The sequence below is a fragment of the Agelaius phoeniceus genome (genome assembly GCF_051311805.1).
Source record: "Agelaius phoeniceus isolate bAgePho1 chromosome W unlocalized genomic scaffold, bAgePho1.hap1 SUPER_W_unloc_2, whole genome shotgun sequence".
Classification (NCBI taxonomy): domain Eukaryota; kingdom Metazoa; phylum Chordata; class Aves; order Passeriformes; family Icteridae; genus Agelaius; species Agelaius phoeniceus.
Window position 1 is genome coordinate 155697 of NW_027509867.1, and position 71041 is coordinate 226737.

A 71041-nucleotide genomic window follows, 5' to 3' on the forward strand; every position below is an offset into this window, starting at 1 on the left:
CTTGAGAGTTGACCCAGTGTGGACAACCTTGCCCCACATTCCCCAACCTCATGTGAGAAACCATTTTCACTTTTAAAAGTTTAAAATATTAAGATCTTATCAAAATACAACAGAAGACTGAATAAAGAAAATAACACAGTGCGAGAAGCAAAGGATTCAGTCAGGATGTGCTCATCTACAAAATGGATGTTCTGTCTTTTATACCTCTGGCCCTTCCCAAAGTCTTGTCAATCGACTCCTTCTTCACTGTCCAGTGGTGGAGATCACTGTCTCACACCTTGATTGGAAGTCAGGTGTCACAGACATCTTTTCATGAAAAATCCTTTCTTTAGGATTTTTTCATCCTGAGAAGCTGAGAGGCCTCAGGAACAAAATGTAACCAATGGTTATCTGCGCTGTGGAATGCAACAGGTGGATCTGTGATTGGTCTCAGAGAGTTGTTTCTAATGAATGGCCAATCATGGTCAGCTGGCTTGGACTCTCTGTTTGAGACAGAAGCTTTTGTTATCATTCCATTCTATTCTTAGCTTAGCCAGCCTTCTGATGAAACATTTTCTTCTATTCTTTTAGTATAGTTTTAATGTAATATATATAATAAAATAATAAATAAACCTTCTGAAACATGGAGTCAACATTCTCATCTCTTCCCTCATCCAAGAACCCCTGTGAACATCACCACAGTCAGGTGCTGCCATAGGAACAAGCCAACCCTCCCAAATGCCCCAGCTACTGAGGCCATCCTGTGATAGCAATGCAAGGGGGAGGGGAAGGATAACTGTACATCTACAAAACTTCTCCTAACATAGATTTAATATCCAGCCCTTAATTGTGAGAGTCAACCATAGGATTACACATCTATAACAAGCCCCCTTTTTCTTTTTCTGTAAGTCATTTTGCTCAAACAGTTAAGTACAAAATTTTCTCTCTCTCTTGAATGAGTCATAGCAGCATCTGTTGATGTAGGCAAGAACAGTGGGAACAGGAGAAAAAAATCTCAGGTTTTCCTTAGACACACTCATTTGGAATGGTCAAAAGGGCATCCCAGAGGTCCAGTGTGGCTTTGACTCCCATCTACCGTGCCTGTGTGGCTGCTACCCATAGTTGGTGCATCTTAGGGGTGAGCACAGAGGCCAACTCGGTCCTGCCCTCCAGTCCCTGTTGAATTAAAAGACAACTGAGGAATGACAGAGGTCTGGAATGGCCTTTTGTCCCTACCTTACCATGGCTACAGGGTTGCTACCCACAGCAGGGCTATGGAGCCTTCTTGGTAGTGAACAGAGGGGCCAACCTGGTCTTGCCCTCCTTCCTTTGTCTTATTTTCTTGAAGAAGCTGTCCCATTGCCTTTTACAGTCCCTTGTGTACTTCCCCTCAACAGATGCTGGTAATTCTCACCCATGAAAACAGTAAGACAGTTCCCGAGCTGGTTGGTGGAAGCTTGACTCTGCTTTTTGGGCATCTTGGTGTTTTTCTGGTTGTCTCTCAGTCTCTGTTTTAGAGTCAATCTTGTTTCACCCAGCCTGGATGTTACAGTCTACTCTTTGGGTTCTTCTCCTGGGCCTTTGACTCTGTTGCCATGAGTCCATCCCCGCTCTGCAGCTCGCACGGCCGATTCGGTGGTGAGCAGTGCCTGAAAGGGACCTTCCCACTGAGGAGTTAGAGGCTGATCTCTCCATGGCTTAATCATCACCCAATCCCCAGGATTAATATTATGGATTCTGAAATCCAGGGTGGTAGTTTGAGGAATTGCCCCTTTATGTCTTAGCCCTTCTAAGGTTTGTGCTATAGACATCACTTATTTCTTGGCATTGGCTTCCCCTTCCTCATGGGTGGCAGCCTTCTGGGGTGAGGTCAGGAAGGGAAATCCAAACATCATTTCATAGGGTGGGACCCCCAGATCTGACTGGGGTTGGGTTCTCATTCTTAATAAGGCCAAAGGGAGACATTTTATCCATGACATTTGGGTTTCAATCATTAGCTTAACTAGAGCTCTTTTAAGAGCTTGATTCATTCTCTCAACCTGACCAGAACTCTGTGGATGCCATGGAGTGTGTAATTCCCATTTTACTCCCAGGGCCTGAACAACTTTCTGCAATATCTTTGATGTGAAATGAGTTCCCCAGTCTAAATCAATCCTGTTTGCCATCCCATATTGGGGAATAATTGAATCTACAATTTTTTTACTCACAACATTGGCATTGGCTTTCACAGTGGGTACCACCTCTACCCAATGAGTCAAGTGATCTACTATCACTGGCAAAAACTTCCACCATTGTACCTGGGGAAGCTCAGTAAAGTCTACTTGGATGTTTTGGAAGGGTCATAAGGCCAGTTCTTGCCCTCCCCTGGGTGTTTTCCTCATGATTTTCTTATTCACTTGTTGACATACCACACACTGTTCAGTTACTTGCTTAGCGATTCTGAAAATTCATGTGCATCCCCAATTCCTTAGAAATTGATCACTTAGCGCTTGTGTACCCCAATGTGTTGTTCCATGTATGCATTCTAGCATTTTCCTGGCAAAGGGTTTATTATTATTTCCTTCCATCTGCTCATTTCCCTTTGTTATCTTTCTTGGCTCCTATTTTAAGGAGTTCTTCCTCTTCTGTCCCACTGAATACAGGGACTTTTTGCATTTTTCTCATGGGGGTTAATACTATTATTAGTTTTTCTGTCCCTGATTCAGTTGCATTTTTAGCTTCTAAATTGTCTAAATTTTTCCCTTGGTCCCCTTTTTGATGTCCTTCAACATATACCACCACTACTTCCCCTGGTAATTGTAAGGTTTCTAACCCTTCTAATACAATTTTTTTCGTGAATCAGTCCCTTTCCCTTTGAAGTGAATAGTCCCCTGTCCTCCCAATTTTTCCAAAGGTATGCACCACTACAAAAGTGTATTTTCAGTCTGTATATATTTTTTCCCCTTTTCCACGCTAATATTTCCAGAGCTCGTTTTAGGGCATACAACTCACATGCTTGGGCTGCCCAGTTGTAAGGTAACTTTCCCTTTTCTATGGCCACCATCCCTTCATGCACTGTAGTGTACCCTGATACCCTGTGCCCCTTTATTACCCGTGAAGATCCATCGATGTATAATCGTTTTCCACCTTGGAGTGGTTGATCTGTTAGGTCCTCTCTTCCTTTAGTTTGATGGTTTATAACCTCTAGGCAATTATGTATTAGTTCCTCACTTGGTTCTCCATACAAAAACTGGGCAGGGTTGAGTTGGTTACTCATGATTAGCTCTAAACCATTATCTCTTAAGATGGCTTCATACTTTAGCCCTTGGGAATCAGTGAGCCATTTCTCAGCCTTTTGGCTCAGGATACTCCTTACTGAGTTTGGGATATATATCTTCAATTTTCCCCCAAAGGGTAATTTTTTGCTTTTTGCTATGAGTAGGGCAGTCACTGCCACAGCCTGAATGCAGGTTGGCCACCCCCGGCTGACAGAGTCCAGCAGTTTTGATAAATAGGCCACTGGTTTCCTGGATCCTCCCCAGTCCTGGGCTAACACTCCATGTGCTACCACTTTTTCTATATCCACAAACAATAGAAGGGTTTGTCTAAGGCAGGAAGACTCTGTGCCATGCACTGACTAATTTTTGCTTTAAAGCTTCAAACTTTTGTTCATTGTCTTTTTCCCACCTAATCTCTTCCACTAACTTTTCATACAAGAACTGGATGGCCTGTGTGTATCCTTCAATCCATAGCCTACAATATTCCAACAGGCCTAAAAACCTTCTGAATTCCCTCTTAGTTTTTGGCAGTGGGACTGAAGCAATCCCTATAATTCAGGGTTCAGCCGCCAGCTCCCTTGACAAATCACATGTCCTTGGTATTTTACTTCCCTCTCTACAAAATCGAGTTTTTCTTTTAATATCCAAAGTCCTTGATCCCCCAGAAAATTTAACAACACTATGGTGGATTCCCAAACTTCTTTTTCTTCCTGTCCTGAGAGAAGCAAATAATTTACATATTGGATGAGCTTTATCTCAGGTTTGATGGAGAAGAGTTGTAGTACTTCTCCTAGGATTTGACCAAAGAGGTTTGGGGATTCGGAAAACCCTTGGGATAACCCAGTCCACTAAAGCTGTTGTTTCCTCCCAGAATCAGGGTTCTCCCATTCAAAGGTAAATATATCCGACTTTGCTCTGCCAGTGGGCACACCCAAAAAGCATCTTTTAGGTCTATCATGCTAAACCACTGGTGTTCTGGGGGGATATTACTCAGTAGTGTATAGGGATAAGGCACTAATGGGTACCGATTCACTGTTCTTTGTTCACTTCTCTCAAATCTTGGACAAGCCTGTAAGTCCCATCTGACTTATTCACTGGTAATATGGGTGTATTATGGCGGGACATACATGGTTCTAAGGTCCTGTCCTCAAGTAGGTCCTGGATCAGCGGCTGGAGTCCTTGTCTCCCTTCCAGGGAGACTGGATATTGTTCTACCCGAACTGGATGGTTTTCATTAACTATTTTTATTACTATAGGTTTCATGTTCAATTTGCCTCGGTTTTTTGGTTTTGCCCACACCATCTCATGAATTTTCTCCTCATCTTCTTCCCTTAATTGGAGAAGCTTAACTATCATTTTCCCTTACTCTAGAAGCACTCCAATGTCAAACTGCACCTGTAAATCCTGTCCTAATAAATTTCACCCTGCATCTGGAACTAATAGAACATCCCTGGTTCCTATTTTCTTTGTTCCTTCAAACTTTATTTGCTTTAAAACTGAGGCTTTGAACCCTTTCCCTTTAGCACCTACTACTTGCTCAGTATCTTGACTCTTTCTGCACCCCTTTGGGATTCTACAAACACAAGTTCTTTCAATCCCTGTGCCTACTAAGAATTCAAATTATTCCTCCTGGGGATCTATTTTTAAAGTTATCAAGGGCTCCTGATGGTATTCTGTCCCCAGGAGGTAGAGCCCCTGATACCCCTAGTCTTCCACTTCTCCTTTTGCTCAGTCTCATAGACCCTCAGATCCTTTTCCTTCTGGGGGCAATTCTTTCTTATATGCCCACTCTCTTTACAGGAAAAGCAAACTGGTCCTGGGTTCCCTTGTTTCCTAAACTCTCCTTTTTGTGTGGAGGCCCAGGGGCCTGCATCCTCCCTCCACCTATCCTCCCGCACTTGGAATCTCCCTCCCTTACCTGAGTTGTTCTTTGCATGCTGGTTTCCTTCCCTAATGGCAGCTACCATTTGATTTTGCCTTGGCCTTCTCTTCATCCCTTTTTACATACACCTTCTGTGCTTCCCTTAAAAGGTCTTCTAACCTCCTTTCTTGCCAACCATCTAACTTTTCTAACTTTCTCTGTATATCTGGCCAGATGTGAGTGACAAAATTTATCTTTAGTAAGATCTGTCCAGCCACCGTGTCATGGTCAACCCCTGAATACTGCCTTATATATTTCCTCAACCTTTCTGAACACTCTGTGGGGGTTTCTTTGCTCTTTTGCTGCTCATTGAAAGCCTCATGGGCATTTTGGTTAAGTGGAGCTGCTTCTTTGAGGCCTCTTATAATCAATGTTCTCTATTCCTCCATGCCTTGCCTCCCCCCAGTGCTGCTGTGGTCCCTGGTGGGGCACACTATGGGCATTTTCAGATCCCCAGGAGGTCCTTGCACATGCTCCTTTCCCATATTTGTATCCCAGCCGCTCGGATCATGTGTCTTTCTTCTGGTGTGAACAACATAATCATTAATGATTGCATTTCCTCCCATGTATACATATTGGGCCCCAGAAACGGGTCTAACTGCTCTGTGGCTGTCGTGTGTTTTAAAATGTTTATATGAGTTCAGTTGTGAAGTTGTTTATCCCTTCTATAAGTTAGAAATATGGTTTGGCCCTCAGTTCCCCCCGTGTACTTCCCTCATAATGGTTTCTCCCTAAGTTGGTTACCCCTTGTTTTCCCGCCAATGGCTTTGTCCCTCAAGGTGACTGATCCCTTGATCCTTCCCTTTATGCCCTTATAAGTTTATTTCCTCCCTCCTGGTGCTGCCCACTTCCCCTGTCTATCATTGTAACCACCCCTCTTTATTTCGAGAACCTTCTGTGTCTATCATCCCTTCCTCAATGTATGATTTGCCTCCAGAGGCTCTTCCCTCCCTTATGTAATCCTTATTGGTCCCGCTGTGTCCCACGCTCCTCCCCTGGTCTTCGTTTATTGGTCACCTTGAGTCTCCTCCTGTCACGCTCATTCCCTTTATCAGTGCCTCCCTAAGCCGTCCTCCTCTGACACCCATCACTGGTCGGGCCTGGGAAATAAAGCACCTTGGCATCCACACGAGTGTGCACTCTCTCCTTCCTTTATCTCGGGACTTCGTAGCCACGCTCTCGCCTGCGCCCCCCATGCCGCAGACAGCACCACTACCCGAGGGTTTTTGAGGAGAACCTGGGGGTGGCAGATCTTGTGCCCTCCTCCAGCCACACACCGGGAGCAGCTGGCTGGCATTTGTCCAGCTCCCGTGGCCACAGAGCAGGCTACAGGGAAAAAGCTTTTCCTGAGATCCAACCTGAGCCTGCCCCGACTCAGCTGCAGCCGCTCCCTCCACTCCTGTCCCTGGGCACCAGAGGGAAGAGGTTCCCACAGCCCCAGCCAGGGACCCGCTCCCAAGGCTGCTGCCATGGCCACCAGGGCTGGCACCAGCTGGGATGCTCAGTTTCCACAGGCCGGGCTTCAGCAATGGGATTCCCCAATTTCCTGCTCCTGCTAAAACCACGCTGCCCTCGCTGCCCTCCCGCCTGCCATGGAAAGCACAAAAGGCAAAGATCCCGGGCTGTGAGAAGAACAATTTATTGGGAACAGCAACGAGATAAGGAAAAAACGGAACAGAAACATTATTGATAACAGAAGGGATCAATAAAACTGTTTACAGGGAAAACTACAACATCAACTAATGGCTCTCCCCAGTTTTGTATTTCCCCTGTCTGGAAAGGACACCCTTCTCCTCAGGGAGAGAGAGAGAGAGAGAGTCCCTTTCCTGCCCCTGGCAATGACCTGAGGTGGGAGTGAACATAATGACAGGGCCATTGCCAGACCCTCATGTTCTTCCATCCCAAATCATGTAATTGGCAGGGCCAGGAAAAGGTACAGGTGTCTTCCCAGCATGGATCAGAGGGAAAATGGATCTCCAGGGCTTTTCCCAATATAGATCCTCCAATGGGGGATGAAGCTGGAGCAGTGCATGAAGCTCCTCCTGCACTTGGGGCATTTGCAGGACTTCCCTTACTGGTGTCTCTGTTGGTGTTTGGTCGGGTCAGAGCTCTGGGTGAAGCTCTTCCCACACTGGGGACACTCGTAGGGCCTCTCCCCAGTGTGGATGCATTGGTGGATGATGAGGGCAGAGCTGCAGCTGAAGCCCTTCCCATACTCCCCACAATCGTAGGGCCATTCCCCAGTGTGGATCATCTGGTGGCTGATCAGGGTGCTGCTCTGCCTGAAGCTCTTCCCACACTCCAAGCACTTGTGGGGCTTCTCCTCATTGTGAAGCTGCTCATGGACCACCAGCTCTGAGCTCTGGCTGAAGCTCTGTCCACCTTCCTGGCTCAGGGTGGGTCTTTCCTCCTCAGAGCACACTGGGCTGGGTTTGGAGCCCCTCCTCTTGTGGAATCTCTGGGGATTTTCCTCCCCATTGGATTCCTGTGCCCTGGAGTCACGCAAAATGGCCTCTTCCATGAGGTCCTGCCCTGGGGATTTCTCCTCCCTGGTCTCCATCCTCAGCTCCTTTTCTGGGGGAGGAAGCACAAGGAGAGGATGGGATTTGCCTCCGTGCCAGAGGGAAGGGGAAGGAGATCCCCCCAGTGCATCCCCAGCAGGACGGGGTTGGCAGCAGGGTTGTCCTGCAGCCGGGGGCTGTGCTGGGCTGGGAGATGGAGCAGGAGAGAGGGGGAAAGGGGCACTGACTTCCTCCTCACCTGCCTGGGTGTCGTGGGGCTCCTTCCTTTTCCTTGCAGCCTCCTCCTCCATCTGGCAAAGGTTTGGGGATGTGAAATCCTGTTTTGGGAGGAAAGAAAGGGATGAGCACATTGAATTTTGTACTTGTTTGAAGGCAAACCTGGGGAGGGTCTAGGCAATAATTACAATTTAATAAGAAAATGAAGATCAAGGCAATGCTAGAGAAACACTGCCCTAAACTGACAGAGTCAGGATATAACCTGACACCCAGCTGGTCAGGGTGGTGGCAGCAGTCCCATTACATGGTGGCTGCAGTCCTGTGGGAGTGATGAACGTGATTCTGTCCAAGCAGTGATCCTGTAGAAGGGTCTGGTTTTCCTCTGGAGGTCCAGTGGTGGTTCTGGAGCTCTTGTCCTCTGGGAATCCAGTAGGCAAGCTGCTCCTGGTGTTGCAAGGCTCAGCTTATATCCAGGTAGGAATGCTTGGATCCTCCCCCTGGGCAGAGCATCCCACAATGGGATGATGGAATTTTATCAGTCCTGCAGTGACACTCAATGGCCCATTCACAGAAGATATCTCCCCTGGAGGGCATTACCAGGGCTGAGTCATGGAAGAGATCAAGTGTAGAGAGCTTTTTGGATAATTGGTTAGCTGAGAAAGGACATTCCGATGTGATACCGATGGATAAGGGTAAGAGAAACAAGCTGGGAACTGAGCAACCGATGCCCAATTACTGATGAAGGTCACAGTGACCTTCTCTAAAACGGGAAGACGGGGGAGAAAATTGCTTGCCAGAAAATGTAGCTATCCCAAGGTAGAGAAATTAGAAGAATGTACACATAGAAGCAAAATAATTGTTAAGAGATAGAAGTAGGTGTGTTTGATTATAGTGTGCTTTAACCAATAATGAGCTCAGATTTTGCAATATGCATAAGCTTCATTAACACTAATATAAAAATGTGTAAGCTTTCAATAAACTTCGAGATTTGCTATTCATCGCATATGGTGTGTCGCATCTCTCCCGCCGTTACGACAAATGGTGACCCCGGATGTGTACCTTCGGGACTAGCCACGGTCGGAGGCGTAAAAGTCAAGTGCAGGTCCTTTCGCGGCTGGGGACGGCAAAAAACACCGCTGAAAAAGGAAGGTGTTCGGCCCCGGGTGACCTCAGAGGAGAGCCCGGCTGCTACGTGCTGCCGGACCTGAATAGAGCCGCAAGAAGCGCGCAATCGTCGTTAAAATGGATAAAGACAGGCAAGCAGCATATGATTTATTTACTGACTTTTTACGAGGGCGTCAGATTAGAGGGATAGATTTACAGAAAGAACTTCCTGGGTTGTTAGTTTATGGGTGTGCACAGGGGCTTTTTCGTAATCCACATACAGTGCATGAATTGTCAGAGTGGCGTATATTCGGGGATAAGCTGTGGCACGCAGTCATAGATGACGATAAGACCGCGAAAAAGTGGGGGAAGTTATGGCGAGTCGTTCATGATGAATTGCTAAAATACCAGGCAGAGGAAAGAGCTGCCCGGCAGGCCAGTGCAGCTCATGAAAGGAACAGGAGTTATGGGGACTGGTTTGGTTCCCCGCTGCCTCCTGTTACGTCCACAGTCAATCTGCCGCCGGCATCACCTTCTACCTTAAACGGCAGTTCCCCACCCCCATCGGTGCCTCCTTTAAGCAGCACGGCCCCGCCAGCTTCGGTGCCGGTTTTGACGGGCACCCCCTCATCGATTTCGGTTCCTGCCTCAGGTGGCGGTCTGCCGCCGGCACCGGCATCTGCAATAAGCGGCGGCTCCCCGCCAACCCCAGCCCCCGCTCCAGACAATGGCTCCCCGCTGCTACCAGTTCCTCTTTCGGGCAGCAGCCCCCCCTCCGCGTGTCCTCCAGCCGTGCCGTCTGCGCCGCCTGTCCCGGTGTTAAGCCCTACACCTCCTCCGCTTAGCGGTTCGACCGTCCCCGGGTCGGACGGTGACCTTGCAAGGGCCGTTGCTCAGCAGCGAAGGGAGGCATTCGCGGCGGTAGCTAAAGAATTTATGGACACGGGGGATGAGGAGGCAAGATCGGCTGCTATGAAAATGGCCTGCCCGGTGATCTATTCTCCCCAGCCGGGGGGAGGGTTTCAGGCCACGATAACTGCCCTGGACTGGAAACTCTTGTCGCAGTTACGGTCCACAGTTAGTCAATTTGGGGTAACTAGTGAGCCCACAAAACAAATGCTGGATTACATCTGGGGTACTCAGGTTTTGCTGCCGGCAGATTGCAGGACGGTAACGCGGCTCATTTTTACTCAACACCAACAGCTTTTATTTAATGCCCATTGGCAGGCGATTTGTCAGCAATATGTCGCAGTGGTACGGCAACCAGGAGACCCGTTATATGGGGTGACCCTGGAGGAGTTAATGGGGTTCGGGCCGTTTCTTAGAACAGAGGCACAAGCATTGATTGGGCCCGAAAAGTGCAGGGAGGCTATGCGCTTAGCACGTTTAGCTATCGATAGAATTAAGGATCCAGGAGGAATTCCTTCTTACATGGGAATGAAGCAGGGTACGGAAGAGTCTTTCGGAGCTTTTATAGACAGGGTAGCCAGCGCTATTGAACGAGCAGGAGTCCCTGAATTCATGAAAGGGTCCATGCTTAAACAATGCGCACTTCAAAACGGCAATCAGCTTACCAAGAATGTGATAAATACCCTGGGGGCTAATTGGTCTATAGAGGAAGCTTTAGAGCGACTAGCTAATGTCCCGCTGGGATCACAGGCAATGTTAGTAGATGCTATTAAAGAGCTAGGGGTCGGGTTGCAGAGGCAGGCAGAGTCCTCTCAAAACCAAGTACTGGCGGCCCTCGCCCCGCTCCAAGCAGCTGCAATAAATGCTCCACGGGCTCCATCCACTAGCCGATGCAGGTGCTACCGATGTGGAGGAACGGGATATACGCGACGGGACTGTCCCGCCGTCAGTGTTTGGTGTAGCCGTTGCCGCCTGGACACCCACAATACCGGAATCTGCAAACGCCGCTCGGGAAACGGCAGAGCCAGCGCGCCCGCCAGCCGCCGCGCCCAGACACAAATAGCAGCTGTCACAACTTCGACTCAACCTGCCCCCAGCCCGCAACTGCCGGGAGCCTTGGACTAGACCTCGAAGCAGCAGCAGCCGTGACGTTGATGACTACCCACCCGGAGAAGGTCCCAACTGGGGTAAAAGGACCACTCATTATTGATGGATTACCTATGGGAGCTCTGCTTTTAGGCCGTTCCTCGGCTACGATGATGGGATTATTTGTTTTACCTGGAGTAATAGATGCTGATTACACGGGAGAAATTTCTATTATGGTGCATACTCTTTTTCCACCGATGAGGATCGAAAAGGGACAAAGGATAGCTCAATTAATTCCTTTGCAGCAGTTAGCTAAGACTGTACCCCCTCGCCAGGCACAGTCCAGAGGAGAACATGGATTCGGATCCACGGGGGGCCTTGCCCTTTTGACAATGAACTTAAATGAACGGCCAAAGCGCACTGTCATTTTGGACTATCAGGGCGAAAGGCGAACCTTGGAAGGACTGTTAGACACTGGCGCAGACTCCAGCATTGTGAGTCCGGATTTTTGGCCCCACGCTTGGCCATTGCAGTCAACTACTATGCCAGTAACCGGAGTTGGAGGCCTGACATTTGCAAGGAAGACACCCATGTTAACTGTGACTATTGAGGATAAAGCTGTACGGGGTGTTTTGTCAGTTGTACCTTTGCCTCCTACTGTGCAGTGTCTAATCGGTCGGGACATTCTGGCTCAGCTGGGTGTGGTTTTGACAAATGAGCACCCTTTAGGCTAAGGGCCATTGCATGGACTTTCCCAATCCCATTGACCTGGACCACGAACACACCGGTATGGGTTAAGCAGTGGCCTTTAAAAAGGGAAAGTCTCGAGCAGGTTCACATGCTGGTATACGAACAATATACACATGGACATTTACAGCTGTCAACAAGTCCATGGAACACGCCGATCTTTGTGATTAAGAAGAAGTCGGGAAAGTATCGCTTGATACATGATTTGCGAGCTGTGAATGAACAGATGGAGCCAATGGGGGCCCTACAACCCGGCTTACCTAACCCGGCTATGCTACCAAGGGACTGGCCACTTCTGATTATTGATCTGAAGGACTGCTTCTTTACTATTGCTCTGCATCCTCGAGATACTCGGAGGTTTGCATTCACTTTGCCGTCTTTAAACAGAGCGGAGCCGGACAAGAGATTCGAATGGGTTTCTCTTCCCCAGGGAATGCGGAACAGCGCCACCTTGTGTCAACTTTATGTCGCTGCAGCTCTACAGCCCTTGCGACATGCCTGGCCTGACACAATTATTTATCATTATATGGATGACATTCTATTTGCACAACCAGAACCTTTTGCGCGTCAACAAATTCAGGCAATACATGATGCTCTGAAGCTCCATGGACTGACTGTAGCTCCTGAAAAAATTCAGTTGTCTGCACCGTGGAAATATTTGGGGTGGACACTTACTGATCAAATTGTTACCCCTCAAAAATTGCAATTAAACATCAAATTACATACATTGCATGATGTTCAGAAATTACTGGGGGATCTACAGTGGCTACGCCCCATTGTTGGTATCCCTAATGAACTCTTGGACGAGCTTCGACCTTTACTGAAGGGGACTGATCCGGAACAGCCTGTTCGTATAGCCCCTGAACAGGCTGAGACACTGCAGCAGATATTGGACTGTGTTACACAAGGCAGTGTTCGGAGACGTGATCTCGACCTTCCTATACAGCTGACGGTTTGGTGTGGGCCAAAATTTTTACTGGGTGCACTTACTCAGCATAACAGAAAAACGGGGGAGATATGGGCCTTGGAATGGATATCTCCTCCACTTCAACAACAGAAAACCCTTCTTCAGAAAATTGACAGTCTAGCTGATCTGCTTAAAAAGGGTCGTGAACGGACAATACAGATTATGGGAAAGGAACCTGATCAGATACAGATACCAATGAAAAAGGATACATTGACCTGGTATCTGGCAAACAGTATGGAGTTACAAGAGGCCCTGTTGGGAGCCGGTAGCGTGACTGCCACTGATGATATTCCCAACGCACCATTGAATTGGGTAGGACAATGGGGTTGGATTCAATGCCCAAAAAGATCACTGAAGCCCTTATCGGATGCTACAACTGCCTACACTGATGCAGGAAGAAAATCTAAAACTGCTGCAGTGACCTGGCGAGAAAAGGGACAATGGCATCATCACATACTCCGAGCTACTGAGGTGGACACTTTACAAACGATGGAGCTTTTGGCTGTTGTATGGGCCATGATGCATTTCTCTGGACCTCTTAACATTGTAACAGATTCTTTGTATGTTGCAGGAGTGTGTGAGAGAATAGAGGATGCCTCCATAAAAGAGGTTCAAAACAGGAGGTTACATGAGCTGTTTATGCAACTGCAGAGAGCAATTAAGCTAAGAAAGCATTCCTTTTGTGTTATCCATATCAGAAGTCACAAATGGGATATTGGTCTGGGAGAAGGTAACATGCGAGCAGATAAGTTAGTCTCAGTCACACAAGCAACTCCGATTCCCAAACAGACCATAGCCAGAGAGGCACACTCCATGTTCCACCAGAATGCAAAAGGCCTTCATAGAGAATTTCAAATATCTATGGAGGAGGCACGGGCAATAGTCAAAGCCTGTCCTATATGCAGTCATCATAATGGAGGCTGTGGTTTAGGTCTGGGAGTTAACCCAAGAGGGCTGAGCACAAATGAGACCTGGCAGATGGATGTCACACATGTGGCAGAGTTTGGGAGGTTGAAGTATGTACATGTTACCATAGACACTTACAGTCATTTTATATGGGCCACAGCACAGACTGGTGAGAAAGCAGGGCAGGTAGAGAGACATCTCAGCAGTTGTTTTGCAGTAATGGGAGTGCCACAGCGTATCAAGACAGACAATGGGCCTGCTTACAGTAGCAAAAGAATAAAGCAATTTCTGCAAATGTGGGGAATAGAGCACATAACCGGCATCCCCAATTCTCCTACAGGACAAGCGATTGTTGAGAGAGCAAATGGTACCTTAAAAAGATATCTGAGTAAATATAAGGATACCAGAGAGCCACAAGAGAGATTGTTAAAGTGCTTGTTTGTTTTGAACCACCTGTGTGTTTTTGAGGAAAACAAGGTTCCTGCTGTGATTCGTCACTATGTACGTGAAGCAGATGGTGTAAAGAAAGATGTGTGGGTGAGATACAGGGATCCCAAGTCAGGACAATGGCAAAGTCCTGCTAAGGTGTTATATTGGGGCCGCGGATATCTTTGTGTTTCTACTCCTACAGGACCTTTGTGGGTACCTGCTAAGTGGACCCGAGCAGCTGTGCTTGATGGAACATCTCGACCGGCTGAGCGAAGAGGATCGTCAGCGGGTGGAGACGAAGCTGCTGATCATCCTTCGACCGATACTTCTCAAACTGAAAGGACACTGTGATGCTGCCATCGATCGAGCAGTTGATCGGTGCAAGTCTCTGGATAACATATTAAGCTTGTATTCGATGCTTTCTGAGTTGGAATTTGAGGGGCCTTGGAATTTAGCTTGTATTAAGTGTCAAGATAGACGCTGTACTGCATGGGTACTGCTTTTTTGTGGAGGTTGTCAGGAGACTAAGTGGGTGCACCAAACTCGTTTACCTGAGTTGTGGTGTGAAAGGTGTGGTTTCTATTGGCGGTTTAACTCTTGGCAGAGGGATCTTACATCGTTCACAGGGCTGCCCGGTTTCCAGGGGTTACAATTGTATGAGTCCCCAGAACAGAAGATCCTCGCATGGTTTAGGTGGGAAATACAACATTTAGTCAGACGTATTCTGGGGATATCTCGGTCCTGTATCTTGCAGACTAAGTGTGGTAGAAATATTCCTCTGGCACAAGCGAACGTGATAGGTCCTATTTTGGTGGGTCAGGATCCCAATCAAGTGTGGGAGGATTGTCTGAAAAGCTTAAAGGGGCTGAAGCTAAGGAGAAAGAGAGGTTCTTAAGAGTTTGTGACAGGCTTGATGGCCGAGTGGCCCAAAAGGGTGCCTGAGGAAATCAAGATGGGATGGAAACTTTATGTTGTTGCTTTATTAATTTTTGCTTCTTTTGGGGACAGTGTAGACCATCAGGCATGGGCCCCACCTCAGCCCAAAACTAACATATGGGTCACCCTGGCAAACCTAACTAAACAGGAGACTATTTGCCTGTCGTTGTCTTCTCCTGGCAATCCTTTCACAACTTGTTTGGTTGGATTACCAGCAGATCCCTGGCCGTGCCCTTTACATGTGCCAACTTGTAAGGTCAGCAATGCTAGGGTGAGTGTGGACAATTGGGATCAATGGATTTCCCACTTTCCTATAGCACCACAGGAGCCCCAAGAGTTAGAGTTGTTAGGGTCAGTGATGGCAGATGCATGCATTCACTTTAACCATAGAAGCCTGCTGTCAGCCAAGAACCATTCTAATGTTGTAACTTCCAGCATGGCTGTCTACCAAAATGCATCGGCCTGGTGCAATTATACAACAAAGAGAGTGTCAGTCTCATCAAATGACCCTATTCAATTGCCAGCAGGATATTTCCTGATATGTGGAGACCGTGCTTGGGCTGGTATCCCATCAATGCTGCGCGGGGGACCATGTACACTTGGACGGCTGTCTCTACTTACACCTAACATGTCCATGATACTGAACATGAGTCGTCGCCATCGTAGAAGCAGGCGAATGGCTCATGCATTTGCAGCTGACTGCCGGGATGATGTAAAGTTTTGGTCCCCAGCGGCCATAGTTGCAGCATCTTTCTTAACTCCAGGGGTATCAGCAGCAGGTGCTCATGCTATTTTAAATAAGTTAGGATGTTGGCTTGCTAAACAAACAAATGCAACTTCTTTAGCAATTTCTAGTCTTTTGCTTGATGTAGATTCTATTCGCCATGCAACGCTTCAAAATAGAGCTGCGATTGATTTTCTCTTACTTGCACAAGGCCATGGCTGTGATGAATTTGAGGGCATGTGTTGCATGAATCTCTCTGATCATGCACAATCTGTACATTCACAGCTCTCTGAGTTACGGAGGTTAACTGGGAACTTACAAGTGGAATCAGGCCTTGGTATTGATGGATGGCTCAAATCTTTAAACTTAGGATCATGGTTACGTTCAATTATTAAGGTTAGCATTGTAGAAGCTATTGTAGTTTTGTTGTTAGTATTAGTTTTGCCTTGTTTTTGTATATGCTTGCAGAATATGGTGCGAAAGATGATAACTACCGCATTTAATCAAACTATGCTTGTTCAACAGAAAAACAGGGGAGATGTAGAGAGCTTTTTGGATAATTGGTTAGCTGAGAAAGGACATTCCGATGTGATACCGATGGATAAGGGTAAGAGAAACAAGCTGGGAACTGAGCAACCGGTGCCCAATTACTGACGAAGGTCACAGTGACCTTCTCTAAAACGGGAAGACGGGGGAGAAAATTGCTTGCCAGAAAATGTAGCTATCCCAAGGTAGAGAAATTAGAAGAATGTACACATAGAAGCAAAATAATTGTTAAGAGATAGAAGTAGGTGTGTTTGATTATAGTGTGCTTTAACCAATAATGAGCTCGGCTTTTGCAATATGTATAAGCTTCATTAACACTAATATAAATATGTGTGGAGTTTCAATAAACTTCGGGATTTGCTATTCATCGCATATGGTGTGTCGCATCTCTCCCGCCGCTACGACACTTTTCCTTTCCTATTTCTTTTTAGCATAGTTATAATGTAATAAATATATCATAAAATAATAAATCAAGCCTTCTGATCATGGAGTCAACATTCTCGTCTCTTACTTCCCCTGAAAACCCCTGTGACCACGGTCACATTAACCCCTGCTAAGAGTCGGCCCTTTATCTTCTACCGATGTCTCTGGTGTCTCTTGTGCTGCACAGGCGCCCAGCCCAGGTGCCCTCAGTACCCTCGGGGCACAGAGAGTGTCTCCCCGCTGTCGGCCGTGTCGGGGCTGCCCCCGGTGTCTGCCGACTCGGGACTGGCCCAGGGTTCCTGAGAGGCTCCCAGAGGGACAGAGACAGTGATGCTGGTGGCAGCACCAGGAAGCTGCCGGGGTTTGGCTTTTTTTGCCAGAAAATTGCTGCATTTGGGTTGTGCCAGCACTGGGAAATTGCCAGATGTGGGCACTGGCAGTGCCAGCGCACAGCAGATCTTGGTGGGGAATGTGCTGCCACTGGGAAATTGCCAAATGTGATCTTTCTGTGCCAGCAAACTGCTGGAATTAGGCTGTGCAGGCATCTGAAAAATTCCAGATCTGGGCACTGGCGGTGTCAGCAAACACGAGATCAGAGTAGTGTAGGCACCAGGTATTTGCCTGGTTTTGGCTTTCGTTGCCAGCAAATTGCTGCACTTGGGCTGTGGTGGCACAGGGAAATGTCCAGATCTGGGCATGGGCGGGGCCATCAAACTCCAGGTCTGGGCGGTGACAGTCTTGGCACCAGGAAATTGCTGCGTTTTGTCTTCTTTTTCCAAAAAATTGCTGCACTTGGGCTGTGTTGGAACCAAGAAATGCCCAGATCGGGGTACAGGCGGTGGCAGCAAACACCAGATCTTGGCATTGCCGGTGCCGGCAGTGGAAATTGTCAGATTTTGGCTTTCTTTACCAGAAAATTGCTGGACTTGGCTCTGCCGGAACAAGGGAATTTCCAGATCTAGGCACTGGTGGTGGCAGCAAACAGCAGATCTGGGCGGTGCCAGACCCAGTAATGTTGGACATGAATTTGTAGAGAATTTTTAAGGTTTAATAGAAGGTTTCTATAGGATGTATACAAGTGTCAAAATCCATCCTTATGAACAGGTTTCGTGATGGTTTGTGGGTTGATCTCAGAGTGCAAAAAACACCAACATGGTACAGGGGGTTGCAGTGATAGTAAAAAAAAATGTACCTTTATTGAATAACCACAACAAAATGCTTTGGGGAGGAACTGGGGGAAAGGGAAAAAGAGGGAGGAAGAGAAAGGAAGGTGTAGAGCTACCAAACGTAGAATGGGCGAAGTCTTTCAATATCCAGCCAATGGAGTTCACCAGGTCACGTCTGGGGAGGTCTCAGGGTTGCAGTTCATCCAAACTCTTATTATACTCTTTTTCTTGATGGGGGAAGGGGTAAAACTTGAAACCCAATCAAAGGTAGTCTATTGTATCTTTGGGGGAAAGAATGGTATTTAGAGAAGGGTACACACAGTCCATGTTCTCAGCAGTGGGTGAGAGCCATTGTCTTCTTGGTCCACTGCTCACACCCACAACATCCATCTTGCCTTGGTCAGCTTGCCTCCCCCACACACCTCCCCCAGGTTGGGGGTCTCAGTCCCAGTCCTTGGAAAGAGTGGGGGGGCCTTTTCCCATAGGGATTTCATGTCTTGGTCTTTGATGGAGAGGCTTCTTACATCTCAGTCTGTCTGTCACAGTGGTTGTAAGACAAGTGAGGGATCTTCTGTGAGGGACCACCCAAAACTCAGGAGAAGTCCAGCCAGGCTGAGAGGTGGGACAACTTCCAAGGCTTTTGATGCAAAAAGGGCACGGTGCCCCCTTCTTCCTTTCATTGGGTTCAGTGTAGCATACTGCAAACACACCTGTGAACCCCATCCTGTCTCCCCTCACTCACCTGGGACCTGCTTTGCTTGGAGAACTGGCTGCAAACAGCCAAAGAGGGATTCTCTCTTTTTAATTTTTGAAGCAATCTAAAACTCCTGAGTTTCCCCACTGCAAACAGAAATCCTCCTCAAGTGTGTGCCAAGCCCAAGCTGCCACCAAGAGCACTCCAGGCCTGCCTGGGCCAGCTGTGAGGGTGGATCATCATCCCAACCTGCACTGGGCCATTGCAAGGGGCTGTTGCCATGGACACTGCAGGGACCCCACTGCTGGCTTTGGGTGCCATGGCAACCCCCATCAGTTCAGGTTTCCTTGGAAACCAGCCCAGGGAGCCATTTCTGCAGCCAGGTTCCATGGCCCCTTGCCTGCAGAGCTGTTGCTGCCCTGGGCTGCCATGGCAACCCTGAGGACAAAGCGGTGCCAGGGCTGTTCCAGGTACAATTGCAGTGACACTCGTTGGTGCCACCAGGTGCCATGGCAATGGCCACAGGGACCCGTTCCTTAGATTGGTGCCATGGCAACCAATGCCCGGAGCCGTTGTGGTGGTTGGTGGCCATGGAAAGCTGCCCTGGGCCCCTTGCTCAGGGCTGGTGTCAGTGCCCAGAGCCAGAGGGGATCCCTTGCTGGGGGCTGTGCCATGGCCACCTGCCCTGTGCCACGCTGGCCGCTCGGGCACCAGGAACCAGCAGCCAAGGGCACTGCCAGGGCCAAAGGCCAGGTCAGCCAGACAGAAAGGGGCAGCGCTGGGCACTGTTTCCATGGCAACCGGCACTGGGGGGGACACCTGGGTAACCTGGCCTGGCAGTTGCCATGGAAACCCCTGGCAGGCACTGGGGGCACAGCCCCTGGCACTGAGACACTGCTGGGCCGGGTGCTGGGCACAGCGCTGAGCACGCAGAGATGGTTTTGTTCTTGCTGAGCTGCAGCACAGCCAAGGCCTGTCCTGCCCCTCGTCCAGCCACGCTGGGGAGGGGCTGGGGCTGCGGGGGAGCTGGGCAGGGGACACAGCCAGGACAGGTGACCCCAACTGACCCCGGGCACAGCCCAGACCAGAGCACATCATGCTCAGGGTATGAAGGGGGGAACAAGGAGGAAGGGGGAATTTTGGAGGGAGGGTTTCTGCCTTCCCAGGTAACACTCAGGCAAGAGGGGGCCCTGTTTCTCCAGTGGGCAGGGTCACTACCAAAGACACAGACACCAACTTAAGGAATTGTGTCATTTATATCATGCACAGCTGCAAAGAATTACAAAAGGAAAAGCTCAGCAAAGCACATCATCATTAGCAAAGAATTACAAAAGAAGCTCAGCAATCCATCAGAACTCATCATTACATTTTGATGACTAACCCCTTGGTGAAACACTAGAGGTGTTTGTGGCAGACAAAGATTCTGGCTGACTATCGAGGTACACCTTACAGACACCAGTAGTACTTTTGTGACACCATTCTTCATTCATTTTTCTCAAACTCATTTGAGTTAGGAACAAGAATTCTGCTGTCCATGGAGCTGGCACCATGTTAATTCCAGAATAATGCCCCCAGGCCCTTTGCTGTGCAGCTTTACCATGCTGTCTGTGGCTAACAAGGCCTGGGGGGCCCTTTCCCCTCTGGCTGGAATGTGCCGGGTCCCAGTCCCTGAGGGGCACCCGGGCTCCTGGATGCAATTCCTGTGCAAGTCCCTCAGTGTCACAGCAGCCTTCCCATGGAGCCCCGTGGATCAGAGCATTTCCCAAAGGGGCCCTTGGGGCAAACAGGGAGATTTGGTCTGGCAGCATGTGTAAAACAATATCCTGTCAGATCTACTTGTTCTCACACACAACACTTGGCTGCAGGGACACATTCCCATTGTTCCTGCCCAGGTTTCAGGACTCAGAGTTGTCTTTCCCAGGAGCTGCTCCTTCAGCTGCCTCGGGAGGGCCATTTGGCCTCCGGACCCACACTCGGGCTCCATTATTAGGGCTGCTGGATCCAAACCCTTTATCTCCACAAATGGTGGTGATTGCAGGTGGATCTCCTTTGTTCACAATCCTTCTTAACATTGAAATATTGATAATTGTGCTACCCTGTCATGGGGTTGACTAATCCAATCCTGGTCACTATTGTTTAATACAATTCCTTTAATTTCTCCTTGATATTCTGCAACAATAATTCCTCCTGCCATGACATGAACACTTTGCAAGGCCAAGCTCCAAGGGAGCAGTTACCAAAGCAAAGTGTCCTGGAGGAATCTGAATTCCTGTTTCAGTATTGATAGCTCTCATTTGCTTTGAATTTATCCAAACTAATTCCAGTGCATGAAGGCCCAGCCCTGCAGCCTCTGGGCTGGCCCTGCCAGGGGCCATCACAGCCAGAACAATTTCCCAGGCAGCCCAAGTCTCACTGCCCATGGTTGGATTTGCAAACTGGGGGCAGCTGTGCACAGCCAGGGGTTTCCATTTCCCCAGTGGGCCATTGTTAAGGGCATGGAGCACATCTGGGAGATGGGTTCTCCATGGGCAAAGGTTCCCATCTCCTCATTTTTATAACTGCTCTTTTAACAACCCCTTTACCCATGCAACAAAACCTTCAGCTTGTGCATTGTCTGGTACATGAAAAACCCTGCAGGCTTAATCACGGAATTTTTCACAGGAACAGACAAAGCACTCTGCATCACAGTATCAGCAAACCCTGTAAAAACAGCCAATTTCCTCCCTTCCTCCTTTTTTCACTGTATACAATCTCACAAAGTTGACCACTGACATTAGGGTCCTGGCCAATCCTGTTCTGTAGGGTATTTAGTGTTACATACCTGAGCAGCCAAAGCTACTAAATTAGTATTGTCAGCACTACTTCACATTATTATTATTTTATATGTAAATAGTGATACAGAAATATAAATATAGATATAGATATAAATCTAGAAATATATATGAAGGTCTTATTATCCTAGAAATATGTATATAGTTATTTATTATATTGATATTTCACTTGCATAAATGCATCTGAGCTCAAGATTAAAACATTCTTCTCTTGCTCCATGTGGGAGCATTCCAACAACAGGTTTTCCTTCTGTTGGTGCTGTTTCCAATGTGTCATTAACAAAATTCACCCTCGTCTTCCCAAACCCACAAGTTCTTTTCCTTTTCCATGTGCAATTTTTGGATGCATTTGAAGCCATCCAGGGCTGCAGCCTCTTTTACCCGACTGCCCCACTGCTCACACGGGGCTCCCACCTCAGCCCACTCCAGAGCCAGGGAACTCCAGGGAAGGGCTTCCCATCTGGGAATTTCTGATGGCACTGATTCCTCACATTTACATTGAACAAGTGACATTTTGTTGCGATCTGGCCAGACTGGGCCAGTTTTGTTTCACCAGGGGGCAGGGTCAGCACCAAAGACACAGACTCCAACTGAAGGAATCAGTGTCATTTCCTGCAGCTCAAAGCAGCAAAGAATCACAAAAGGAGCAGATCAGCAATGCACCCAACCATACCCACCAAAGATTGCCTGCAGTGATGGAGAAAGATCCAGCCCCAGTTACCCTCAGCCTTTACCATGCCCCAGACCCACACAGCAGCTGGGGAAGCTGTCACAGCCAAGGGCTGCAGAGCCACTCCTGGGCACTGGCAATTCCTGCAGGTGCCTCCAGCCACAGCTGAGGCTCCAACCCCGCTGGGAGAGGGCCCAGCTCTGACAGTGCTGAATGGACAAACTGACAGCACTGCTAGTGTGGCAACATCTGGTTTCAGCCTCCTCTTGGGTCCCTCCCAAAGCCTGGCCAGGGCCCCAGGAGGAACCAAGGGAGGTGACTTTGACCATTCAGCCCCAAACAAGGCCAGATGTCAGATTTCATGGCCTGGTCTGGCTTCTAAATACACAAAGGTCAATACATGTTTCACTGATGAGTGGCTACATCTATCACAGTGCTAATGACCATGCATATTTCATCAGGGAGCAGATACAAAGATAACCTTTGGTTGGAAGGTTCATCCAGAGGCCACCTTTGGCTCAGGGCCTGCTGTTCAGGCCTCACTCAGGGCTGCTGTCCAGGCCTTGCCACTTCAGGGACGTGCTTTAGTGCTGGGCTTGGCACTGCTGGGTGAGTGGCTGCACTGGGTGAGCTCAGAGGGCTTTTCCTACAGAAAGGATTCTGTGATTCCATGATTCTATCCACTGCATTCAGCTGGGTCCATGTTAGCAGCATTCATTTGCTCAGAAAGTCTCCTCTTGCCCAGCTCCTGTGACCTGAGGCTTCAGCTCCTTCAGCTCCTGGTGCTGAGCTGCTCATGCTGAACGAGACGACTCGGAGAGAAGAGCACAGTCCATGCAATTCCTTCTGGGACACGCAGAGGGGAGGCTGTGCAAACAGGAGCATTGTTTGCTGTGGCCTCCTCTCTGCCCTTCACGCCTTTCAGCGCTTGGAACCAGCCAAGAGCTTTCTCCAAGAGTGCAATGGAGCAGCTGTTCCTGCTCCTGGCTCTGGCTCTCTCCAGTCTCTGCCTTTGCCTGCTTCTGTCCCTTGTGCTGTGCCCTCTGTTCCCCCAGGGCTGGCTGGCTGCTGCCCAGGACTGTGGCACTGGCACAGATCCAGTGCTCCAGAGCCTCCTTTCTGTGCCCTTGGAGCTGCCTGGGCACAGCAGCCTTTTCCATCTGCAAGCTCCCCATGGACAGGGAGTGCCCAGCTCCGTTCCTTGCACAGCCTCCAGGAGCCCAGGGCAGCCATCTCAAGTCCCTGCTGGCACTGGGGGCTCCCAGGTGCCTCAGGCTGCTGTGACACCGCTGCACACGGGAGGGAACAGGGGCAGGGCTGTGCTGAAAGTCAGCTCCATCTGCTGCTGCTGCTGCTGCTGCTGCTGTTGCTGTGGGGTCATTTGTGCAGCCCTGGCCCAGAGTCAGGGATCAGATCCTGCCAGTCTCTTCCAGCCCTGGCTGCTCAGAGTTTGGGCCTTGGAGCCTCAGGTGGGCAAAGGCAGCTGCTCCTGGTCCCTCTGTGTGCCCGTGTTCAGCAGTGCTGCTCCATCAGTCTGTGCCCAGCAACGGGGAAAAGCCTCAGCCCTGCAGGGCCAGGAGCTGCCGGGCTCTGCCTGAGCAGCTCAGCCAGCAGGAAGGGAGCTGCTCCACACGGGAACCAGGAGCAGAGGACATTCCTTTGATAGGACATGTTTTCTATTTAAAGGAAGAAAAAAGAAAAAGGGAAAAAAATAGGTAAATTGTAAAAGATAAGAATAAAATCCAAGTGTTAGTGAAAAAACATAACATAATGTTAGTGAAAATAACAAAACATAAATGCAAAGTTACATTCTTTGCATTAAGAAGTGAATTATTTTAAAAAGAGAACTCAGTTATTTACATTGTAAATGTGCTGATGGCATGGATCCATCTTGCTGACCTCAGCACCCGTTTTTGAAAAGTTTTTGAGGTTGTTTCCAACATTGTTAAATTGTGGGTGAAGCAATGGGAAATTGCTTTGTGCCCTGCCACCTCCAAGCAGGACTGGGAATGGAAACTCTGTCAAAGCCCAAATCCTTTAGAAGATGCCCTTCCTTCTCACCCTCAGTTAATGAGCTGCACATTCCCGTTGAAACTGTCAGGGGTTTCTTAAAGACACCAAGTCCCACTTAGGGCTTTTTGCTCTGGTTTGGCAGGGCAGAAGGGCAATTCTCCATCCACCAGCTCCAGACTGCACTGCCTCACGAGCACGGCCCACTCGCCAGCTTTGGCCCACTCGTGGCACTGCTAGAGGAGGAAGAAAGTGCAACTGCACAATTCCAGCCAATCAAGAAGGAAGAATGGGACAGACAAACACCCTGTGCAGATCCAGGCGTTCAGCTGGGACTGTGGAGAGTTTGGGTCCTTGCCAATTGGATGTGTGTCCCCAGCTGCAATCTCTGGGCCTGCAGCAGAGTCTCACTCACCTGCCAAAGCAGAAAGCTCAGGCGCTGTGCTCGCAAGGGGCTCGTCTGATGCAGAGCTGTCAGAGCAATGTGAGGGCAGAGCCAGCCCAGCTGGGCCCAGGGCTGGGCCCAGCAGAGCCCTGGCAGAGCCCAGAGCAGCCTCAGCAGCCGCAGAGCCCGGCTGCAAGGAGAGAAAGCAGAAACCGCCCGTCAGCTGAGGGCTCCTGTGCCCTTGTGCCAAGGCCTGCGGTGCCCAGGCCATGCTGGCTGTGCCCAGAGCTGTGCCCAGAGCTGCCCATCCCAGCTGCCTTTGGCAGCAGAGCAGGAGGGCAGGACATGTGCCCAGCCTGCAGCCAGCCACGGCACATCCAGCCCTCAGCAGCTGCCCAGAGCAGGATGCTCCTGTGCTCGCTGCCATCTCCCAAAAGCTCTGATCCCACCCTGCCAAGCACACAGGGACCCACCTCACGCCAGCCACGGCTGCAAGAAAAGCTGCTCCCAAACCATGGCCTCAGCCTTCTCCAAGGGCATGGCCCATCCACGCCACAGCTGCTCCCAAGCACTTCCCCATCCACACTGGACCACCTAGAACACTTCCTCTGGAAAAACAAACAACACATTCTTGAAAAGAGATTAGATGCAAAAAGGGAAAACAAGAAAAACGGTAAAAACTCTTATCTCTGTCAGGGCCTTGAGGGAGGCCCAACTCCTACATGGTAGGGAAAAACCCAGCCATGGCTGAGGGAAGCCCATACTTTCTCTCTTCCCCCCTGCACTGCCCCCCAAAATCACCGTGATCCCAAAGCAAACAAGGGCAGTGGAGCAGCCCAAGCCCTTCCTTGCCTGCACAGCAAAGCAGCCCCTGCACAGGTTCTGGAGTCCCACCTCTGCTCCCACCATGGGGCTTTGTTTGTGTCGGGCTGGCTGCCCCAGCCCCAGCCCCAGCCCCAGCCCGGGGCACGGTGGCTGCTGGGGGCTGTTGGCAGGGCCAGGAGCCCACTCCCATTTCGTACCCAGCCCAGCCCATGCCCCCAGCCCTGCCAAAAAGCAGCTGGGCAGCGACTGAAGGTTGAGTTGCATCTGCCCCAGCAAAGGGGGAACCTTTGCTTCCCAGCCAGGCTGGGCCGTGCCCAAATCTGGCAGAATTTCCCCGGCTGGGGACTCATCTGCAAATTCCCTGTGGAGTTTGGCTTTGAAGAAGGTGCCAGAATCAAAGTCCATTACCTTCAGCCTCCAATGGCCAGGCTGAGGAAGAGCTTGTCATCCTTGATGTCATCCTGGCTGTCTCCAGCAGCAGCAGCAGCAGCAGCAGCAGCAGCAGCAGCAGCAGCAGCAGCATCCCCACCCAGTACAGCTTCTCCAGGGGCTCCTGCTCCTTCCCTGGGGGGAGACCAGGCTCTCAGGGCTCTGCCCAGGGCCCCAGCTGTCAGGGAACCAGCACAAGCAAAACCAGCTTGGATGGCGGCCACCAGTGCTGGGCAGAGCAGCTCAGCTCCAGCACAAGGGCTGCGTGTGCCCATCCCATGGCCCCGGTGCAGTGACACAGGCAGCACAAAAAGGTCTGGGTTCCTCTGCTTCTCATTGCCAAGGCATGTGTGGAGCTGCAACTTACCAGGGCCCTGCATCAAAGTGTGCCTGTGGCTCTCTCCCTTCTTCTATGGCAGAGGAATATCCTGCACCCAAGGATCACAGAACAGGTCTTCTAATGTGGGTCTGTCCAAGGAGTTCACGGATAAACACCACCTGATCAGATCTTTGCACTCTGGCAAGAGAAAGCAGAACCTGCCGGTCAGCCAGAGAAGGCTCCTGTCTGCTTTGCCCCACTATTCCCATGGCCAGGCCATTCTGGATGAGCTCAGGGTTGGGCCTAAACTTTCCCATCAATTCCCTGTTTTGGAGGAGAGCAGGACATGTGCCATCTCCTCAGCAGCTGCCAGAGCGGGATGCTCACGAGCCCGCTGCTGGCTCCCAGCACTGAGATTCCCCCCGTGCCCAGAGAAGAGGATCCACCTTGAGAGAGCCCTTGTGGCAGCGGGAGCTGGCCCCAGCTGAGGTTCCGGCCCCTCCTGAACGGGTGCTCCCCGCAGACCATCTGGTGCAGCAGGATGCCCAGGGACCAGATCGTTGCTGCCTCGCCATGGTACCAGCCAAAGTCGTTCCATTCCGGGGGGCTGTAGGACAGTGTTCCTATGGAATACAGATGGAGTTCAGCAGGGGGATGCTGCTGCTCCCACAGCCTGGCCCCAGCATCCCTGGGCCTGCGGGGGCTGCATCAGTGGCACACAGGGTGACCACTGCCCTCTCACCAGCACCTGGGACTTGTGCACAAACTTAGGCTTGGAAAATAAGCCACTGGTGTCAGAAGAGGGCAGAGGAAGCCCTGGCTAAGCCTGACCCTGACCTGTAAAGGAAAAACCCTCTCCATGCTGGGGAAAAAACATGCCCTTATCCTCCCTGCCTGCATTGCCCCAAAAATATTAGGAAGCCAAGGCAAATAGGGCTAGTGGATCAGTCCAAGCCCTTCCTCTCGCCTGCACATCAAACTGGCTGGGGCACAGGTTCCGCCCCCCTCTCTGCTACCCCCACCCACGGGGGTTTTGTAGGGCTGGCTGCCCCAGCCCAGCCCCAGTCCTGGGCAGAGTGGCTGGCAAAGGCTGCCAGCAGGGCTGGAAGATGGCTCCCCACCCAGCCCCGCTCTAAAGCAACTCAGCTGAAGACTCAGTCCCCTGACTGGCAGCAAAAGGGAGAATCCCCTCTGCCACAGCCAGCTTGGGCTGGGAGATGTTGGGCCATGAGATCCCGGGACCAGGAGTACACCCTTACGTGGGCTCACCTGCAAAGTGGGTGTAGGCTGTGTCTTGCAGGTAGGTGCCACAGCCAAAGTCGATCAGTTTGGCCTTCCCGGTGTGCAGGTCGAGCAGGATGTTCTCTGGTTTGATGTCCCTGTGCAGGACCCCGCAGCTGGTGCAGTGCCGCATGGCCTCCAGCACCTGGCGGAACAGCTCCCGTGCCACCTCCTCGGGCAGGAACCGCCGTGCCCCAATGAAACGCTGCAGGTCCTGACACCGCTCTGGCTGCTCCAGCACCATCACGATGTGTTCGGGGAGCTCAAGCCACTCCAGCAGCTGCACCACACCAGGGAAGCCAGTGGACACCTTGGCCTGCAGCACGACCTCCAGCGGGGCCCTGCTGCCGTCGGGCTGCGGGAGGAGCACGATGCCCTCAGTGGGGCCGATGCCGTGCCGGGGCTCGGGGAGCCCTCAGCCAGCCCGGGATGCTCTGCGCCCTGCGCTGGACCCACGCCCGCTCTCCCTCGAGGTGTCCTGGCGGCTTCCACCGTGCCGGGCCTCGGCTCATCCCCGCCCGGCAGCCCCGGCTGCTGCCGCTGGCCCCGCTCACTCACCAGCTCGCCCCAGTGCCGGACGCGGTTCCGTGGCACCCTCTTGATGGCCACCTGCAAGCCAAGGACAGCAGCGGGCTCAGCTCGCCGCCCGCCCTGCCCAGCCCCATCCTCCTCCTCCTCCTCCTCGTCCGCCCCCTCCTCCTGCGGCCGCCGCCGGCCCCGCCGCTCACCGGGGCGCCGTCCGAGAGCCGCGTGGCCGCGAAGACGCTGCCGAATCCTCCGCGCCCCAGCAGCGAACCCAGCCGATACCGCTCCTGCAGGGCCTCCTGCGCCTTCCCTGCGGGCGGGACGCGGCTGTCAGCGCTCGGCCCGGGGCCAGCAACGGCCCCCGAGCGCCCCTCAGCCGCCCCGGGCCGGCCATGCCCAGGCGTTCGCTCCTCGGAACGCGGCAGGAGAGGCTCGGGGCCGGCGGCCGCGCTGCCGAGCGGCGGAGCTCGGGCCGGGGAAGCCGCAGCGGAGGCGGCGGCAGCGGCCGCGCCGCCTGTGTCCTCCGCGGGCCCCGGGAGGAGCCGGGGACGGGGCCGGGACTGGACCCTGCCTCGGGGGCGGGGCCGGGCTCGGGCCAGGCGGAGCCGAAGGGCGGCGATGCCGCCCCCGCACCAGGCACTGACGCCCGCCCAGCAGCGCCACCGCCAGTACGGCCAGAGCCGGGCGGAGGCGAGAGCGCGGCGGGACGGCCGGGGCCGGGCACGGGGCAGCCCCGCCCGGGGCCGGGGGCGGGCCGGGGGCATGGCCCGGCCCGGCAGGGGAGAGGGAGGCGGGGAGAGGAGAGGGACGCCGGGCAAGGGACCCCGAGAGAAGGGTGCCCGACAGCGGGAACGGGAGAGAAAGAAAAACAGAAGGAAAAACAGAAAGAGAAGGAAAAAGAGAAAGAGAAAGAAAGAAAAAGTGATCTAAAATATCTGTTCTGCTGCTGTCGCTGCTGCTGCTGTCGCTGCTGCTGCCGCCGCTGCTGCTGCCGCCGCTGCCGCCGCTGCAACTGAAGCACCGGGGCCGTTCGTCCCCGTGTCCGTTCCCCGCTCGCCCCACGAGCCCCACGTTCGAGCCCCGCGCGCCCCGGGCACAGCCCCTGAGTCTGTCCAAACACGGGAACTTTGCAGCGGTGAGCCCAGATGCAGAGCCCTGACTCCTGCACACTGGCACAGCAATCCCCTCGCTTGCTGCTCTGCATTGGCCTGGCTGAGGGTCAAACACTGTCGGGCCACCTTCCCTTGCTGTAGGATTCCTACCTGACCCAAGCACTGCACTTACATCTCCAGTGTTTCCTTCCAGTAAAACCAGGGGAAGGAAAACTGTGTGTGGCTGATGGTATTTTCGAGTGTCTAAAAATCACTAAGTCACCGATCTTAGAGGTGCGGTGCATCTGGAATTCCTGGGATGGAGAAGTAGTGCAACATGGAAAAGGGGAGCATAGAAATAAATAGGGGAAAAGATCTTGGATTGTTTCTTTCATTTTCATTTCCCTTCTGGAAAGCTGTTTCAGTTTTCCAGGAATCTTCTCCTGTCTGCTCTTCCCAAGAATGTCTCATGGAGAACAAGGTCAAGCTTCTGTCACAAGATTTGCCAGCAGGAAATTATGCCACTGGTGAAATTTTCATGATGACTGTTTGTGCTGGCTTAGGGCAAATTTTGGGAGGAAACCTCCAAAAGGGATCAGTCTAGAAAGCAAGTTCAAGCAGCCCCTCCCCCTACTAGTTCAGGAAAAGACTTCCCTTGAAAAAAGTGAAAAAACCCCAGTTTATTTAACAAATAAACTATTCACAAGCATGAATACTGAATAATATTAAATAAAACCTCTGACAGTGCTGAAGAGATGGCAAATTCAGAAAGTCCTTTTTGTGGGTTGTAGTTGGCTCACTCGGTCTCTTCTAAGTCCCTCTGGTGCTGGAATGCAGCGTCCCAGAGCTCGGTGGGCCACAGGTGTGAGCTGCAGGTGTTTTTCTGGGTTTTCAGTCCAGAGCAGGTTTAAACAATTCCAAGAAAAAGCAAAGTCACAGTCCCAGGAACTTCTCTGCCTAAGCTAGCTAAAACCAAATTGCTGGACCTGGGCTGTGAAGGCATCGGGAAATTTCCAAATCTGGGCACTGGTGGTCCCAGCAAACACCAGATCTGGATGGTGCTGGAGCCAGAACCTGGAAATTGCCAAATTTTGGCTTTCTGTGCCAGCAAATCACTGGACTTGGGCTCTGCCAGCACCAGGAAGTTTTCAGATCTGGGCACTGGCACAGCCAGCAAACACCAGATCTGAGTGGTGTCGTTGCCAGCGACAGAAATCTGCTGGATTTGGGCTCTGCTGGCACCGGGAAATTTCCAAATCTGGGCACTGGCACAGCAAACACAAGATGTGGGTGGTGCCAGAGCCAGTAGCAGAAAGTTGCTGGGTTTTGGATTTCTGTGCCAGTAAATTGCTGCTGCACTTGGGCTGTGCAGAATAGGGAAATTTCCAGATGTGGGCACTGGCGGTGCCAGCAAACACCAGTGAAACCTTCTGGCCCTTGTCCGGACCATTGGCCAGTGGTTTCCCTGAGAACCAGCTCTGGCCACTTTACAGACAGAGACTGCTTTCATCTGGTGCTCTGGAAACAGAACTTTAATGAAGGCAAACACAACAAACAGGACGGCGTGCACAGTACAGAGAGCAAAGCAGAAAAAAGCCTGGGTCCAGGGTCTAGCAGGGATATTTATCCATTTATTTATGGGGAAGGGTTAAGGTGGGATCTGAGGGAAGGATCCAAGAGGAAGGAGGGATTAAGAATATTACAATTTTTGCAGTATAAAGTAACCAATGGTAGCAAAGAGAACTCAGAACTTTCTCGTAACAATCTGCATAACTGAACGAGAGGATTATGGGCGGGAGCTCCTGCTGACCCCAAATAAAGAGGGTTTTCCCAGGGCCTTAAGCCAAGGTCTCCCTCTTCTTTTAAACCAACCCCAACACACCAGATCTGGGCGGTGCTGGGTTGTGGCTTTCTTTGCCAGAAAATTGCTGGACTTGGCTCTGCCAGAACAGGGAAATATCCAGATCTGGGCACTGGCAGTGGCAGCAAACACCAGGTGTGGGCACCTGTATTGGCATCGGGCAATTGCCAGATTTTGGCTTTCTGTGCCAGGAAATTGCTGGACTTGGGCTGTGTAAGCCCTGGGAAATTTCCGGATCTGGGCACTTGCACAGCAAACACCAGATCTGGGTGGTGTGTTGTAGTGTGTTTTTATACTTTGTAATAGTTTTGTAATAGTTTTGTTTTTGAATCCCCGTATTTTTCCCAAATGGTTCGTCCCAGATGGTACCCCCCTCCCTTTACCTGTGTAATCCCTTTCCCTTGCTGAGATCATCCCCAAACCCCCACCCTGGCTCTCTGTCAATCACTCAGCATCCCATCCCCTCCATCCAGAAGCTTCATTCCAGGATGTTGAGTGATCAGCCAGAGGCCAGGGGTCAGCCCCCCAAGCCCTGCCCCATACGCTGTCCTAAATGTCCATTCCCCAGTACCCATCCCTTAGGGTCACTTCTTGGTTAGTAAAATGTTATCTACCTTGGGTTTCCACCTCCCTTTAAATGTAACCTTGGCACATCTCCCGGGGCTCTGGGCAGGAGTGCCCTGAGGTGTAGGGGCTCCTTTGGGACTCCTAGAATAAAACCTTGGATTAACCCCTGCTAAGAGTGGGCCCTTTATCTTCTACCGATGTCTCTGGTGTCTCTTGTGCTGCACAGGCGACCAGCCCAGGTGCCCTCAGTACCCTCGGGGCACAGAGAGTGTCTCCCCGCTGTCGGCCGTGTCGGGGCTGCCCCCGGTGTCTGCCAACTCGGGACTGGCCCAGGGTTCCTGAGAGGCTCCCAGAGGGACAGAGACAGCACCCGTATAGGTAAACTGAATCGCCCTGGGATTTTGGAGGTAATTACAAATTGGCCCGAAGGTGCAAATTTTGGTGTCACAGATGAAGAGCAAGAACCAGTGACACAGACTGAAGAGGCTCCTCCATATAACCAACTGCCCCCAGAGGAAACGCGCTACGCTCTTTTCACTGACGGTTCCTGTCGCATCGTAGGGATGAACCGGAAGTGGAAAGCAGCCGTATGGAGCCCCACACAACAGGTCGCACAAGCTACCGACGGAGAAGGTGGATCAAGCCAACTTGCTGAACTCAAAGCCGTTCAACTGGCGCTGGACATTGTAGAAAGAGAGAAATGGCCAAAGATCTACCTCTACACTGATTCATGGATGGTAGCCAATGCTCTGTGGGGATGGCTGGAGAGGTGGAATGAGTCCAACTGTCAGCGTAGAGGAAAACCAATTTGGGCTGCTGATGAGTGGAAAGACATTGCTACCAGGGTAGGAAGGCTACCTGTGAAAGTCCGCCATGTAGACACCCATGTCCCCAAGAGTAGAGCCAATGAGGAGCACCAAAACAATGAGCAGGTAGACCAGGCAGCAAAGATAGGGGTGTCAAAGATAGACCTAGATTGGGAACAGAAGGGAGAGTTATTCCTAGCTCGATGGGCCCATGATGCCTCAGGCCATCAGGGCAGAGATGCCACCAATAAGTGGGCACGAGACTGAGGGGTGAATTTAACCATGGACAGTATTTCACAGGTTATCCATGACTGTGAGATGTGTGCTGCCATCAAGCAGGCCAAGCGAGTGAAGCCCCTATGGTATGGTGGGCGGGGGTCCAAGTACAAGTATGGGGAGGCCTGGCAGATTGACTCCATCACACTGCCCCAGACACGCCAGGGCAAGCGCCACGTGCTGACCATGGTGGAAGCAACCACTGGATGGTTGGAAACCTACCCTGTGTCTCATGCTATTGCCTGGAACACCATCCTGGGCCTTGAAAAGCAGGTCCTGTGGAGACATGGCACCCCTGAGAGGATTGAGTCAGACAATGGGACTCATTTCAAGAACAGCCTTATCAACACCTGGGCTAGGGAACATGGCATTGAGTGGGTGTACCATATCCCCTACCATGCACCAGCTGCAGGCAAAGGGGAGAGGTACAATGGACTACTAAAAACCCAGCTGAAAGCTTTGGGTGGGGGATCTTTCAAAAACTGGGAGCAGCATTTAGCAAAGGCCACCTGGTCAGTTAACACCCGAGGTTCCACCAACCGAGCAGGTCTTGCCCAGTCTGAGCCCCTGAATATAACAGATGGAGATAAAGTCCCAGTGGTGCATGTCAGAGGTTTGTTGGGGAAGACTGTGTGGATCAATTCTGCCTCAAGTACAGACAAACACATTTGTGGGGTTGTCTTTGCTCAGGGAGCAGGTTGCACATGGTGGATAATGCAAAGAGATGGAACAACACGATGTGTACCTCAGGGAGATCTGATTGTGGGGTGAGAATGATATGCAAATATCACTATTTGTTGGATGTTACTGCCATTGTCTGTACATTACACCATACAGACATGAGATAGAAGGAAATGTGTAAGTGTTGAAGATCTGGGCAAGTGGAAGATGGAGAAGGAAATGTGCAAGTTTCGAAGGTCTGAGCAAGTGATAGATGGAGCTTTGAGTGAGTAAGGTGAAAGGGGTGAAATCCTGCAGCTCTGTAGTATAGGGTCTGGATTCAGTGGTCCAGTGTGGGGATGTGATGAGGGCATGATGGGTATTGCTTGTAATTTTTGGGGGAACAGATGGAAATTTTGCGTGAATAAATGCATGATGTGTGGTAGTATGTTGATGATATGGGGATAAGGGGTGGAATGTCCTAGGGTGATGTTATGATGCTTGTATCCCCATTCATGTGTTCTGTTTATGCTGGATATTATGTTCTATGCCTTTAAGACTAATATAATAATAAGACTAATAATAAGTGATGTCTATAGCACAAACCTTAGAAGGGCTAAGACATAAAGGGGCAATTCCTCAAACTACCACCCTGGATTTCAGAATCCATAATATTAATCCCAGGAATTGGGTGATGATTAAGCCATGGAGAGATCAGCCTCTGACTCCTCAGTGGGAAGGTCCCTTTCAGGTACTGCTCACCACCGAATCGGCCGTGCGAGCTGCAGAGCGGGGATGGACTCATGGCAACAGAGTCAAAGGCCCAGGAGAAGAACCCAAAGAGTGGACTGCAACATCCAGGCTGGGTGAAACAAGATTGACTCTCAAACAGAGACAGAGAGACAACCAGAAAAACACCAAGACGCCGAAAAAGTAGAGTCAAGCTTCCACCAACCAGCTCGAGAACTGTCTTGCTGTTTTCATGGGTGAGAATTACCAGCAGCTGTTGAGGAGAAGTACACAAGGGACTGTAAAAGGTAATGGGGCAGCTTCTTCAAGGAAATAAGACAAAGGAAGGAGGGCAAGGCCGGGTTGACCCCTTTGTTCGCTACCAAGAAGGCTCCATAGCCCTGCTGTGGGTAGCAACCCTGTAGGCACGGTAAGGTAGGGACAAAAGGCCAGACCAGACCTCTGTAATTCCTCAGTTGTCTTTTAATTCAGGGACTGGAGGGCAGGACTGAGTTGGCCTCTGTACTCACCCCTAAGATGCACCAACTATGGGTAGCAGCCACACAGGCACGGTAGATGGGAGTCAAAGCCACACTGGACCTCTGGGATGCCCTTTTGTCCGTTCCAAATAAGTGTGTCTAAGGAAAACCTGACTTTTTTTTTCTCCTGTTCCCACTGTCCTTGCCCACATCAACAGATGCTGGTATGACTCATTCAAGAGACAGGGAAATTTTTTCACTTAATTGTTCAAGCAAAATGACTTATAGAAAACAAAAAGGGGGCTTGTTATAGATGAGTGATTCTGTGGTTGAGTCTCACAATTAAGGGGTGAATATTAAATATATGTTAGGAGAAGATTTGTAGATGTACAGTTATCCTTCCCCTCTCCCTTGCATTGCTATCACAGGATGGCCTCAGTAGCTGGGGCATTTGGGAGGGTTGGCTTGTTCCTATGGCAGCACCTGACCTCCAATCAAGGTATGAGACAGTGATCTCCACCACTGGACAGTGAAGAAGGAGTTGATTGACAAGACTTTGGGAGGGGCTAGAGTTATAAAAGACAGAACATCCATTTTGTAGATGAGCACATGGTTACTGAATCCTTTGCTCCTGATGTGATATCCTTTCCTTTCTTTATTCAGTCTTCTTGTTGTATTTTGATAAGGTCTTAATAAAGCATTTACATTTTTGAAAGTGAAAATTGTTTCTCACATGGGGTTGGGGAATCTGTGGCTGGGTTGTCCACACTGGGACAGCTCTAAGGAACAACTTCACTGACCTGGCCAGACCTCCTTAGGAGAGACACTGGATCAATATCAATCACAGAATGCTGCAATCACCTCTTGTATAATAGGAACAGCAAAAAAAGACACCCTTTAAGATAGGAATACATATTTCTTAAAAGGTCTCTGAATTATTTTTCCATAACTGTAATAGGAAATCTTCATAATGAACAGTACTAAAGCACAGGGAAATCAAGGCAGAGCCATGGTTTGTCAGGACTTGCTTGATCCTAATGAGCCCTGTGGTGCATTTGGAGCTGAGCCCTGGAACCTCAGGGCCTGAGAGGAGATTGCACAAACCTTTCCAGGAGTCAAATCAGTAGAAAACCCCAAAGTGTCTCAAAGCATGAATGGGTGCCACTGAGGTCCATCCCCAACACAGGATCATCATGGACTCCTTGGAGGGGAGAATTTGAGGCCAGGATTGACCAAAAACTTCTGAGAGACTCAGTGCAGACAGGAAATTCCTAAGTACCTTAAACAACTTGAGTATCTCAAAGTATTAATGAGCCCCACTGAGTGTCAGTACAAAGCTCTCCAGGGACACGTTAAAGCAGATAATTGGGGCCATGATTGCACAAAACTCTCACAGAGTCTGCATCAAAAGGGAAACACCAAGTACCTTAAAATAACTGAAGTACTCTGAAGCATTAATGATCCCCACTGAGTGTTGTTACTGACAAAGCCTCTCCAGGGACTAATTACAGCAGATAATTGGAGGCCATGATTGCAGAGACCTCTCAGAGACTGCAAGGCCAAAGCCAAAGCCAAAGTCCTTTGAAAAACCTGCAGTCCCTGCAGGGAGCATGAAGGAGCCCCCAGGGCCATTGCTGAGCAAGGCTCCCCAGGGACTCCTTGCAGCAGATCCTTGAGGCCACTGGGATGTGGGCTAGGGGGGGATGCTGAGGGCAGCACAAGGGGCTGACAGTGCCCAGCCTGGCTGGGGCTGTGCCAGGAGGCCCCAGGGCCTCAGCACAAGGTGTCTCCTCCCAGCCCTTGCTGGCACAGACCCTGCTGTGGCCCAGGGCACCAAGACTTGGCTTCTCTTTGTCCCCACCTGTCATCACTGCCTGCAGTTCTCTGCTCTGCCTGGGGCCTGGGGACACTTGCTCAGTCGTGTCCCTCTCTGGGACCCATTAAAAGTCCAAGAAACTTTGGAGTTGGATTCTGCCTTGGAGTTCTGGAGAGGTTTCTTCAGCTGCCTCTCAGGGACTGATGTCCAGGGCCTGAGCACAAAGCCCCAGAGGCTGATTAAAGTCCTTGTGCTGTGTCTGTGCTGCTGAGCTGGGCTGGGCTCCTGGCACAGAGGCAGCTCCTGCTCACCAAGAAGAGCTTCAAAAGCACATTTCTCTGGATGAGCAGCTCTTGTGCCAGCCCAGCAGGGCTGGGGCACTGCCTGCAGCCAGCCCGGGCACAGCCCAGAGGCACAGAGAGCTTCAATCAGTCAGGGCTGGGAAGGGGCTGAGAAGTGCCTGGGGCACAATCACTGCCAGCCCTTGGCACAGGAACCTCTGGCTGCAGGACAGTGCAGCTGCAGCTCCTGGAGCCATCTCCTCAAGCTGGAACATGCCAATGCCTGCAGAGCCTGTGAGTACATTCTCTGCTTGTCTCTTGTGCAGAGCAGCCAGGGGTGCCCAGGGCTGTCCTGCAGAGCAGGGTCCTGCAGCCCAGGGCGCTGTGCTGGGGCAGGGACTCTGCTGCCTGCCAGGGACAGCTCTCAGCCAGCCCTGGCAGCTGCTCCCAGCACTGGGGGACAAGATCTGGGTGGCAGGAGACAGCTGGTGAGGCTTGGAAGTGTTCTCCTTGTGTGGGGAGGATGCTGCATTGTTCAGGACTGCTCCTAGCATGGCAGTGAACTGCAGAACATTTCCAAGTAGATTATACAGGGAGCACAGCAAGGGAGGAGCTGAATAAAAGGGAAAATCCTGCTTTTTAATCTTCTGCTCTGGGTTGCTGGGATGAGAATCTGCATGTATATTTCCATCTCTAAGTTCAGGTAGAATAAAATAAAGACATTTTCCCTGAGATCTGCATAAACCAGGCAGTGACAGAAATCAGCACAGAGACCCCCACAGGCAGCATCAGTGTCCCTTTTCCAGTCTCTTCAGGGTTGCTCTGACGTTGCCATCAGAGCCTGCAGAGCCAGAGCTGCCCCTGGGCAGTGCCTGAGCTGGGAGGGCTCTGCAGGGCAGAGCTGAGCTCCCAGGGCTGGGCTGGGCTCTGGCAGCACTGGCAGGGCCCAGCCCTGGGCACAGGGAAGCAGCTGCTGGCAGGGACAGCTCCAGGCAGCAGAGCCCTGGGCAGGCAGTGGGGGGAAAGTGCCCCCAGGCTGTGCTGGGATATTTCAAGTCCTCTCCAAACCCAACTATTCCATGATTACTTTTTTTACAGATCCCCATGCCAAGGCAAAGCAAATGTCCAACAGCAGCTCCATCAGGCACTTCCTCCTGCTGGCATTGGCAGACACGCGGCAGCTGCAGCTCCTGCACTTCTGCCTCTTGCTGGGCATCTCCCTGGCTGCCCTCCTGGGCAACGGCCTCATCATCAGCGCCGTAGCCTGCGGCCACCACCTGCACACGCCCATGTTCTTCTTCCTGCTCAACCTGGCCCTCAGCGACCTGGGCTCCATCTGCACCACTGTCCCCAAAGCCATGCACAATTCCCTCTGGGACACCAGCAACATCTCCTACATAGGATGTGCTTCTCAGCTCTTTTTCTTCCTGTTCTTCATCTCAGCAGAATTTTCCCTCCTGACCGTGATGTGCTACGACCGCTACGTGTCCATCTGCAAACCCCTGCACTACGGGACCCTCCTGGGCAGCAGAGCTTGTGCCCACATGGCAGCAGCTGCCTGGGCCAGTGCCTTTCTCTATTCCCTGCTGCACACGGCCAATACATTTTCCCTGCCCCTGTGCAATGGCAATGTCCTGGGCCAGTTCTTCTGTGAAATCCCACAGATCCTCAAACTCTCCTGCTCCAAATCCTATCTCAGGGAAATCAGGCTTATGGCTGTAAGTGTGTGTTTAGCACTCGGATGTTTTGTGTTCATTGTTTTCTCCTATGTGCAGATCTTCAGGGCTGTGCTGAGGATCCCCTCTAAGCAGGGACGGCACAAAGCCTTTTCCACCTGCCTCCCTCACTTGGCCGTGGTCTCTCTGTTCATCAGCACTGCTGTATTTGCTCACCTGAAGCCCCCCTCCATGTCCTCCCCATCCCTGGATCTGGCCCTGTCAGTTCTGTACTCAGTGGTGCCTCCAGCCCTGAACCCCCTCATCTACAGCCTGAGGAACCAGGAGCTCAAGGCTGCAGTGGGGAGACTGATGACTTGATGGTTTCAGAAACATTAAACTGCTGGCCAATTTCTACAAATCACTTGTAATAAAAGTCATCTTTAATACTTCTTATTGGTTTCCCAGTGGAGGTTTTTTTTCTTTGATTTAGTTTTTTCAATATTGTCCACAAATAAAGGTCATTGTTTGTGCCATTTCTTGTTTTGATTCACTCCCCATTCTCTTGGCCACAGACTGTGTCAGTGAGGGGCTGCACTCTTGGTGGGTTTAAAGGAACTAAAGGATCTCCCAGCAGAGTTTCTGCAGAGATGCCCTTTTGTTGCCTTCTCTGGAGCTGCAGCAGCAATGTCTGTGTGCAGAGCTGGGGCAGATCAGTGCTGGCCCAGCAGCTGTGCCCAGCAGCAGCAGCAACAGCAGCACTTGGTGTTGCCAGTGCTGCTGCCGTGGCCCTGCCCCGCTGCCCTGGTGGCCCTGGTGTTGCTGCAGGGCCTGAGTGCTCTCGGGGCCGGGCACAGCCCTGGGGGTGGCAGTGCCGGGGCTGCAGCAGGGACAGGCCATGGGCACTGCTGGGGCAGCGCTGACGCCTCAGCCCAGGCCCTGGGGGCTCCAGGCTCCTTTCCCAGGCTCTCTCAAGAACATGGCCAGGCCAAGGCTCAGCACAGAAACCCCGGGGAGCAGCCCCAGGCTGGCCGTGGGCAGGCTGGGGGCAAACAGCATGGCTGGGGCTCTGCAAGGGCCCTGGGGCAGACGGGAAGGAGCAGCAGAGCAGGGGCTGATCCATGCCCAGTGCGCTGCACAGCCCAGGGCAGCGTCCCAGAGCGTCCTCATGCAGCTGCCAACAACATCCCCCCTCTGCAGCCCTGGCCTCTGCCCCAGCTCACACAGGTGCCCCATCCTTGCAGGCACAGACACGGCAGCACTGCCTCAGCAGCCCCTGCTTGCATTGCACACAGCAGGGCCAGCACCCCCATGCTGTTGCTGTGGGGACATGAACCTGAGGGAGCACAAATGCCATCAGCCCCTGGGGCCAGCAAGGCCTGCGGGACACCAGGGAAACCACTCAGCTTTGTCCTGGCCTCTGCACTCAGCCAGAAAGTTTGTTCCCATCAGCTGGGAGTTTCCTGTGCCACTGCAGACGCTGTTGCTCAGAGCCAGGGCTGCCTGGCAGCCAACCCCAAACTGCCCTGAGCATTTCCTTGGCTTCACCTTTACTTTCTTTACTCTTCCCTGGTACAAATTTCTCCTTCTTCCCACCCCTGTTCCCTCCCCTGCAAACAGCCCATCCCTGTTTGCCCTTTCTTCTCTGGCCCCACTCCCCATTGCAGTTCCTGACTTGGCCCCATGGGAACGTCCCTTGGGCAGCAGGATCATCCTACAAGTGCTGCAGGAATTGTCTGCAGGCTCCTGCAGTGCCTGCTGCTGCTCCCTTGCCAGAGGCACCCCAGGCCAGGGGGCACATCTGGGCTGCGGTGTCTGCCTCTGGGGCTCCCTGTTCTGGGCAATGAGGAGGAGCTGCAGAGGCTCTGCAGGACTGACAGGATGGGCTTTGGGGCTGCCAGGAGAAGCTGAGGGACCTGGGCTGCTGGAGTTTCTTAAGCGGAGGCCCAAAGCTCATCCTGCAACTGCTCCAAGGGTGGTTTCAGAGAATCCCAGAATCAGCAAGGCTGGAAAAGACCTTGGAGATCATCAAGTCCAACCTGTGCCCTGACACTGCCTTGTCTCCCCTGAGCCTCCTCTTCTCCAGGATAAACAACCCCAGCTCTCTCAGCCACTCCTCACAGGACTTGTGTTCCAGATCCCTCCCCAGCCTTGTTGCCCTTCTCTGGACACGCTCCAGCCCCTCCATGTCCTTCCTAAATTGGGGGCTCAGAACTGGACACAGCACTCGAGGTGCTGCCCAACCAGTGCCGAGCACAGGAGAAGAATCCCTGCCCTGCTCCTGCTGGCCACACCATTCCTGATCCAGGCCAGCAGCCATTGGCCTTCTTGGCCACCTGGGCACACTGCTGCCTCATGTCCAGCCTGCTGTCCATCAGTCCCTGCAGGTCCCTTTCTGCCTGGCTGCTCTCCAGCCACTCTGTCCCCAGCCTGTAGAGCTGCAGGGGTTGTTGTGGCCAAAGTGCAGGACCAGCACTGGGACTTGTTAAACCTCACCTTGTTGGATTTGGGCCCTGGATCCAGCCTGTCCAGGGCCCTGTGCAGAGCCCTCCTACCCTCCAGCAGATCCACACTCCCAGACAACTTGATGTCACCATGGTTCCATGTGTCCCCAGTGTGTCACAATGGTCTCCATGATTCCATGAGGCCCCCCAGTGTTACAATATCTCGTTGATTCCATGGGACCCCTTGGAGTCACCAAGTCCCTTGGATCCTTGGGCCCTGCAGTGTCACAATGGATCCTTGGTTCCATGAGGCCTGGCAGTGCAGCAATGCTCTCCTTGGTTCCACAGTGGCACAATGGCCTCTTGGTCCCAAGGGCCACGACGGTGTCAAACATGTTTCCTTCATTCCAGGAGTCCCTGAGGAGCAGCCCTGGCCCCTTGGGTCCATGGGGCCCTGCAGTGTCACAATGGCCCCATCATGACACCAGGTCCTGCTCTGTCACAATGGCCCCTTGGTTCCACAAGACCCTGCAGGGTCACAGTGGCCTCTGTGGTTCCACCAGGACCCAGACTGTCACCATGGACTCCTTGCTTCCATTCAGCCCCACAGTGTCACCATGGCCCCTTGGCTCTGTGCTGCCATGTTGTACACAGTGTCACCATGGTCCTCTTAGTGCCACCAGGCCCCTTGCAGTGTCACAATGGCCCCTTGCTTCCCCAGGGCCCTGCAGGGTCACAATCATCAGAGAATCAACCAGGCTGGAAAAGACCTTGGAGAGCATCAAGTCCAACCTGGGACCCAACACCACCTTGTCACCCAGGCCATGGCACTAAGTGCCACATTCAGTCTTTCCTTAAACACCTCCAGGGATGGTGACTCACCCACCTCCCGGGGCAGCCCATTCCAATGCCCAATCACCCTCTGTGTGAAGAATATTTCCAATGTCCAGCCTAAACTTCCCCTGGTACAGCTGAAGGCTGTGTCTTCTTGTCCTGTCAGTGTTCCCTGGGAAAAGAGCCCGACCCCCACCTGGCTGCACCCTCCTGTCAGGGAGTTGTAGAGAGTGATGAGGTCACCCCTGAGCCTCCTCTTCTCCAGGATAAACAACCCCAGCTCCCTCAGCTGCTCCTCGCAGGACTTGTGCTTCAGACCCCTCCCCAGCCTTATTTCCCTTCTCTGGACACGCTCCAGCCCCTCCATGTCCTTCCTAAATTGGGGGGCCCAGAACAGGACACAGCATTTGAGGTGCTGCAGAACCAATGCCAAGCACAGTGGAAGTATCCCTGCCCTGCCCCTGCTGGCCACACCATTCCTGATCCATAGGAGTGCCAGGGGTTGGATGAGGGAAATGGTGGGGAGGGAGTGGGGACAAAGCGTTATTGATTGTCAGCCATAAAGGGTTTTGATTTTTTTTGATATCTGTTCAGACTGGATTACGAGGTGCTAGAAGTCAAAATCAAATGGACATTCCTGATACCAATCTATACACAGGAAAAGAAAACTTAACAGGACAAAACACTTCTCTCTGCATTGTTTTCAAGACAGTGTATTCACTTAGAATACATGTCTGAAATCTGTCTAATTATTCTCAGAATAAATGAAAACATAGAATATTCCCTGTGGCTTTTGTTGTTCTTGATTTTTTGCACAAATGTTTATGAGCTTTCCTCACTGAATTCCTGAACTGAAGAGCTCAAGAAAGAAGAGGCCTCTGGAGTAGTAAAACTCATTAGCAACCTCCATGGATCCATGCCGATGAGAGCAGCAACGAGCAGAAATGGGCACAGCTTTGTGGCTGCCCCAGCTCTGGCATGGGCCCTGGGCCTGGAGCAGGAGCAGCTCTTGAGGGCCCCAAGGCCAGGGCTCTTGTGCTGCCCTGGGCAGATGGGATGGCAGCAGGGGCTGCAGAGCTCTCAGCACCTCAGGCCGAGGGGAGCAGGGCAGCCAGGGAGCCTCCTTTGGCCTTGGCCAAGCACCTTCCCCCATGGCTGGGGCTGAGTCCTGTGGCAGCTGCAGCTGCTGCTGTGCCCTTGGCAGGGGCTGAGGCCGTGGGGCCAGTGGCCAGAGCAGCCTGGGCTGAGCAGAGCTGTGGGGCCAGAGCCGGCTGGGCTGGGCTGGGCTCAGAGAGGCCCTTGGTGCTGCCCAGAGCTCAGGGCAGCTGGCAGAGCTTGCAGGGAGCTGGGCTGGGCTCCGAGAGCCTGGCCCAGAAACCATCAGTGTCCATCTCAGCCTGGCTGAGCGTGCAGGGGCAGGACTCAGGCCAGGCCTTGTGGGGCAGGGCCAGCGCCTGTGCAAGGCATTGCAAACAGGCAAGTGGCCCAAAGAGGAGGCTGCTCTGTGCCCTTGGTGGCAGGGACAGAGCAGGGAGGTGGCCCAGGACATTTGTCAGTGCCAGCCTCTGTGCCCATGTGTTGGCAGCCCTGGCTGCTGAGCCCAGCTTTGGCCTGGGCTGAGTTTGGCTGTGGCCCAGCTCCATCCTCCTGCGGGGCTCAGGGCCTGTTCCCGGCCATGGCCAGCCCTGGCTGCCTCTCTGCTGGCCCAGAGGCCGGCAGAGCCCGGGGCAGGGCTGTCTGTGCAGCCCCACAGGTGCCAGGGGCTCTGCAGGAGCTGGCAGAGGCTGCCCAACAGGGAGGCCATGGGGCACAGAGCCCCAAGGCTGCTGTGGGCACCACGGCACAGGGGCCGTTCCCAGCCGCAATGCTCCTGGCCTGGGCTGGGCCTGCACAGGGGCTGGGCCACCATGGCTGGGCCAGCACAGGGCCACAAAGGGGCCACGCAGCCGCTGCCGGGGCTGACAGCAAGGCCAGGCACACACAAGCAATTGCTGAGCATGGCCTGCGCTGGCCAGGCCTGACTGTGCCAAAGGCAGAGCTCAGCTGCCCTTGGGGGCTGCAGCAACACTCCAGAGCCCAAAGAGCCTCCATGGCTGGGCTGGAGACCAAGGCTGCAGCAGGGAAATGCAGGGCTGCTGTGGGATGGGGAGGCCATTGAATTCCAGCACACACCTCAGCTCTCTGATGATCCCAGCACCATGCTGGGCCCTGTTTCAGACTGGAGCAGAGCAGATGTTGATGGGACAGGAGCCCTGAGGAGCTGTCAGGGCCCTGCAGCTTGCAAGGTGCTCTGCTCTCCCTCAGGTGCTCTTGGAGAAATCCAATCCCAGCTGGGCTCCTCAGGGCACAAGTGGCACTGCCTGTTCATGGGCACACATCTGATGTCTGCCTGGAAAGGGGCACAGGTGTTAATGCCTTTTTTTTTTCATAATATACAAACAAATCTTTTTTATCTGTGTCAATTGAGCATTCTTAAGAAATGGCAAAGTTTTCCAACCAGGGACAGGAATTTTCTGGATCTACTGGATTCTTTGACTGATGGCAGAAGAAGAAATACTGATTTTCCCCTCTCCCTTTGCCACCAACATTCAGTCTAATATTTCATGACCTCCTTCCTTTAGGGGTTTCTGTCCCTCCTGGTTAAATGGCCATGTCTTAGGACATCTCTTCATTTAGAGCAGCTGGACCTATGTCTTTCGTATTGCTCCAAGACTGCCTCCTGTAGATGTTGTCTGGTCATTCCAATGCATCTCCCTTGACGGCCATCATGCTTTGAGCTTCAGGGAATTGCCCAATCTTTCAGAAGTTTAAATATTTCCTTAGTTGTAGTTTTTTCATTTATATCACCTCTTCTTATATCTTTGTCTAAAATCCTTAGTGTATGGAAATCCCTTGTGGATGGTGGACATGTCAGATGTTGCTGCAACGTCAGAAGGAGCCGGGGGAAGTGTTTTGATGTTTATTACATTTTATCATTTCACATTTTTTATGCTGGCCATGAAGAGAAACCTTTCTGTGCCTCTGAGTCTCACCAGTTCCTGACCCCCAAAGGACACAAACCTGATGAGTTTTGGTTCCCATGCCAGTGGCTGCACTTGGACCTCCCTCCATAGCCAGAGCAGAGCTCCCTTGTCCCAGAAAGTGCCTGGCAAAGGAGGAATGAATGAAACCGGACAGGCTGTGGGAATCAGGGGCAGGGCAGATCCAGGGAGAAGAATGACTTTTGCATTTGATGGGGCTGTGCCTTCCCTTGGCTTTGTTGGCTGACAAGAAATGAACATCCCTCTGTGTCTCGGGCAGCTCCTTCTGCAAGGAAAGCAGGTGGGAGTTGGAGCCAAGGAGCTGAAAGCTGCAGGTGCAGCCTGGGCTGGAGGGAGCTCAGCTTTGCACAAGGCTGCTCTGAGTGCCAGGGCTTGGATGGGGGAAATGGTGGGCTGGGGGTAGGGACAGAGTCTGATTGATTGTCAGCCATGAAGGGTCTTGATTTTCATATCTATTCAAACTGCATGAGGAGGTACTTGGATTCAGTGTCAATTGGAGATGGCTATTAACAGTGGAAAAACAAAAACCTAAACAGGACCTTAAAAATGTTTTCTCACAGTCTTTTTAAATAGAACATATTCAGTTGGATCCACTTCTGAAATCCCTCTTATTAACCACACAAGATTTGGAAATTGAAATGTAATTAGTCTCAGAGGCTTGGCTTGTTCAGGTGTTCTGAATGTTCATGAGCCCTGGGACACTGAATTCCTGCACTGAAGAGCTGAAGGCTGAACAAGCCTCTGGAGCAGTGAAATTCAGCAGCAGCCTCCAAGTTGCTGAGGATGTCAGCAGCCCCCAGTGAGGCCATCCCTGCCCAGAGACCGTGGGGGAATGGGCAGACAAGGAGAGCGTCCCTGGGGCTGGGGCAGCACAACTCAGAGGCACCAGCGGCTCCAGCTGGGCAATGGAGTGTGGAATGGGGCTGGGAAAGCCCTGCCTGGGCTGGGCCAAGCAGCACACACAAGCCCTGACTCCCATTCCCCAAACAACTCTCTCACGGAGACAATTAAAAGGAATTACAATTGTTTGTGTCCTCTGAGTTGGATGTGCTGGAGAAATACCAACAAGGGATTGTCAGGAGCTCAAAGCAACTAAACAGCCTTTACTTGAAACTTTAGAAAATCAGAGAAACTTTGGCAAAAGGTTTAATACAACATTCAGTCAACAAGAAACATTTCTCATAACATTAACTTTGCTCATTCAACTTCACAAACTCTAAGCCTGTTCCATTTTAAGTTACTCAAATTTTGAAGAAGAGGGAATAAGAAAAAGACAAAAAAGATACAGAGAAATACACACACAGCTTCCAACTCCTGGATTCCAGCAATGTTCAGATGGAAATTCCAAGAGGATGCAGGGTCAAGATGTGTGCTTGCCTTGTGGTCAGCCTTCAATACACCTTGGTCTCCCTGGGTCCTTCCCCCAGGTGGGGCTTGGGCTCATTTGGTCCCTCAGGAGCTGGGCTGGGGCTGCAGAGGTGGCTGTGGAGCATTGCCTGTGCTGTGCCAGGGACTGGCAGCCACTGCTGGGCTGGGATAGAGGCTCTGGGGGGATTGGGGTTCCAGGGCAGGGCAGGGCTGGGCTTCCAGGGCAGGGCAAGGCTGGACCTGCCCCTTTTTCCCCCACACACATGAAATGTTTCCAGCCAACAATCTCCTCCAGGCTGTCTCAACAGGAAATGTTGGAGGTGAAATCCCAAATTTGGCCATGTGTGCCTGGCCCAGAAGGACAGTTCTTTTCCATAGGAAGGAAAGCACAGAGCCCCAGTGTTTGGAAGGCAGGAGAGAGCCTCAGTAGGCCAAGGCCATCCAGACTTGTCAGGAATGGCAGATTTTGTCTGGGAGCAGTCTTTGGATATAGGGAATTTGGAGGTGGAAGCCGAATCTCACCCATGGGTTCCTGGAGAAGGTGGACAGTTCTTTCCCATAGGAAGGAGAGCATGGAGTCTTCCCCAGTGTTTTAGGGACAGATGAGATGTGACCCTTGTGAAACCATTGCCAGCCAGACTTATTCTGGCAATATTCCTATGGGAACAATCCCTGGATATATGGAAATTTGGAGGTGAAATCCCAATTCTGGCCATGGGTGCCAGGACAAGAAGGAGAGTTCTTTTCCATAGGAAGGAAAGTACAGAGCCCCAATGTTTCAGCAGCAGATAAGAAGAGACCCTCAACATGCCAAGGTCAGCTGGACCAGTCAGGTGGCCCCTGGGGGGCCAAACCAGCCAGACCTGTTCTGTGTTCCATTGGTTTTGTGGGACCCCATAGTGTCACAATGATGCCTTGGATCCATGAGGCCCCACAGTGCCCTAATGGTGACTTGTTTCCATGGGGTGCCACAGGGTCACAATGGCTCCTAGGTTCCAGAAGGCCCTGCAGTGTCACAATGGTCCCAACAATTCCATGGGGCCTTGCAGTGTCACAATGGTCTCAGTAGTTCCCCAGCCCCCACAATGTCACGGGACTGCTCTACTCCATGAGCCCTGCAATGTCACAATGGACCTTTGGACCCTGGGGGTTTGTGGTGACCCACTGGTCACCTTTGGCTCCACAGTGTCACAATGGACCAATGATGACATCAGGCCCTGCAATGTCACAATGGAGCTTTGGTTCTATGCAGCCCTGCAGTGTTCCAAAGGCCTCTTGGTTTCAGGAGGTCCCACAGTATCACAATGGTCGTCTTGGTTCTGCGGGGACCCCCAGGGTCACAATGGTCTCACTGGTTCCATGAGGCCCCACAGTGTCACAATGGTCCCTTGGTCTCACAGGGCCCCACAGTGTCACAATGCTCCCTTGGTTCCATGGGCCCTGTGCTGCTGCATTCCCCCCTCCCCTTCTCAGGCCGCCCTGCCAGCTGAGAAATGCTCCTTGGGGCTCGGCCTTGGCCAACAGCCCCTGGGCTCAGCTCCTCTGCAGCTCATCACAAACACTGTCTGCTCCAGGCACTGCTGCTGCCCAACCAGCTCCTGCTTTCTGGAGGAGCAGCCCTGGGAACTGCTTTTGTTCCCTCAGTGGCACAACATCCCTGTTCTCACACTGCCAAAGAAAGCTGTTGATGCCAAGTGGGGCCAGGATGAACCACTGCTGGGACTGAAGCCCCTCTCTTGGGGCCCTACAAACAGCGCTCCAAAAGGAGCCCTTGGAGCTCTCCTGGGCCAGTGACTCCCTCTGAGTGGGGCCTCTCCCAGCCGGGAACTCTCCCGTTTGCTGCACTCGGGGATCCCCAACAACAACGGAGCCTGGACCGATCCCTCCATTCCTCCAGGCTCAACCCTTCACCCGCTGGGGAGATGCCAAAGGATCCACAGGGAGCATTTCCTGCCCTCAGGGGAATTTCTCCCAGGTGCCTTGCACTGACTCTTTGTGTCTGTGTGCACACAGGAGTGCCTGTGCTGGGGAAATGTGGCAGAAATGCTGCTCTCTGAGGGGTTTGTGTGCCCTGGATAGCTGAGCCAGTCAGGCCTGAAGGTAAAGTTAAATCATAAGGTCTAAGTGATGTTAAATGCTGATATGAGTTTTTCTTTAGCTAAGTTTTATGTTTAATATAAGTTATAAGCTGAGTTAAATATTTTTAAGTGTTATTCCTCTTTTAAATTGCTAAGTCATAGGTTAAAAGTTAGGTTAAATACTGTTAAGCTCTGTTCTTTTGTTAAATTGTGAAGTTGAAGGTAGCAGTTAAGTCCTGTTAAGTTTGAGCTGTGTTAAGCTCTTAGACCATATTCCTTTTATCCTTGCCCTCACTGTAGTTGTGTCACACACAAACCCACAGGGATAGTTCTTGGCTCATTTCAGGTTTGATTGTCTGGATTATGTTTGGTTTTGTTGTTGCTTTATTTCCTTGCTGGGCCTGAAGTGTCCAGTCAGGAGCAGAGTGACTCTTGCCAAGGAACTTTGTGGTGCTGTCCCTTAATATTAAATCTGGTTTTTGCTGAGCCCTTGCTGGGGATTTTTTCAGCGCTCTCAAGGCCTCGTTGGTACCAGGGTGAAGGAGCCCTGGCCCAGGCTCTGGCCCTGGGGGACACGGGGACGCTGCCGGGGGGTCCCTGTCCCCCTGTGCCACCCCCAAGGCCCCAGCCCCCCGTCCCCGTGTCAGGCTCTGGGGTCGATCTCGTGGAACATCCTCTGGGGGAGGCTGCGGCGCCGGGGGCGGGGGGACCCGGGGGGACAGGGGACCCCGCTGTGCACGAGCAGGGTTGGACTGCTCTGGGGGGAACTGTGAGGGGGCCGGGGCAGAGTGACCTCCCCAGTGACCTCACACAGCCCCAGTGATGTCACACAGCCCCTGTGATGACACACAGTCCTCTTGTGATGTCACAGGCCACATTATGATGTCACAGTCAATATTGTGATGTCACACCGCTATTTTATGATATCACAGCCTGGTCTGTGATATCACAGAGCACACCACTATGATGCCAGAGTCTGCTCTGTGACCTCACCACCCACTCTGTGATGTCACAATGCACTCCATGTCACAGCCCACTCTTATCATGTCACATCACCACCATGTGACATCACAGCCTTTTCTATGATGTCACATTACCAACCAGTGATCTCACAGCCCACTCTATGATGTCACAGACTGTGCTGAGTTTCACAACCAACTCTGTGGTGTCATACATCCACCCTCTGATGTCATAGTCTGCTCTGTGATGTAACAACCCACTCAGTGATTACAGACAACACTGTGATGTGATACAGCCCCCTATGATGTCACAGCCCAGCAGGTGACATCACAGTCAGCTCTATGATGCCAGACCTGCTTGATGACCTCACATAACAAACTCTGTGATGTCACAGCCCACTCTGTGCTGTCACACAGCCCCTTGCTGACATCACAGCTGCTCTGTGCCTCCATGACACAGCCACAGAGGAGCTGCTGTGACACAGCCCCGTCTGGGACATGCCACAGCCCCTGCCAGTGCTGAGCCCCTGGGAGCTCTGTCTGTGCCCTGCTGGTGTCCCTGAGGGGCCCTGGCAGTGCCCCAGCCCTGCTGGGCTGTGCACAGGAGCTGCTCCTGGCCAGAGCTGTCTCTCTGCAGCTCTGCTGCCCTTGCCAGGAGCTGCCTCTGGGCCAGGAGCCCGGCCCAGCTCAGCAGCACAGACACAGCACAAGGACTGTAATGACCCTCTGGGGCTTTGGTGCTCTTTGTGTCTGCCATGGCCAAAGTGCTGCCCAAGCTGGCTCTGGCAGGGCTGTCTTGCAGCTGCTGCCCATCCCTGTACCCTGTGCAGCCCAGGCTGTCCTACAGTGTCCCTGCCCTGCGCCTCTGTCCCTGCAGGCTGTGGGCATCCCCCGGCTGCCCCACCTGGCTGGGCCCTTCCTTTGCTGACAGCTCTGCCTCCTGCCTGCCCCTGCCTGCCCACACAAAGCCTTGGGCTGCTCCAGGCTCCTGCTGGGGGATGTGCTGCACCACAGCCCTGCCCTGGCAGGGAAATTCCTTTCTCCTGGTGTCCACTCTGGGCCTCCCCAGCTGCCCTTGGTGCTATTGTTTTCTTCTCATGCTTATATCCTCTAGGAAGAAAAGCTCCAGCCTCTCTGAAACCACCCTTCCATCCCTCCCAGGCTATTCCTGTTCTGTCCTCAGTCTCCACCCCACTGACTCCAGAGCCCACAGACTGTCCCTGCTGGTTTTGTGATGAGGCCTCCAAACCCCATCTTGGGAGATTTTTGGGTCATCTCCAAGGTCTGTGAAAATGGAAAAATAGTGGTCAAAGGTATTTTCTCCTAAATCTTGCAGTGACAACACAAGGGTCAATATCTCTAAACTGAATGAGGGTGGATGTACATTTGTTAGAAAGAGGAAAAATTTTAGAATTATAAGAGTGGCAAAAAAGTGCAAGAGTTATTCCAGAGAATTGGATGCCCCATCCCAGGAACTGACCAAGATCAGGAGCTTTGTGCAGCCTGACCCAGTGAAATCCATTTCCCTCCCCAAGGACAGAATTGCTGCAGTGTGGGTTCTCTGATGTGCTGGGTGCCCTCACAACGCTTCTGGCCAGAATGTCTGCTGAGGGCAGCCAGGCTGCTGCAGGGGCAGTGCCCTCACAGCCATCACCATGGCAGCCCTGTCCCCTGGGCCTGGCTCTGCCCTTTCCTCTGCCCCTGCCTTGTCTCTGCTGGCATGAAGAGTTTTGTCATTGATATCTTGTCCCCGAGGTGCTGGGGCCAATGGCTTCTCAGTCAGGCTCCTGGGGCAGAAGTGGCTTTTCAGAGGCCAGCCAGGAATGAGCCCTGAGGCAGCAGCTCTGCAGTGGTGGCCACCAGGCCGGGCTGCCAAGGGAGGCTTCTGGCCATGGCCTGCAAGCAGCTGCTGCTGCCAAGGTGCCTTTGGTGCCTCAGGCTCTCCCTGGCACAGCTCCCAGCACGGCACTCTGCCCTTGTGCCCGAGGCCTTCCCTGTGCTGGGGCTGGCCTGGGGCATTTCCTGCAGCGGGACCTGCCCTGCTGATGGCACAGGAAAGGCAGTTCCTGCTGGAGCAGGAGGCTCTGCCTGCAATGGCCTCCAACAACTCCAGCAAGGTCCTGTTTGCAAAGCCCCCAGTGGGAAATGAAGGAGGGGAGGGGTCACGCTGCTTTTGGGGTGAATATTGCAGAAACAAGTCTGACTCCTCCATCCCAAAGTTGAACATTCTCAGAGGGCGCTGAAGCTGTGACAGTGCTGGAAAATCCCCAGAGTAAGGAACAACCAAGTGACACCAGTGAGAGCTTCTGCAGAGCTGCTGAGCTGGCCCAGCCTGGGCACACCTGACTGACAGGGCAGAAACTCAGACTAGAAAAGCCCCATCCCAAATTTTAATGGCAGCATCCCCTGACATTTCCCTTCCTGGGGGGTGTGGAGATTCCTCCCTGCAGTCGGGACACCCGTCAAGGTCACTTCTTCAGGCTGAGCCAAAGGGATTTGCCCATGGTCATTGGTCTGTGGGAGAGACATCAATCTCTCCTTAAAAACAGCTCCTTTTCTTTTAGTAAAATTGCTTTGAAATCCCTTCTGAGTGCTTTCTATAAATTAATATAATATAATATAATATAATATAATATAATATAATATAATATAATATAATATAATATAATATAATATAATATAAATGTTACAGCTCTTATTCCTTGGACTAAATATTTCTGATTAAGATAATTCTATCTAATTGTTACCTTAATAGATAATAGAAATTTTTTATAAATCTATATGCTTTGTCATCCTTAATCCTGTGGGACAAATGCTAAAGGTTAAATTTCACCTTGATAATTCTTTACCCATGAATTCTTTACCCATGAACTCTCCAATACCCATGGGATTGGAGCCAGCTGCTCCAAGGCTCCTCTCACAGAAGGAGATTACAAAGCCTGGAGGTCCTTGGGGGTATTTTTCTGTGAATATGAGAGTCTGGTCAGAGAGACAGAAAGCAAGAGAGTTTTCCCATTAATTAGATTGGGAACCATTAGGAAGCTGGAGAGAAAGAATTGTAAATTATCAACAGGTGGTGTCTGTAATAGGTTGTTTTTTCCATAAAGTTGTATACTGAAGGGGGTTGTCTTTATCAGCCAATCATGTGAAATGTGTTGATTAAATGACCAAAGAGATCCACCTGTAGAAAACCAAGGTCAAAAGGAAGAGGATTGAATAAATAGGTGGCTTTTAGCCCTTAGCCTTCTGATCTGAGTCTGTGTCATCTCTGACTCAATGGTGACATTTGGGGACCTGTGGGGGCTATTGGGAATCGTTTCTGCACCTCGTGACCCAACAGGAGCTTCTCTAATAAACGCTGCCTGAAGCTCCCACTGTGCCCATCACAGGAACCCCTGTGAGTGTCTGGGCCATCCTGGCTCTTTGGCAGCCTGGGGACTCCTGGGATGTCACCGTGGAGCCCCCGTGAGTGCCTGTGACAGATGGGTGCCTTTGCAGCCCAAGGTGCCCTGGGATGTCACCATGGAATGGCTGTGACTGCCTCTGACCACAGGGCTCTTTACCATCCCAGAAAGGCCTGGGAGGTCTCCATGGAGCCCCTGTCCATGCCTGTGGCATTCCAGCTCTGGAACAGCCTGGAGACTCTTGGAAAGATCCCATGGAACTCCTCTGAGGGCCTGTGACAAATCTGATCCTTAGCAGGCAACCATCGCCAGCCCCTGTTGCTATGGTCAGTTTCCATGGCAGCTCCATGGAGACCCCATGCCGGGGTGGTTGCCATGAACACCAGGCTGCTGGCACCAGCTGGGATGCTTGGTTTCCATGGGCCGGGCTTCAGCAATGGGATTCCCCAATTTCCTGCTCCTGCTAAAACCCCGCTGCCCTCGCTGCCCTCCCGCCTCCCATGGAAAGCACAAAAGGCAAAGATCCTGGGCTGGGATAAGAACAATTTATTGGGAACAGCAACGAGATAAGGAAAAAATGGAACATAAACATTATTGATAACAGAAGGGATAAATAAAACTTTGACAGGGAAAACTAAACACAACTGACTGTCTCTTCCCAGCCACAATTTCCCCTGTCTGGAAAGGACACCCTTCTCCTCAGGGAGAGAGAGAGAGAGTCCCTTTCCTGCCCCTGGCAATGGCCTGAGGTGGGAGTGAATGTAATGAAAGGGCCATGGCCAGATCATCATGTTCTTCCATTCCCACATCATGTCACGGGCAGGAAAAGGGACAGGTGTCTTCCCAGCATGGATCATGGGAAACACGGTTCCCCAGGACTCTTCCCGGCGTGGGTCCTCCCATGGGGGATGAAGCTGGAGTGGTGCATGAAGCTGTTCCTGCAGCTGGGGCATTTGCAGGCCTTTCCTTACTGGTGGCTCCGTTGGTGTCTGGTCAAATGAGAGCTGCTGGTGAAGCTCTTCCCACACTGGGGACACTCGTAGGGCCTCTCCCCAGTGTGGATGCGCTGGTGGGTGACGAGGGTGGAATTGTGCTTGAAGCCCTTCCTGCACTCAGGGCAGAGGAAGGGCCTCTCCTCTGAGTGAATCCGCTAGTGTTGGAGGAGCTGGAAGCTGGTGGGAAACCTCTTCTGACAATTGGGACACTCGTAGGGCCTCTCCCCAGTGTGGATGCGCTAGTGCCTGATGAGGTGGGATTTCTGCTTGAAGCCCTTCCCACAGTCAGGACAGTGGAAGGGCCTCTCCTCTGAGTGAATTCGATGGTGGCAGAGGAGATGGGAGCTGGTCTGAAGCCTCTTCTGACACTGGGGACACTCGTAGGGTCTCTCCCCAGTGTGGATGCGTTGGTGGATGATGAGGGCAGAGCTGCAGCTGAAGCTCTTCCCACACTCCCCACACTCGTAGGGCCATTCCCCAGTGTGGATCATCTGGTGGCTGATCAGGGTGCTGCTCTGCCTGAAGCTCTTCCCACACTCCAAGCACTTGTGGGGCTTCTCCCCATTGTGAAGCTGCCCCTGGACCACCAGCTCTGAGCTCTGGCTGAAGCTCTGCCCACCTTCCTGGCTCAGGGTGGGTCTTTCCTCCTCAGGGCACACTGGGCTGGGTTTGGAGCCCCTCCTCCTGTGTAATCTCTGGGGCTTTTCCTCCACGTTGGAATTCTGCACCATGGAGCCACTCAAAATGGCCTCTTCCATGATGTTCTGCTGTGGGGATTTGTCCTCCCTGGTCTCCATCCTCAGCTTCTTCCCTGGGGGAGGAAGGACAAGGAGAGGATGGGATTTGCCTCCATGCCAGAGGGAAGGGGAAGGAGATCCCCCCAGTGCATCCCCGGCAGGACGGGGTTGGCAGCAGGGTTGTCCTGCAGCCGGGGGCTGTGCTGGGCTGGGAGATGGAGCAGGAGAGAGGGGGAAAGGGGCACTGACTTCCTCCTCACCTGCCTGGCTGTCCCAGGGCATTGTGTCAGTTTGAAAAGACTGGTGTCTGCTAAGGAAGGCAGGAGACTCCCTTGAAATGGAAAATGTTAATCCCTTCACTTGGATTATAATTTTCAAAACAAGAGGCTGTCAAGCAAATTCTATGGGAATAGGAATAACAGTTCTTCAGAAGGAAAATTAAAAATACAAATGAAGTAGTACTAAAAACTACTTACGGAGTAAGAATACGACCTGACACCCTGTGGGTCAGAGTGTTGGTAGCACTCCTGTTAAATGGTGGCTGCAGTGCTCCTGCAGGGACAGGTGTGGTTCTGTTGGAGCAGTGATCCTGTAGAAGGGTGGAGTTTTCCTCTGAAGGTCCAGTTGTGGCGTCGATTGGCCTGGTCTTCCTCTGGGATCCAGTGGAGCTGAAAGCTGCTCTCCTGGGAATCCTGTGGGAGAAGGCTGACTCTGTTGTTCACATTCTCAGATTATATCCAGGTAGGAATGCTTGGCTCCTCCCTCTGGGCAGAGCTTCTCACAATGGGATGATGGAATTTTTATCAGTGACACTCAATGGCCCATTAACTGAAGATATCTCCCTGGAGGGAGGATTCCTTGTGGAAGAGATAAAGTAAACTGCTCAATTAACAGATGATAATTGCCCCAGCTTTAACAGAGGGTAATTGAATACACACCCAGCTAAACCTGAGACACTGTTCCAGCCTTGGAAAGCAGGATTTGGTACCAGGATTCTTTAGGGAATGCAACCCTGATTGAAGGCAGAGATAGAATCTCCAGAGCCTGCAGCCAGAAATGGACAGTTGTGTGATACTCATTTCAACATCTTCTCTTTTGGAATTATTGACTAATGATTATTTGCTTTGCCTACCTAATATTTTTGTAATTTTTTGCAAATTTGCATTATCTAAATTACACTGTTCCTTAAGTTAAGTTTGGTGTCTGTGTCTTTGGTGCGGGCCCTGCCCACTGGCGAAACAGGGCCCAATCCTGCCTAAGTGTTACCTGGGGAGACAAAACCCTCACTGCAAATGTGCCCCCTTCCTCCTTGTTCCCCACACTTCATGCACTGATCATGATGTCCGATGCTCTGGGGTATCCCTGGGGTCAGCTGGGATCTCCTGTCCTGGCTGTGTCCCCTCCCAACCTCCCCCACACCCTCAGACCCTCCCCAGCGTGGCCGAATGAGGGGCAGGACAGGCCTTGGCTCAGTGCGAGCTCAGCAAGAACAAAACCATCTCTGCGTGCTCAGCCCTGTGCTCAGCCCCCGGGCCCGGCATTTCCTCCACTGCCACCCCGGAGCCCCCTTTCCCATCCCTCTGCCCCACGGCCGCCGCAGCACCGGCTGACAATAGAAGCAATTCTGGGGCAATTCCAAGTTTCCTTGGTTCCTGCACAGCTCCAGCTCAGCTGCTGGCAGGTTACAATTAAAGAAAAGTGCAAATTCGGCCCAATACAGATATTATTAAAAGGCAGTGGAAGCTCTGTGTAGCTGTCACAAAGGTGACAGGGATGAAGAGAATAATGATTCTCACATTTGGAAAAAAACCAAGCCTGGGAATTCAGTAGTTATTTGGGAATTTAGCTACTTGAGCTGGGCTTCTTGTGGGACTTTTAGCAGCCTTGTGTTCCTCGCCATGTGGTGAATGAACCTTGTCAGTCTTGCTGGTATCATTTGCTCCATTTCCACCAGTGATTTTAACAAACTTTTCAAGTAGGGACAACAAAGTATTTTCTTTACATTCCAGTCCCACAACAGCCATTTTCCTCATCAGTTCTCCCATAGGTTGCTCAGAGGAAGCTGCATCCAAGTTTCCAAGAGTTCCTCCAGAGAGACCCACAACCTCCTCAGAGGAAGGAACCATGCTGTTGTCAAAGGCAACTGGGGTCAAAGAACAGTGCCCTGAACTCACTGTGCCAAAATAATTTTGCAATCTGGTTAAGAAAATATTAGAGAGATGCCATTTGCCCTGGAGCAGGGCAAGTGTGACATTGTCCCCTGTGTGTGTGTGGCCTTCCCAGGGTGGGGGTTTTACACCTGAGCCAGTTTGGGTAAGGGGGGTGGTGTTCACCCCCTGAGCAGGGATTCCCCCACTGTTTCAGGCTGCAATGTAAGATGGAACCAAATGCATGTTTTCAATCCCCATCTTCATCAACTGCTATAAACAGGTGGGGCAGTGTTCTTGATCTCTTCCATGACTCAGCCCTGATAACACCCTCCAGGGGAGATATCTTCTGTGAATGGGCCATTGAGTGTCACTGCAGGACTGATCAAATTCCATCCTCCCATTGTGGCATGTTCCGCCCAGGGGGAGGATCCAAGCATTCCTACCTGCATATAAGGTGAGCCTTGCAACACCAGGAGCAGCTTGCCTACTGGATTCCCAGAGGACAACAGCTCCAGAACCACCACTGGACCTTCAGAGGAAGACCAGACCCTTCTACAGGATCACTGCTTGGACAGAATCACGTTCATCACTCCCACAGGACTGCAGCCACCATTTAATGGGACTGCTGCCACCAGCCTGACCAGCAACAGAGTGTCAGGTTATATCCTGACTCTGTCAGTTTAAGGCAGTGTTTCTGCATCATTGCCTTGATCTTCATTTTCTTATTAAATTGTAATCCTGGTTTAGACCCTCCCCAGGTTTGCCTTCAAACAAGTACAAAATTCAATGTACTTATCCCTTGTTTTCTTCTCAAAACAGGATTTTCCATCCCATAAACTTGGCCAGATGGAGGAGGAGGCTGTGAGGAAGAAGAAGGTGCCCCAGGAGCCCCAGGCAGGTGAGGAGGAAGTCAGTGCCCCTTTCCCCCTCTCTCCTGCTCCATCTCCCAGCCCAGCACAGCCCCCGGCTGTAGGACAACCCTGCTGCCAACCCCGTCCTGCTGGGGATGCACTGGGGGGATCTCCTTCCCCTTCCCTCTGGCACGGCGGCAAATCCCATCCTCTCCTTGTCCTTCCTCCCCCAGGGAAGAAGCTGAGGATGGAGACCACGGAGGACAAATCCCCAAGGCAGAACATCGTGGAAGAGGCCATTTTGAGTGGCTCCACAGTGCAGAATTCCAACGTGGAGGACAAGTCCCAGAGATCCCACAGGAGAAGGGGCTCCAAACCCAGCCCAGGGTGCTCTGAGGAGGAAAGACCCACCCTGAGCCAGGAAGGTGGACAGAGCTTCAGCCAGAGCTCGGAGCTGGTGGCCCATGAGCAGCTTCATGATGGGAAAAAGCCCCACAAGTGCTTGGAGTGTGGGAAGAGCTTCAGGCAGAGCAGCACCCTGATCAGCCACCAGATGATCCACACTGGGGAATGGCCCTATGAGTGTGGGGAGTGTGGGAAGGTCTTCAGCTGCAGCTCCACCCTTTTGACCCACCAGTGCATCCACACTGGGGAGAGGCCCTACGAGTGTCCTGAGTGCCAGAAGAGGTTTCACACCAGCCCTGATCTCGCCAGGCACCGGCAGATTCACACAGAGGAAAGGCCCTTCCACTGCCCTGATTGCGGGATGGGCTTCAAGCGCAAGTACCACCTCATCAGGCACCAGCTCATCCACAATGGGGAGAGACCCTACGAGTGCCCCACGTGTGGGAAGAGGTTTCGGACCAGCTCAAATCTCCTCCTGCATGAGCGCATTCACAGGGATGAGAGGCCCTTCTACTGCCCTGACTGCGGGAAGAGCTTCAAGCACAATTCCACCCTCATCAGGCACCAGCGCATCCACACTGGGGAGAGGCAGAGGCCCTACGAGTGTCCCCAGTGTGGGAAGAGCTTCACCAGAAGCTCTCATTTGACAAGACACCAACGGAGCCACCCGTAAATGAAGCCCTGCAAGTGCCTCGATTGCAGGAACAGCTTCATGCACCACTCCAGCTTCATCCCCCATGGGAGAAGCCAGATTGCAAAGAGCCCTGGTGATCCATGTTCCCTGTGATCCATGCTGGGAAGACACCTGTACCTTTTCCTGCCCTTTGCCAATGACCTGATGTGGGATTGGAGAACATGAGGGTCTGGCCATGGCCCTGTCATTACATTCAGTCCCACCTCAGATCATTGCCAGGGACAGGAAAGGGACTCTCTCTCTCTCCCTGAGGAGAAGGGTGTCCTTTCCAGGCAAGAAATATTGTAGCCAGGCAGACCCTGTGAGTTGTGTTGTAGTTTTCCCTGTAAACAGTTTTATTTATCCCTTCTGTTATCAATATTGTTTCTGTTCCTGTTTGTTCCTTATCTCGTTGCTATTCCCAATAAATTGTTCTTATCCCAGCCCGGGATCTTTGCCTTTTGTGCTTTCCATGGGAGGCGGGAGGGCAGCGAGGGCAGCGCGGTTTTAGCGGGAGCAGGAAATTGGGGAATCCCATTCCTGAAGCCCGGCCCGTGGAAACCGAGCATCCCAGCTGGTGCCAGCCCTGGTGGCCATGGCAGCAGCCTTGGGAGCGGGTCCCTGGCTGGGGCTGTGGGAACCTCTTCCCTCTGGTGCCCAGAGACAGGAGTGGAGGGAGCGGCTGCAGCTGAGTTGGGGCAGGCTCAGGTTGGATGTCAGGAAAAGGTTTTTGCCCAGAGGCTGCTGGGGCCCTGGCCAGGCTCCCCAGGGCAGGGTCCCAGCTCCAGGGCTCTCTGAGCTGCAGCAGCGTTTGGCCAGCGCTGCCAGGCCCAGGCTGGCATTGTTGGGGTGTCCTGTGCAGGGCCAGCAGTTGGACTGGAGGATCCTGATGGGTCCCTCCCAGCTCAGCCAATTCTGTGCTTCTGGGATCCCATCAGCCTGGGGATGGGGGCTGCCAATGGTTGCCATGGCAACGGGCTCTGGCTGCAGGCCTGAGCTGGTGTCCATGGCAACCACCCCTGGCATGGGGTCTCCATGGAGCTGCCAAGGGACTGAGCATAGCAGCAGGGGGCTGGTGATGGTTGCCATGGAAACTGACCATAGCAACAGTGGACTGGTGATGGTTGCCTGCTAAGGATCAGATTTGTCACAGGTCCTCAGAAGGGTTCCATGGGAACTTTCCAAGAGTCTCCAGGCTGTTCCAGAGCTGGAATGTCACACACAGAGACAGGGGCTCCATGGATGCCTCCCAGGGCTTTCTGGGATGGTAAAGAGCCCTGGGGTCAGAGGCAGTCACAGCCATCCCATGGTGACATCCCAGGAGTCCCCAGGCTGCCAAAGAGCCGAGATGTCCCAGACACTCACAGGGGTTCCTGTCATGACCACAGTGGGAGCTTCAGGCAAAGTTTATTAGAGAAGCTCCTGTTGGGTCACGAGGTGCAGGAAAAATCCCCAATACTCCCCATAGATCCCCAAATGTCACTGTGTAATCAGTGTTCCGTGCTTTCTTTCCAATGGAAAACAAGCATCCTTATCCTCCAGGTGTCCATGTCTGAAATTGGATTCCACCTCCAAAATTCTGGATATCCAAGGGTTGCTCCCAGGCACAATCTGCCAGTACCATCAAGCCTGGGTGGCCTGGACCTCTGGTGACTGCCCCTGCAACACTGGGGCTGGGTTCTTCCCTCCCCATGGAGATCACTGGGACACTGTGGAGACCTCATGGAACCAAGGGAATCATTGTGGCACCACTGGAGCCCATGGAACCAAGGGGCCATGGTGACACAGTGGGGCTTCATGGAACCCAGAGACCATTATGGCTCCGTGGGGCCTGATGGAACCATGGAGACCATTGGGACCCTTCAGGGCCTGGTGTCACCAAGGGGGCATTATGACTCTTCAGGGCCTCAGGGAAGCAAGGGACCATTGGGACACTGTGGGGCCCCATGGAACTGAGGGAACATGGAACAGACCTGGCTGGTTTGGCTTCCCAGGGGTCCCCTGACAGGTCTGGCTGATGTTGCAATGTCAAGGGCCGCCTCTCATCAGCTCCTGGAAAACCGGGGCTCCGTGCTTTTCTTGCTATGGGAAAGAACCGCCCCCCTTTTCAGATGCCCATTGCCAAAATTGAAACTCTCCCTAAAGCAATTCCTATATGCAAGGATATCACTCAGAACAAAATCCTGCTTGCTCTGGCTGGCCTTGGCCTCTGGTGGCCATTTCTCATCTGCCCCTGAAACACTGGGGCTCTGTTCCTTCCTTCCTATGGAAAAGAACCGGCTTTCAGGTCCAGGGACCATGGCCAAAATTAGAATTTGGCCTCTCAATTCTGTTTATCCAAGGACTGATCTCAGACAAAAGTAGCCAGGACAGACAGGCCAGGCTGGCCCTGTCCTCTGGTGATTTTCTTAGACTCTGAGCTGAATGTTTTCATTTGAAAACACCTTGGAGAGGGCCCGGAGATCTCCCAGGGAGGTATTTTGAAACCTCGGGCACATGAGCACTATATATGGACAAAGGAGCTCTGTGCTCTGCGCTGTTGTGTTGGTTTTGCATCACGGAAGTGATGTTCTAAGAGAAGCTGCTAGCAGTTTCCTCCGTGTCTGACAAAAAAAACAATCAGTAATTATCTTTGAGAATTGACAATCTGTTAAACCACTAAGGAAACTGTACACGCCTCTGTGAAGGCACATGTTAAAGATGGGAAAGCCTGGGAGGGTCTCTTTCCCTTCTGGCTGGCCCAGAGGTAACCAGGCTGACCCGGCCCCGTCTCAGCCAGGCCGGGCCGGGCGGCTCCTGCCGTGGGGCCGGGCCCCTTCCCAGGGACCCCGCCAGGCCCCATCGGCTGCCGGGCAGGGCAGGGGAGGCCGCGGGGCCGAGGCCGGGCCGGGCCATGGCTGCAGTTGGGAACATCTGGGCCCTGCTGAGCCCTGCCCCGCCGCCAGCCCGGGCCCAGCCAGGATCCGCCGGGCCCCAGGAGCAGCCCCGGGCCGGGCCGGCTCGGCCAAGATTCTGCCACCCTTGGGGCTTCAGCCGCAAGCCCCGGGCAGGGGCAGGAGAAGCCATCGGCCCCAGCCGTGCTGCTGCTGTGCTCTGGCCTGGCTGCTGAGATCCTGGCCCTGCCCCAGTGCGGCCCATCCTGACACAGCCCCAGCGCAGCCGCTGCAGAAACCTCCATCGTAAAACAGCTCCGGCCGCAAGCACCGAGCCCGGCCGGGGGCACGGAACCATCTGCAGGCCCCGGGTGAGATATGAACTCTTTCAGTGCTTCCATCCTCCCTCCAGTGAGAGAAAAGGACAAACATGAAGACACCCAGGTCACTGAAGGGGAAGCTGAGTCCCAGATGGGAGGAATGAGGAGATGCCTTGATCTTGGGGCTGAAATCCTCTTGTAAAGCTATGGAGAAGGATGGAATTAATATATCAGACTCTCTTTTCCCTATAACTATTTGAAAATATGGGGAGATGACCTGTTCAGCAAAAACCTCCATGCTAAAGTAAGCAAATGTTGAAGTAGCTGTGATCCCATGAGAAGTTTAAACAGAGAAAGAGAGAAGAGTGGTGAGATCCTGTGCCCTCAGGGAGAGAAGAAGAAGATCTCTGTTCTCAGAGATGAAGATGATTTCAGAAATAGATGAAGAGAATCTTTGCTCTTGAACAGCTCATCTTTAAACTCATACCCCATTAGTTGACATGGCCCATAAAACCAGCTGTGGGTTAAGCTGTGAAAAATGGGAGGGACTTCACACTTGCATATTTTCTGGGCACCTGCTCTTCGTGGGAATTGAGAGCCACAAGAGAACATTTTTCTTATGGAGAAGTCTCCATAGCATGAAAGAGAGTCTCCTCTGCCTAAGTGAACTGAAGAAAGACTGTTCTAGATGGTGTAAACTGACAGAAAATTTCAGGTTTTGTCTCCTTGCATTGTCAGTAAGAAAGAAAAGGTTGTAGGGAGAGGAGAAGTGTTCAGATTCTTATTATTCTTTCTTCTATTTATTGGTAATAAAATTTTCTATATACCCTTTTAAAATTTTGAGCCTACTTTGCCTTTCTCCTAATCCTATCTCACAGCAGGAAATGAGTAAATATATTCCAGTGAGTGCAATGGTAATTAGCTAACACTGATCCCACTGCACTGATAGGTGCATTGGCTGAGAAATCTCAAATTAGCAAACCAAAATCACTCCAGATACATTCCTGATAAACTGCATAAGAGCAGAGGGAAATCAAGGCAGAGCCATGGTTTGTCAGGACTTGCTGCATCCTGATGAGCCCTGTGGTGCATTTGGAGCTGAGCTCTTGAACCTCAGGGCCTGAGAGGAGATGGCACAAACCTTTCCAGGAGTCAAAGTCAGAAGAAAACCCCAAAGTGTCTCAAAGCATGAATGGGTCCCACTGAGGTCCATCCCCAACACAGGCTTCTCATGGACATCTTGGAGGAGAGAATTGGAGGCCAGGATTAACCAAAAACCTCTCAGAGTCTCAATATGGAAAGGAAATTCCAAACTACCTTAAAAATTTTGAGTATCTCAAAGCATTAATGAGACCCACTGAGTGTCAGTGCAAAGCTCTCAAGGGACTCGTTAAAGCCGTTAATTGGGGCCATGATTGCACAAACCTCTCACAGAGTCTCTATCAAAAGGGAAACACCAAGTACCTTCAAATAACTCAAGTACCTTGAAGCATTAATGAGCCCCACTGAGTGTTGTTACTGACAAAGCCTCTGCAGGGACTAATTACAGCAGATAATTGGAGGCCATGATTGCACAAACCTCTCAGAGACTGCAAGGCAAAAGCCAAACCCAAAGTCCTTTGAAAAACCTGCAGTCCCAGCAGGGAGCATGAAGGAGCCCCCAGGGCCATTGCTGAGCAAGGCTCCCCAGGGACTCCTTGCAGCAGATCCTTGAGGCCACTGGGATGTGGGCTAGGGGGGGATGCTGAGGGCAGCACAAGGGGCTGACAGTGCCCAGCCTGGCTGGGGCTGTGCCAGGAGGCCCCAGGGCCTCAGGACAAGGTGTCTCCTCCCAGCCCTTGCTGGCACAGACCCTGCTGTGCCCCAGGGCACCAAGACTTGGCTTCTCTTTGTCCCCACCTGTCATCACTGCCTGCAGTTCTCTGCTCTGCCTGGGGCCTGGGGACACTTGCTCAGTTGTGTCCCTCTCTGGGACCCATTAAAAGTCCAAGAAAGTTTGGAGTTGGATTCTGCCTTGGAGTTCTGCAGAGGTTTCTTCAGCTCCCTCTCAGGGACTGATGTTCAGGGCCTGAGCACAAAGCCCCAGAGGCTGATTAAAGTCCTTGTGCTGTGTCTGTGCTGCTGAGCTGGGCTGGGCTCCTGGCACAGAGGCAGCTCCTGCTCACCAAGAAGAGCTTCAAAAGCACATTTCTCTGGATGAGCAGCTCTTGTGCCAGCCCAGCAGGGCTGGGGCACTGCCTGCAGCCAGCCCGGGCACAGCACAGAGGCACAGAGAGCTTCAATCAGTCAGGGCTGGGAAGGGGCTGAGAAGTGCCTGGGGCACAATCACTGCCAGCCCTTGGCACAGGAACCTCTGGCTGCAGGACAATGCAGCTGCAGCTCCTGGAGCCATCTCCTGCAGCTGGAACATGCCAATGCCTGCAGAGCCTGTGAGTACATTCTCTGCTTGTCTCTTGTGCAGAGCAGCCAGGGGTGCCCAGGGCTGTCCTGCAGAGCAGGGTCCTGCAGCCCAGGGCGCTGTGCTGGGGCAGGGACTCTGCTGCCTGCCAGGGACAGCTCTCAGCCAGCCCTGGCAGCTGCTCCCAGCGCTGGGGGACAAGATCTGGGGGGAAGGAGACAGCTGGTGAGGCTTGGGAGTGTTCTCCTTGTGTGGGGAGGATGCTGCATTGTTCAGGACTGCTCTCAGCATGACATTTAACTGCAGAATTTAGATGATGCAGGGAGCACAGCAAGGCAGGGGCTGTATAAAAGTGGATATCCTACTTTTTTCATCAACTGCTCTGGGTTGGAAATTGCATATAGATCTTCATCTCTCAGTTCAGCCTGTGAAAAATAAAAAAAAAAAGTTTCTCTTTGATCTGATTAAACAAGGCAGTGAAAGAAATCAGCACAGGGCCGCTCACATGCAGCATCAGTGTCGCTTTTCCAGCCTCCTAGGGTTGTTCTGACATTGCCATCAGAGCCTGCAGAGCCAGAGCTGCCCCTGGGCAGTGCCTGAGCTGGGAGGGCTCTGCAGGGCAGAGCTGAGCCCCCAGGGCTGGGCTGGGCTCTGGCAGCACTGGCAGGGCCCAGCCCTGGGCACAGGGAAGCAGCTGCTGGCAGGGACAGCTCCAGGCAGCAGAGCCCTGGGCAGGCAGTGGGGAGAAAGTGCCCCCAGGCTCTGCTGGGATATTTCAAGTCCTCTCCAAACCCAACTATTCCATGATTACTTTTTCTACAGGTCCCCTTGCCAAGACAGAAGAAATGTCCAACAGCAGCTCCATCAGGCACTTCCTGCTGCTGGCATTGGCAGACACGCGGCAGCTGCAGCTCCTGCACTTCTGCCTCTTGCTGGGCATCTCCCTGGCTGCCCTCCTGGGCAACGGCCTCATCATCAGCGCCGTAGCCTGCGGCCACCACCTGCACACGGCCATGTTCTTCTTCCTGCTCAACCTGGCCCTCGCTGACCTGGGCTCCATCTGCACCACTGTCCCCAAAGCCATGCACAATTCCCTCTGGGACACCAGCAACATCTCCTACACTGGATGTGCTGCCCAAGTATTTCTTCTAATCTTCTTCCTTGGATCAGAGTATTTCCTCCTGACCGTGATGTGCTACGACTGCTACGTGTCCATCTGCAAACCCCTGCACTACGGGACCCTCCTGGGCAGCAGAGCCTGTGCCCACATGGCAGCAGCTGCCTGGGCCAGTGCCTTTCTCTATTCACTGCTGCACACAGCCAATACATTTTCCCTGCCCCTGTGCCATGGCAATGCCCTGGGCCAGTTCTTCTGTGAAATTCCACAGATCCTCAAGCTCTCCTGCTCCAAATCCCAGCTCAGGGAAGTGGGGCTCATTGCTGTCAGTGTGTCTTTGGTATTTGGCTGTTTTGTGTTCATTGTTTTCTCCTATGTGCAGATCTTCAGGGCTGTGCTGAGGATCCCCTCTGAGCAGGGGCGGCACAAAGCCTTTTCCACCTGCCTCCCTCACCTGGTCGTGGTCTCCTTGTTTTTCAGCACTGTCGTGTTTGCTCACCTGAAGCCCCCCTCCATCACCTCTCCATCCCTGGATCTGGTGGTGTCATTTCTGTACTCGGTGGTGCCCCCAGCCCTGAACCCCCTCATCTACAGCCTGAGGAACCAGGAGCTCAAGGATTCAGTGAGGAGACTGATCACTGGAAAATTTCAGAAACATTAAACTGCTGGCCAGTGTTTGCAAATCACGTGTAATAAAAGTCATATTTGATACTTTTTCTTGATTTCATTTTAGAGTTTTTTTACCTTTGTTCTAATTTTTTCTATTGTCCACAACGAAATGTCATTTTTTGTGCCATTTCTCATTTTGTTTCTCTCCACCTTCCCTGGGGCCACACACTGTGTCAATGAAGGGCTGCACTCTCGGTGGCATTAAATGAACTAAAGGATCTCCCAGCAGAGTTTTCTGCAGAGATGCCCTTGTGTTGCCTTCTCTGGAGCTGCAGCAGCAATGTCTGTGTGCAGAGCTGGGGCAGATCAGTGCTGGCCCAGCAGCTGTGCCCAGCAGCAGCAGCAGCAGCAGCAGCACTTGGTGTTGCCAGTGCTGCTGCCGTGGCCCTGCCCCGCTGCCCTGGTGGCCCTGGTGTTGCTGCAGGGCCTGAGTGCTCTCGGGGCCGGGCACAGCCCTGGGGGTGGCAGTGCCGGGGCTGCAGCAGGGACAGGCCATGGGCACTGCTGGGGCAGCGCTGACGCCTCAGGCCAGGCCCTGGGGGCTGCAGGCTCCTTGCCCAGGCTCTCTCAAGAACACGGCCAGGCCAATGCTCAGCACAGAAACCCCCGTGAGCAGCCCCAGGCTGGCCGTGGGCAGGCTGGGGGCAAACAGCATGGCTGGGGCTCTGCAAGGGCCCTGGGGCAGACGGGAAGGAGCAGCAGAGCAGGGGCTGATCCATGCCCAATATGCTGCACAGCCCAGGGCAGCATCCTGTTCTGAGGAATCAAGCAAATTCCACAGCTTTTGTGAAATTTGTAAAGCCAGTATGTTTATTACAGCACTGGACACATTTGGGAATCGTTCCCCTAAAATGACATGCTTACCTCTGGGTTCTCCAAATTCCCTTTTATCTCCCTCTCAAATACATAGGCATGCAATTTCACAATAGGTTTATATGTATTCATTCCACTTATTTCTCGTGACAATTGCTGGTAATTCTTCTTTATCAGAATGAACTCCTGGGTCAGGTTGCCCGCTCTATCTGCCCCCCCCCCCCCCACCCCCCCACCCCTCCTTATCTCTTGTCCTTCAGCTGAAGCATTCCCTCCAAGCACAGGCCCTTTGCAAGAACAGGCAGTCAGACTAAACAGCAAGCTGCAGACCTAACTCAAAGATGTACATTTCCCCTAAATCAAAATGGATTTCTACTCTGGATATATTCCACTCATCCTCATTTCCCCCTTTCCTAAAAGGAATAAGTAAATTATTTTACTTAATTCAAATTCCTATTACAATAAGTGTGCCTTAGTGCTTTACCATGTATGTTTGATAAGGAGGTTAACACAGCTACTCGCTGTAGTATTCTCCAATTCCAAATTAACAATAAAAAGGAGAACCCTAAACTTACTCCAACTAATATTAACAAAACTACAATAGGATGACACAAGCTCAATAAAGATTCCATTTGCAGTTGGTGACCACCCAAAGATTACATCCCACCAGTGATGATCTGCATTTTGTTTTATACTTTGCAGAATTCTGGTTATTTCTTTTGTATCATGTTGGACAGTAATTAGGGTTTTCTCTCCACTTTCTTGGGTTTTCTTCAAGATCTCCAGTAGCTCTATGGTGTTTAATTAATTGTTTTACCAATGTGAGGTCTATTCCAATAGGAGTAGGTAACAGTCTGTGATACATTTTGTAATTGGTTTTAATCAACTGGTGGGATGTCACTGGAGCCACCTACAAAAAGTCACACTCAATAATCTTAACAAAATTAAAAATACAGAAATTAGAATGATTTCTACTGGACAAAATAACATCATTGTTATCAATTTTTATAGTAGCACAGGCAGTTCTCAGGCACACACAACCTTTACCAGTATATACGAGGGCAGTTTTCTGATCAGTGACTGGATGAATTTCGAAGTGGCAAATACTCTGTTCAGTGTCTAGACACACATCCTGGGCATTAATAGTATTGCTTTCACAAATGAACCCTAGTTGTTCTCTAGTAATGCAGGATTCTAAGTTTACTGTTTGCCACTTTTCATTCACCTTTCATGCCCACACTCTATGTTCTGAAGGGTAGAGCACTGTTTTTTCATGATTTAATCCTAGTGCAATGACGGGATGGATAACGTAAACAGTGGCATTATGTATGGTAAGCACAAAGGCAGTGGCCACATTAGAAGCAGGATCATAGGTGAAATTTACCATAGTCCACCTGGATTGAAACTTTCTTTCAAAATCAATCGCATTATCCCAGACAATTTTCCGAATTTCAGCTGGAAAATTACCTTCACCCCCTTCCCATATGATCAGAGCTGCTGCTGCCTGCATCTGTAGCTGTGCTTGTATACAGCTGAAAGCTAAAGACACATTATCTTGAACTGTACTAAGTGCTTCTACTGTTAACTTGTGGTCTTGGTCCCTGGCCTTTTCCCACTTTGGCAGTATTTTTGAAATCTGCCACTGGCTAGTTCCTAATGCCAATAGAGATGACTGTAATGGCTGTTTCAATTTTGTTAGGCCACCTGCTGCAGTGGCCAGCTTATTCATCATTATTTCTGAATCAATTCCATTTAAAACTCCTAATATCCCAGTTAGATCCTTTCTTATTCTGCTCCTGAGGTATACCTGTCTTTGTAACCACATTGTCCAGCCCTCAAAGGATGTTCTCAGGAAAGAGGAGCAGGCTGGTTGGATTTTTGAGATGTTAATTTGCATTAGCAACTCAACACATTTGAGAGACCATTTTGAATTGAACAACAGTTGTTGTTCACCCACATTCCTCACTATGTAGGGGTTTATTTCATACTTCAGGTTCAAGTTTGGGTTGAGTCTGAAGTATTTGAGTCTCAGTCTGGGTTGTATAAGGTCCTGCTGTTGTAAAAAGTGCAGTGTCTATTTTAAATTTAAATGAGAGCCTGATCACAAGCCCAAAGGCAAGTCACTTCTACAGGCTGTATCAAGGTGAAATGACACCAACAATCTGATTCACTTAGGCTATCACAAACTTCCTGGTGCCTGTATACAGGAGAGGTTGAGACACTAATTGCATCTGGTCTCTCATGAACTGTCCCATTCACCACCCAGCACCCTACCTTGATTTCTTCTCTTCTGATCCCTTGAAGTGTCCACTGTTCCCATTCCTGCCACTCCTGCTCCTCATATACCTGATCCCCGAGGAGTACTACTGTGGATAGGTTTAAATCTTTTATCTCAGAAACTTCTACTACAGTGGATAGGTTTAAATCTTCTATCTCAGAAACTTCTCCCATGGATCCAGTATACTGATTAAAAGCCTGGGACCAAGGCCATTCAGCATCGCTTTGGATAGAGGTACTCTCTAGTTCTAAGACTCCAGTTATAATTTTATATAAAACAATTCTGTAAAAGAAATTACAAACTACCTCCGGCTGCAATATGCTCATTTTGTCTGAGTAAGCCTAATCTCAGTTCATTGTCTCCTGGTGTCACTCTCCAGGGGGCTCCTGGGGCCTTCTTCACTCGAGAGTGATGGAACCAGGCATTCTGCTCCTTGATCTTGATTGCAGTGAAGGTGGTGAGAAGCACTTGGAACGGTCCCTCCCACTGTGGTTCCAAAGTCTTTTCTGCAAGAGGCTTAATTTATACATAATCTCCAGACTGTATGTTATGTATTGGTCTATCTAGCTCCCTGCTCCGAGTTCCAGCCACGTGTTTCTCAATTTCTCTGAGCTGTTTGCTTAAAGCCACCGTGTAGGTGGCCAGTGTTACCTCCCCAGTGTGGGTGGACATTCCCTCTTGTATTCCATATGGTCTTCTATAAAGCATTTCAAAAGGACTCAGCTTGCCTTTAGCCCAAGGTTTAGTTCAAATTTGTAATAGTGTCAGTGGAAGAGCTTGGGGCCAGGGTAGATTAACTTCCTGCCCCAGTCTTACAATCTGCTGCTTAATCAAATGATTCATTTTCTCCACCTGGCTGCTTGACTGGGGGCGGTATGGAGTGTGAAGTTCCCAATCTATGCCCAGGTGGCTACTAATCTGTTGCACTACTTTGGAAATGAAATGTGATCCTCTATCTGAGGTTATTGTGGCTGGAACTCTGAAGCGTGGTATTATTTCTTGTGATAATACTCTGGTCACCTCTCGAGCTTTGACAGTTCTGGTGGGGAATGCTTCTGGCCACCCTGAAAATGTATCTGTCAATACCAGTAAATACCGATATCCCCCTTTCCTTGGGAGTTCTGAAAAGTCAATTTGCCACTGCTGTCCAGGCCCATGGCCTCTCCCAATCTGACTGAGTTTCGCCCTGGGGTTAGTCTGGAGGTAAGGATCACACTGTCGGTTCACCTGAGTAATAGAGGCATATAAATTCCTGACAACGATTCTTTCAATCAGATGTGTGTTCTAGAAAGCCTGTGGAAACTCCTACTTCAAAGTCAACACTTCATTTCCATGCACTCTGTATCACTGGAAGCCTTGGTCATTTTGGGAAAGGAGCCACACTTTATAAAGCTTTTAAGTAGTTAGGCCCCAGTGTGTTTTCTAGTGCTCCTCCTTCACTAGTGACCACAAAAATGGGAAGGGATTACCAGCTCTCTTTCAATGGTAACCCACCCCTTGTGGTTGCATGTCTCTTTTGATTAGTATTATTATATTCTGGCTTACCTTCAAGGAAACCTGCCCATAATTACCTCACCTTTTGCTGCTTTCTTTGCCTCTCCATCCACCAGCTCATTTCCTTCCTCCAAGTCTGAGCTCACTCTCTGGTGTGCCTTAATATGCCTTTTCAGGCAGCTGAAGTGCTTCCAGCAGCCGGATGGTCTCTTCTTTCCTTGTGAGGTTAGCAGTCCCCTCTCCTTCCAGATGGCTCCATGTGCATGCATGAGTCTGAATGCATACCTCGAGTCTGTATAGATATTTATTTTCTTTTCCTTTTGCCATTTCGAAGGCACGGGTCAGTGCATTTATCTCGGCCTTCTGTGCAGAGGTACCTGTTGGTAAGGGTCCAGACTGTATTACCTCTCTGCAGGTAGTCACTGTACCCAGCATGTCTCTTTTCACTGGCAATGCAGCTGCTCCTGTCAGTGAACCAGGTCTCTGCATTGTCCAGAGGAGTGTCTTTCAAGTCTGGGCATCTGGAGTAAGTAGCTTCAGTGGTCTCCAGGCAATCGTGGTGCACTGCTTCTCCTTGATTACACTGAGAAAAGAAGCTGGGTTGACAGTATCAGTCACCACTATCTCTACATCATTTTGCTCTACCATAATGGCCTAGTACATCAAAACCTCTGTGGTGAAAGCCAGTGGCTGCCCTTCACTGCCAGTACTGCAGACACTGTGTGGGACACCAGCACAGTCATTTTCTGTCCCAGGGTAAACTTGAGTGCCTCTTGAATATTCAGCACGACTGCTGCCACAGCTCTGAGGCAACCTGGCCATCCTTTGGCTGTTGCATCCAGTTGCTTAGAGAAGTAAGCAACTGCCCTCTGGTATGGACCCAAGTCCTGAGCCAGTATTCCCAGGGCAATTCCTTGTCTTTCATGGGAAAATAGAAAGAATGGTTTACTTACATCTGGAAGTCCCAAAGCTGGAGCTGACATGAGGGCACTCTTTAGCTGGTAAAAGGCCCGTGTGCGTTCCTTTGTCCACTGGAGATCTCTGATTCCATTGGCAATAAGAGCATAGAGGGGTCTGACGAGCAGTCCATAATTATAAACCCACAGCCGGCA

The 71041-nt window shown here is 51.7% G+C and overlaps 1 protein-coding gene across 1 annotated transcript; it reads left to right on the top strand.

Annotated features, from left to right (window-relative positions):
* The first annotated feature begins 37494 nt into the window (after positions 1 to 37494).
* On the top strand, positions 37495 to 38409 carry LOC143692617 (olfactory receptor 14J1-like). Its single transcript, XM_077172867.1, has one exon. It carries the CDS (start codon positions 37495 to 37497, stop codon positions 38407 to 38409), a length of 915 nt encoding a protein of 304 aa, XP_077028982.1.
* Positions 38410 to 71041: the final 32632 nt, after the last annotated feature.

Bases quoted from the DNA above. Each gene is read 5' to 3' on its own strand.
- LOC143692617 (XM_077172867.1), top strand. From the start codon at position 37,495: ATGTCCAACAGCAGCTCCATCAGGCACTTCCTCCTGCTGGCATTGGCA.